Source organism: Carassius gibelio, chromosome A13 (assembly GCF_023724105.1).
Source record: "Carassius gibelio isolate Cgi1373 ecotype wild population from Czech Republic chromosome A13, carGib1.2-hapl.c, whole genome shotgun sequence".
Classification (NCBI taxonomy): Eukaryota; Metazoa; Chordata; class Actinopteri; order Cypriniformes; family Cyprinidae; genus Carassius; species Carassius gibelio.
The window spans coordinates 4,773,242-4,845,330 of NC_068383.1; the positions used below are offsets into that span (position 1 = coordinate 4,773,242).

At 36.3% G+C, this 72,089-nt stretch overlaps 3 protein-coding genes across 12 annotated transcripts in view; 2 read left to right on the top strand and 1 right to left on the bottom strand.

The window, feature by feature from the left end:
* Nucleotides 1–17,196: 17,196 nt before the first annotated feature.
* LOC128025930 (zinc finger FYVE domain-containing protein 21) lies at nt 17,197–26,233 on the bottom strand. 3 transcript variants are annotated; one of them, XM_052612550.1, is made up of 9 exons: nt 26,053–26,223; nt 24,706–24,756; nt 22,196–22,364; nt 21,147–21,222; nt 20,974–21,065; nt 19,524–19,574; nt 19,267–19,317; nt 18,784–18,914; nt 17,197–17,873 (listed from the first exon to the last, which is right to left on the bottom strand). In XM_052612550.1, exons 1-9 carry the CDS (start codon nt 26,176–26,178, stop codon nt 17,838–17,840), a joined length of 783 nt encoding a protein of 260 aa, XP_052468510.1. In that variant the 5' UTR covers nt 26,179–26,223; the 3' UTR covers nt 17,197–17,837. The 3 variants fall into 3 exon arrangements, with proteins under 3 accessions (XP_052468510.1, XP_052468511.1, XP_052468512.1); XM_052612551.1 differs by lacking the exon at nt 24,706–24,756 and having other exon boundaries at nt 26,053–26,233; XM_052612552.1 differs by lacking the exons at nt 19,267–19,317; nt 19,524–19,574 and having other exon boundaries at nt 26,053–26,220.
* A 544-nt stretch (nt 26,234–26,777) lies between these two features.
* Nucleotides 26,778–38,163, top strand: LOC128025928 (FHF complex subunit HOOK interacting protein 2A-like). Of its 2 annotated transcripts, none has more exons than XM_052612542.1 (17): nt 26,778–27,108; nt 28,219–28,297; nt 28,396–28,565; nt 30,585–30,689; nt 30,809–30,931; nt 31,031–31,276; nt 31,350–31,546; nt 31,852–31,966; nt 32,158–32,234; nt 32,382–32,574; nt 32,811–32,974; nt 33,920–34,063; nt 34,177–34,267; nt 34,443–34,586; nt 34,947–35,087; nt 35,353–35,456; nt 35,605–38,163. In XM_052612542.1, the coding sequence occupies exons 1-17, from the start codon at nt 27,064–27,066 to the stop codon at nt 35,735–35,737; spliced, it is 2,271 nt and encodes a 756-aa protein (XP_052468502.1). In that variant the 5' UTR covers nt 26,778–27,063; the 3' UTR covers nt 35,738–38,163. The 2 variants fall into 2 exon arrangements, with proteins under 2 accessions (XP_052468502.1, XP_052468501.1); XM_052612541.1 differs by having other exon boundaries at nt 26,782–27,108; nt 30,585–30,731.
* An 8,374-nt stretch (nt 38,164–46,537) lies between these two features.
* Nucleotides 46,538–72,089, top strand: part of LOC128025929 (actin-binding LIM protein 1) — a 35,362-nt gene continuing 9,810 nt past the window's right edge. The window contains exons 1-12 of one of the 7 annotated variants that reach the window (XM_052612546.1): nt 46,538–46,907; nt 58,376–58,510; nt 64,661–64,844; nt 64,959–65,071; nt 66,449–66,575; nt 66,670–66,763; nt 68,213–68,300; nt 69,363–69,421; nt 70,527–70,604; nt 71,007–71,162; nt 71,419–71,463; nt 72,016–72,042. In XM_052612546.1, coding sequence (XP_052468506.1) covers nt 46,811–46,907; nt 58,376–58,510; nt 64,661–64,844; nt 64,959–65,071; nt 66,449–66,575; nt 66,670–66,763; nt 68,213–68,300; nt 69,363–69,421; nt 70,527–70,604; nt 71,007–71,162; nt 71,419–71,463; nt 72,016–72,042 — 1,203 coding nt within the window. In that variant the 5' untranslated portion in view covers nt 46,538–46,810. Of the gene's footprint in view, nt 46,908–51,182; nt 51,647–55,352; nt 55,519–58,375; nt 58,511–64,660; nt 64,845–64,958; nt 65,072–66,448; nt 66,576–66,669; nt 66,764–68,212; nt 68,301–69,362; nt 69,422–70,526; nt 70,605–71,006; nt 71,163–71,418; nt 71,464–72,015; nt 72,043–72,089 lie in introns of those variants that run through there. The other 6 variants (XR_008186297.1, XM_052612547.1, XM_052612543.1 and 3 more) reach the window with 6 other exon arrangements.

Consider the following 72,089-nt stretch of genomic DNA (forward strand, 5'->3'; position numbering starts at 1 on the left):
TAGTGTGCAAAAATGTCCAGTTAAAGGCAACCCACTGCATTTGAACAGGTTTGGTGAGTACACTTTATACAAACGTTCACTTGATCTACCCTGCCAACCTGATGGCTTTGTGTAATAGTCTGTACCCACTTGACATCTCTCGTTTGGCATTAGTACTTGTGGGCTTTCAAGGCTGTCAAGACTAGCTTTTGGAAAGCCCACATCCCTGTGCTGTCATGGTAACAGTCTTCAGCGCCAGGTAAGTAATGAATATTTACATTTTGATGGATGGTTATCCATCATCATATCCCTCTGAGATACACTCATTCTCTCAGGGCTTTGAAAAACTTGCAGAAGAGATAACCTAAGATACCTTAAATTGTAGGTCAACTAAGAGCCAAGAGCATAAGTAGAAATAACTGCATAAAATAATATTCCTATCGATTTGGGGTCTGTAAAAAAAAATTGCTGTTTCTGAAAGAAGTCTCTTAGTCTCACCAAGACTGCGTTTACTTGATTATTAGGGGTGTAACGGTTCACAAAATTCACGGTTCGGTTCGATACGATACACTGATGTCACGGTTCGGTTCGGTTCGGTTCGATACGTTTTAGATACAGCAAAATGTAAAAACATCTCAACTTTTCAGAATGCCGCAAGCGCACCGCGGGTCATGTGACAAGAACCAACCAATCAGCTTCATCCTTTCCCGTAACAACGTTGAGAGCTCAGCCAAGATGAAGGAACAGCTGATCGTAGTTGTATATGGATTGCAATTTTGAAATAAATTTAGTAGCAGAGCTACTGCAAGCGATTTTTAGAGCTGCAAATCCATTTATCCTTCGCTGAAATTTCCGCGTCTCATGGAGAGAGCACGTCATTGTTGCTTAGCAAAGACAGACGCCTCATGAGCGCTTCTGCCCAAGCGCTTTGGAAAGGAGGAGAAAGACGCGCTTAGCGTTTTCCATGCGTTTTTAGGCACGATATGTGAACGGCCCCTAAGGAGCTCGCTCACTCAGCACGCGCTGAAGGCTCGTTGCAAAATGTCGAATGCCTTTAACAGACCAGAAATATAAGATCCTAAAATAACCAACAGGTCTGGTGTTTGGGTTGGATTCCCTGTAAGCTATAGTTTCTAAATGCTGCAGGGATAGTTTGCTGCATGCATGTTTCTCCTTTTTTTCGTCTTTTCCCAGATAGTACTGACGCATATATCCCAGATATTCCCGCTGGTGTTTTTTTTTTTGTTTTTTTTATTCCCGCTGGTGTACCCTGTCATGTTACAGATGCGACATACCGTTGTTTTTTTATCCACCACTCTCTTGCCATCACCATTATAGCTTAAAGGGAATCCAAAGTGCACCCAAACACCAGACCTGTTGGTTATTGGGGGATCTTCTCATTTCTAGTCTGTTAAACGCATTGGCTATTTTGCAACGAGCCTTCAGCGCGTACTGAGTGAGCGAGCGCCTGCTGAGTAGCCTAACATAAACATATAAGATGGTGTTTTTTTCTTCTTCGGGAGTGTCAGGGGCGTTGCCTGTTACGTTGTTTGGGTTATTGGGCTACCTTGTTGAACGCATATCATTATATTTCTCTCTCTCTCTTTTTTTTTTTTTTTCAAATATAATTAATTACTCCAACGAACCGTTCGGTATACATAATGCGTACCGCGTACCGAACCGAAAGCGTTGTACCGAACGGTTCAATACGAATACGCGTATCGTTACACCCCTAATATATATATATATATATATATATATATATATATATATATATATATATATATATATATATATATATATATATTTACATACATACATACATACATATATATATATATATATATATATATATATATATATATATATATATATATATATATATATATATATATATATATACATATAATGACTTTAGTGTAACTTTTGATAGTAATGTAATGTAATGTAAGTAATGTATCTTGCTGAATGAAAGTATTCATTTCTAATATATTATATTCCATATACTTCCATATAATTGTATTTATCAAATTATATATAGATATATATAGAGATAGAGTGAGAGAGAGAGAGAGAGAGAGAGAGAGAGAGAGAGAGAGAGAGAGAGAGAGAGAGAGAGAGAGAGTTTGAGTTCAGATGCAAAAAGACAGTTCAGATGCAAAAGCCTCTAAGTGCCATCTAAAATTCTCTTTTTTATTAATCTTCTGTGTTAAGGTTCAGTAATGCAATTAAAGTGAAATAATTGCACAAAAATGTAGGAGCCTGATATAAATGAGTGAACTATGCCTTTAATTGTAGACGTGTACTCAAATGATCAAACATCAATTTGTTAAATGCTAAAACCATTTCCAGGGTTCTAGTTTGGTGGTGACTAGTTGATTCTTCGACGTTCTGATTTCATCAAATGTGACTTAAAATGTTTCTAGTTTACCACTGCAAATAACCCAGAAGCACATCGTGCCATTTCAAACACAACCTTCTTTCATTAAACACATCAGACAACTAGTGGAGATGTCTTTGAAAGGATCTCTGTGTTCTCCCTGAGAGCAGTAAGAGTCTCTCCGGGTGAAAGTCACTGCAGATTGGATCAAGATCAGACAGTGTTGAGAAATGCTATGGGACCGAGCGGCAAAGAGCCTTATTATTTCTTTCTCACCTCTAATTTACTCCCGTACATTTAGAATCTTGTCTCTTTAAGTGCTTGTGTAATGGAGAAGAGTTATGCTGATGCATGTTGAGGAAAGACACTGACTCACTCAGGAAAGGCGTGAAATTAGTACAATTTCTCAGAGGGGCAGAGGACCAAGCAGCGTAAATTGCTCTGTTTCCAATGGACAGAAACCAATTTCCAACGCTCTGTGCGATGCGAGGCCTATAGAGACCCTACTGGGGCATTTTTCAGAAGCAGGCACTGGCAGATTACGTCTGGAGGGCTCTCAGTCGGCATGGAGAAAAAGCAAGAGGTGAAGATTGGGTATCACTATGACCATTTTATATTTCAAATCAATGGCAGATTGCAGTCATTACAGTAACACTTTAAATCTGAGACGATCTGCTTAGGAATGCCAGCATACATCGTCTTATTTGAGAAAGTGACTAAGTTCACTGCACTATGAAAACATACAGTAAGATTCGTTTGATTGTTCCTTAAATAAAATTTGGGGGAGGGGGGGGGGGGGGGGGTTGAATATATGACTGCTTACATTTACACATCAATGAAGCCTGTTCACTCTGGTCTCATGAGAAGCCATCAGTATGTATGAGACAACAAAATTATGACCCAAACATAAACTTAACCATTAAGCTCAATCTCAAAAGTATTAAATTGCATACATTTTTACAGTCCACATAAATCAAACAATTTCACCATCTCACAAATTATGAGTTGCTGTGAAATTGTGTTGTATGTAACAATAGAGTTGTTAAAAAGCACAGATGCTTTGGTACAAATCAATATTTAATTTAAAAAAATGTAATGATACCAGCCTTTCAACGGTAGCGAGTACCCGGTCGATTTAGTAGCTGCTAATAAACAAAGGTTTCAATTTACAAAAGGTTTCTATTTTTGCTATAACCAACAAACTATAAAGAATATATAAATAAGAGAATCATCGTGCAGTATAGACAGATTTTTCTTGTGCTTCAGCTGAATTGAAGTGATATCAGCTTCCTTGATTATAAAGGCATAACTCTTTGCTCAGTTATTTGTATATAACCCAACTGTTATTTGAAGTGAAGTAATATGACATTTGGCCAAGTGTGGGTAACCCATACTCAGAAGTTGTACTCTACATCTAACCCATCCAAGTGCACATTGAGTAGTGAACACACACACAGCATGTAGAAAAAAGCGCTGTACATTCACACCCCCCACCTACAACTCCTGCCAAAACTGAGACTTAGACCCCATAACTTTAAGTTACACTGCAAACTCTCTAACCATAAGGCCACAACTGCCCCTAATTTGAATAAAAGCTTTCATTTTCATGCGGCAAAATAAACACTGGAAAGTTTTGAGCGTAACAACTGTATTTAAATGTGGGCCTGAATCTAAAATTATGATGTTTGACAGTGATAATTGAAAAAAATAATAATAATAATAATAATGTGTCAAATTAGATCTGTGCATTGAGTCTTATAGTGTAAATTAATAGACCTGACACTTTTTGTTACCTGTAATCTGTTTCTACACTATGTTTTATTAATTTAATTAGACCTTTTTGATTCAATGTTTATATAATTTAACAATATTGGAAGCCTACATGCTAATGTGTCTGATGTAATGATCATCAAGAAGGTGAAACCTCTGTGTGTGTGATATGATGAATACAGTGATTGATTGAACTATTTGAATTTAATATGGTTCGCATGGTCCAGTGTGGGAAAAATGCATCTTTCTCCTGACAATTAATATGTCCTTTGCAAAAAATATATTTCTTCAGAATGCACGACTATTTTAAAATGTACATCAGTGCAGAAACAGGCACCTTGTCTGTAATGAGTTAACAATAATGAGCATTTCAAAGTGTCACCACAGTCTGAGATTTCTCTCTCAACTGTTAACCAGATGAATATGTTTTAATTTATGTTAAAACACCTTTTCATTCGAATGTTTCCACCCACAGCGCTTATTTTTAAGGAGTTAAAGAACAGAGATATTAGATGTTTTGACAACGTGCTGTGTTTATTTGAAGTATGTCAGAGTCAGTTCTCTCCGGACAGGGGTGAAGATGCATCTGATTCGATTAGGGAAAAAGACCCCAAACTGACTCAAATGATTCGTGATCCCGCTCCGAACTCCCGAACTGACACAAATGATTCACGAACACGCTTTGAACTCCAAAACTGACTCAAATGATTCGCGAACCCGCTACGAACTCCCGAACTGATTCAAATGATTCGCGATCCCGCTCCGAACTCTCGAACTGACACAAATGATTCGCGATCCCCAATCTGACTCAAATGATTCGCGAACCCGCTTTGAACTCCCGAACTGACTCAAATGATTCGCGAACCCCGAACTGACTCAAATGATTCACGAACCCGCTTTGAACTCCAAAACTGACTCAAATGATTCGCGAACCCGCTACGAACTCCCGAACTGATTCAAATGATTCGCGATCCCGCTCCGAACTCTCGAACTGACACAAATGATTCGCGATCCCCAATCTGACTCAAATGATTCGCGAACCCGCTTTGAACTCCCGAACTGACTCAAATGATTCGCGAACCCCGAACTGACTCAAATGATTCACGAACCCGCTCCGAACTCCCGAAATGATTCAAATGATTCGCGATTCCCAAACTGACTAAAATGATTCGCGATCCCGCTACGAACTCCCGAACTGACTCAAATGATTCACGAACCCGCTCCGAACTCCCGAAATGATTCAAATGATTCGCGATTCCCAAACTGACTAAAATGATTCGCGAAACCCGCTCTGAACTCTCAAACTGATTCAAATGATCCGCGAAGCCGCTCCTAGCTCCCGATCTGACCCAAATGATTCGCGATCCCGCTCCAAACTCTCGAACTGATTCAAATGATCTGCAAAGCCGCTCCAAGCTCCCGAACGGACTCAAATGATTCGCGAACCCGCTCCGAACTCCCGAACTGACTCAAATGATTCGCGATTCGCGATCCCGCTCCGAACTGACGAACTGACTCAAATGATTCGCGATTCCCAAACTGACTCAAATGATTTGCAATCCCGCTCCAAGCTCCCGAAACTGATTAAAATGATTCACGCTCCAAACTCCCGAACTGACTCAAATGATTCGCGAACCCGCTTTGAACTCCCATACTGACTCCATCCAAATCAAATGACACCGCCAGCGCTGCTATTGGCTTAGTTCTCTAATTTCATAACATTTACTGAAATTAAGGTATGAAAAGTATGTTGTTAACAAATAAAATATCAATATTTCCATTCCGAACTGCTTTCCACGTCGAAACTTCCACAAACATAACCAGTTGAGCAGATCACTCTCTCATTATTTGATTGATCTAGTCTTTATCCCCTCACCATCATCATCTGCCAATCAGAACACACGAAAACTCTTTGACAACAGCTGCTGTGCTTCAAAAGCTCTTGCAGCAGCTCAACACTGGTTTTCTCTGAGGTGGTCGGATCACAACAGATTGTGGTTAATCTTGCAGATCGTGACTTATGTCTACTCTTCCTCTCCCTGCAGTTTGGTAATATAAAGTTTCTTCCTTTGAACTCCCACCTCTTCTGTGAGTTTTATTGTTCTGGGTCTGAATTTGGGCTCCTGAGGTCTCAAAAAAGAAACATTTTCAATCTCCAAGGTAAACGTTATTACAACACCAGTGTTGAGCTAGTTACTAAGAAATAGTAACTAGTTACAGTTACAGTTACTAGTTACTTAATTCAAAAAGTAACTTGTTGATTACTTACACCAAAAAGTAATGCATTACTGTTAAAAGTAACTTTTTTGTTACTTTTTTAAAGAACTTTCTTTAATGTTCCCATTAATGCGCTTTTATGCGTTATGGTCTATACAAACACAAAGTAAAACAGAAAGTAATTTTTAAACACTATTTTGATTAAGTCAGACCAGCACAAACTGAATATTGTATATCACAAGAATTTCTGCAATAAATAACAAAACACATGAAATGTTGTTTAAAAATGAAATCTATGTTATCATGATAAGGAGCTGACTGAAAGCCGGCGACTCCACAGTAGAGACAGGCTGCATGTTTTCAACAATGTTTCACCTGTATGAGAAAAACATACAGAGAATCACTTAAGACACTTTGCTGTAGACCCATTCCACATAATAATATTCATTAAAACTGTATGTTAACACGTAGGAGCTTGCTGCATGAATCCGTGAGTAGGCTACAGTTTACAAATCCATGGGAACGGATTGCGAAAGTGTGCGTGCAGATTATGAATTCGTGGGTACAGATTCAAAAACCGAGGGTACGAATTTCAAATCCTACAATGTGTCGCTGCTGCAAACAGGTTAGCTGCACTTCAGTCAAAATTAATTAATTTTTTTAAAAGTAACAGACAATGCACCATATGGTAACAGTAACGGAGTTAATTTATTTTAAAAGTAATGTGTTACGGTATTAGTTAATGTCAAAAGTAACTGCGGTACAGTAACGCATTACTAATAACCCGTTACTGCCCAACACTGGATAGAACTGATGTAATTGGGGGTCAAAATGAAGAAAAGTTGCAGTGATATTGCCTGTAATTCAGTGCAAGCACAACATCTATTAGGATATATTGAGCCCTCGGGACACAGAAATAGCAAGGGATGGAAGGGTCAGAAAGTACCATGTTCCTCCTCACAGAGGATTGTGTGCTATAGAAGGTTCTGGAATCACTCAGGGAGATTAAAAGGAGAGTTCGAAGAGGGAAAAGAGAGCGAGAGAGAGGCTTTGTGAATCTACTGAACCTCCGTTGACTTTATAAATGTGATTGGATCTACAGCGCAATTGGATTACAGAGCTCTTATTTCATTACACATTCTCTTCTTTATTGTATTATTTCAGAAAGAGTTGGAAACAAGTCTAATAGCTTTTTAAACAGGTTCCTGTCAGTGGCGTTTTAAGCGGCTGTTATTTACCATGAGCGTCTCATAGGCAATCGATCAGACGCCTTCATTTCAGCATTCTGCTGTCACTCTGAGATGAAGCTGTGAAATAGATTTGAGGACAGGAGGGTGGAAAACTGAACGAAAGCCACATTTCTTCACACTATTGTTCTGACACAGAATAACGTAAGTGAAATGGAAGAGAGCTGCAAAGAACTTTACTGCACTAACTTTACTGCAAAGAACATTTATAATCCAGTATTGATCATCGTTCCTTCTGAACATTTAAGAGACTAAATATTTACAAACAGCATCATACTTTTTGTTAAGTATATATATACATATATATTTCCTTTTATTTTGGGTTGAACTGTTACATATATGAGATTCATACATAAACCCTATTTACAAGAAGTTATGAATGTATATCTCGCAACTGCAAACAGCAGAAAATAATCGCTCTGATTTAGCATTACTCTAAGAGAGGATAAACGCTCTAGGACCATATCACTTTACCACTGTATGAATCAGTCCTGCAACCTGTGTAAATGCAGACCAAGGCATAAAGAAGAGGTGATTTGCTGTTTGGTGAAGCTGCAGTAAATTCATAATGAACGAACAGTCAGGAGAAGATGAAAAACAACAGGGGAGACCCATTAAGAGAGGGAACAATCACTCCTATCAGGATCATTATAATCAGCAAACGCACATAATAAATGATAAACATCTTTGAAAAGCATCTTCACCACAGAGATAATGTCTGTTTGTTTAAAAGACAGGTGTTGGACACCACATCCAGAAGATAATGAAATCACAGGACTCCGTATTCTGCAGTTACAGCCTACTGTAACTATGCAACTATGTTAGACAAATCAGTTTTTTATTATTTATGTATTTATTTAACTTTGGGCAGAACTCACACTTCAACTTTATTTCGCTGTAACTATGCTGGTGTACTCTATCTTTCTTTAAACTTCTTTCAGAATAACTGAACATGAAATATATATGTTAGGGGAGAGAGAGAGAAAGTAAAGGAGAAAGAACAAACTCAGAGAGAATTTGGGAAAAGTAGCAGAGGTCTTTAACTTTTAAAATATCTCCAACATATCAGTCCAACCTCCAAAACCCCTGAATTCAGGGGCAAGCAGCACCTATAGGTGACACAATCTCTTAGTCCTGTCCCACACTCAGAAAACTTTACAAAAGTAATTCTGCAGATTGTCTAACCTGATACTTTTCAGTTCCAGCAGACTTATTGAACAACCAAAACAAATGGAGTCATACCGGAACACCTTGCACAAAATTAAACCACTTGCTCCTGCATCTCAAGCCATGCATTTATCTCCAGCATTGTGCTATTCTGCTAAATCTGGATGAAAATAAACCTCAGTAAAACTATTAAGACAAGAAACATGGGATCCTTGTGAAGCATACATTTGTAATACAAATCAAAGGTGGCGAGCTGCATAAAAAAAAAAAAAAAACACCATAAAAAAAGGGCCATAAAGGCAGTCCATATGATTATACACTCTCAGAAAAAAAGGTACAAAAGCTGTCACTCGTTGTAGAGCCGATGTTGGTTCCTTAAAGGTTCATATTAGTACCTAAAGTGTGCATCTTAGCTAAAAGGTACAAAAGTGTACCTTTTTAAAAGGTATCGCCCCAGTGACAGCTTTTGTACCTTTTTTTCCCTGAGAGTGTACTGCAAGTAATATGATAGTTTTGTGAGAGGAATACAAGGAAACTTGATTGCTGACGTGTTGTGACACTTTTGACATAACATTTAGCACACTACATTGTAGCCATTCAAATATGCAGAACGGAGAATGAGATTAGAAAGATTTTAATATAAAAGAAGAAAACTGAAGATTTACAGTGATTTTGGGTTCCTCACAAATCAGTTGTATGCCTCTTTTATATATTGTTTTTAAGTTGTTCAGCCTCAGTCACTATGATTTCTTATTGCATGATTTAAAAATGTTTGGAACAAAATGAGGACCAAAGAACTATATTCTTCACATACTAGTCAAGTCAAGTCACCTTTACTTATATAGTGCTTTAAATAATAATAATAATAATAATAATAATATATATATATATATATATATATATATATATATATATATATATATATATATATATATATATATATATATATATATATATATATATCAGCTGGCAAAGTGCATTTAACTTTACAGTTTTCCACTGATTTAAGATCAAATTTTTACTGCAGCAGGCTGTAAACACAAATCACAGTCCTTATCTGAGACAGAGGAAGGTTGTGTTAGCAGAAAAGGCTGCATCCTGTGATCTTTCTGTTTTCGTGATTGGTGAACCACATGCCAATGTGATGCAATTAAGTTCCTCTCAGAGCAATCCCCTAACCCTCCTCCAGCTCCAATTTATTCCACAGCGTTACAACCCTCTGGTGTTTTAATGACTGGTATTTTGAAAACTGCTACAAACTGTAATAAGATCTTGTCACTGGTTTGTCCAAATTGACAAAGTTACTGCCAAATAATCGTTTTAAGAATTTTGGCAAGCAGTTGCAAGCAGGCACGTGCACACATAGACATCAAAGGGGGCTTGAGCACCTGCCCTTTTTATTCCTGGAGAGAAAGTGCCCTTTTTTCTGGGGTGTTTTTTTTTTTTTTTTTTTTTTTATAATATATATTCCACAGCTTCCATGTCAAACAAATACATTTATTGAAGAATAGTATATCTAAATATCAGGTCAGGAGTTCTGAAGCGCTCATTGAGAACCGTTTCTGTCAGACGCGTCTGATTCGTCGAAAACCGAGGAGCTGATGATACTGCGCATGTGTGATTCAGTGTGAAGCAGACTGACTCACAGCTCGTCTGAATCGAACTGATTCTTTTGGTGACTGATTCTGTGCTTATGTTATAAGCGCGGGTAAACTGAAGGCTTGAATTAAGGGCAGTCATCGCTAATGACATTACATCGAGCGCAAAAGATCCGGTGAACCGTTTTATTTTCAACTGGTTTATTTAATCGAATTGTCCGAAAGAACCGGTTCACTTGAGCACCTGCTCCTTTGCCCCAAAAGTGCCCTTTTGTCAAAGCAAAATTTCCTCGAATTTTTTTTTTTTGTAATAACATACCCTGTTGTGAATGCCTGCCAACGCCCAATCATATTAATAATAATTTAGTCGTAAATAAAATGACCAATATGATGACCTTTCACCTGACCGGGAAAATTCCTCAGGCCGCTCGCACATTTTTAATTGTATTTTCAGAACCGTGGCAGCTGGTAAGTGGTGTTTCATTCTCAGCGAAGTGATTTTGATGTTTATTTACTTATTATTATTTCACAAGAACGATGTGATGTGACAACATGCAGATAAGTTGCTGTGTGTAGCCTGTTGTAGTTAACACTAGCGTGCTGTTTGAGGGAGAAAGGTTTCACAGGCATCGAGGGGTCTGGTCTTTTTTATGTTATTTGACTAAACTTTTATTATATTACAGTACTTATTTATTTTTTAACACGTTGAGTGCCTTAAAAATAATTATCACAACACTGGTAAGGCTTATTCAGATTTTCTCATTCTCTGAATTATCATTATAAAAATTCAGGAATTAATTATATAATTATATTTTAAATGTGACGCAAATATTTTTTTTCTACAATAGCAACAGTGTTTACAACAGCAAGACCACTTTAGCCTGTAAACTCAATAATATCTCTCTGGAAATGAATGTAAAAATATCAATGTCAATAAAAAATGCATAATATACCTGACATCAAAGTGCAGTGTGAAGGAGATGAATAACAAATGTAGCCTGTCATTTGTTTACATTGCAAAGGTGTTAAATTTTAGACAATAACAACTACAACAGTAATAATAATATTAATCACTATATTCCAGTGGATCAGTTTTTTTATGTTTTGTATCAATATTTAAGGTGGACTTATTGATTAGGTGCAAGAGTAGTAGTGATGGTTAAAATAATAGTTTAATGCTGAAACAGAGAAGAAAAAGCCATCAGGTTGGGACAATTTAAGACATTTCAGTTTCTAATCCCAGAGCTATTATTATTTTAAACTTAAAATTGTCTTCTCTATTGTTTCTTTGCTTCAAAGCATTTGCTGCTGTATCAATACATAACCATCCATATCGATACGTGAATCCGCAAGGAATGCATCACAATATATTGCTGTATTGATATTTTGAACAGCGCCATTTAAAACGTTGTTCCATGTGCCCCTTTTATACTTTGAGCACCTGCCCCTCCAAAGGTCTCTGCACGGCCCTGGTTGCAAGTAAAGTTTGATGCTTATTCATTTATTATTTATAATTAAGTCAACTGCTAGAAAACTATGCTTGTCCAATTCATATCTGCATTAGTGATGGTGGATTTTCATCAACCCTTAAGTCATGGTTAAACTAATAGGTGGCAACAAGTATTTTTTTGACATTTTGACATTATTCATTTATCACATTTTATACTAATTATTTTTAGTAAAATGGAATGTGTGCAAATATTTTTTGGTGTTTCGAGGATACATAGACTACACCTGTAGGATGCAGCCAAAGGCAAACTTCCAAGGTTAGCTAAAAAAAGTGTAACGCTGCAGGGACGGAGACCAAAGGCTGTTTATTACTGGATGCCAATGAAGGAGAAGCTCACTACACTGAACAAACTGCTTCTGTGTGAAAACAGCTTATGATTTAATGAAACTACAAACTATCTGCAAATCTTCAACATGTTTCCCCTTAAAAGTGTTGTCTGAATTGATCTATTTTTTCTTTTTTTTTCTTTTTTGGAGTTTACACCAAAAATAGCAGTTTTATAAGAGAAGCAATAGACAATTTTTTGACTATTCAGATACTTCTCATTCATTTCTATGATATCAGCGAACAGTGACTGACTGTCACACAACTCCGACAGGAATTTAATGACGTCAGTGCTGTAATCAAGGCACACAAATTAAATATTAAACTTTCTCCAATGGTAGTGCTGGTATCTCATAATAATACGGCCATCTCTGATTGAGAAATACCTTATGATTTAGTTCACAGTAAACAGTCCCTAACATTAATCTCTAATGAATAATTCCTTGCATCTCATTTTGCTTCTATTATTACCAAAACTCAAGAAATTCTCGTGTGACTGAGTGGGCGGGCCTTTGCTTGTAAACACTGGGGTCTAATTAAGTCTTCATGGGTTCTACTTTATTGCACACAGATTGAATACTGCTTGTGGTAATTACAACTAGACTCCTATTATGAATGTGTTTCATGCCTTAATTTAATTACATTTATTAATCAGTGCTAGAGAGCAAAAGAGCTGCAGAGAGGGAGGTGAAGAAGAAAATATAGAGCCGGGAAGAGAATATGGGTTGATGGGGGTGTTTATTTGTTCTAGCTTAGGAAGAGAGATATTGCATTGTGCTTTGCTGCCCATAATTGGATCTGATAATGATAAATTATGGAACATTTCCAGGAGATAAAACATCGCCCAGGCGCTTATTTGAAGCTGGGGCAATATACATCAAAATGAGAGGTGTGGAACAGCCATCACCATCAATTTCATTTATTTCTCTCAAGGAATTATATCTATAAACAATGCTGCAGTAGCTGCACAAAGCCAGATTAGGGATGAAAAGTGGACTGGTTGTGTTTAAAGTAATAAGGGTGAAAGCTGTTTAGTGGATAGATTGAGTACACAGCCAAGCCCAAAAATATTTGGAGCCACATAAGTCACATTTTAAAATGTGCAAAACTTTAATTAGATAACACAATATCAAGTAAAGCAGCACAATTACATTTAAAGCAATTAAAATAAATAGAAAATAAAAAATCAAAATAATCAGCAATACAGAAAACATTACAGAAACTATGTGATCTTTGAGATGGTATGGTGTAATATATAAATTGTTTTTCTAAACTCAGAAAACTAGGGGGAAATTATAGTTCTGCTCTTTGTAAAAAGGACTTTGCTAATAGGTAGATAAAACAAATCAGTGAACTTTTTGTCTTTGCTGTAATGGAAAGCTGTATTGTGATTATATTAATAGAGTGCTAGTTTAAACTAGATTGTGTGTGTGTGTGTGTGGTTGACATGAAGCTGATGAAAGTAGAGGCCGTTTCCACAGCAGTGCCAAGGATATGAGAGATCACAGGCACAGACACTACCTATAACAAAGTGTTTTCTGATAAGATCCCTTGAGGAACAAACAGCCATAGAGAGAGGAAGAATCCAGGCACCTAGGCCAGAGACTGATAGAGAGAGGTAAAGGGTAATGAGTAGGAGAAGGACAAAAATGACAAGTAGAAGTTCTGCAAAAGAAAGGTCTGCTTTTGATATGAAGAAAACAATAAATAATCTGGTCAAGGTGCCAGATGAAAAATATAAATATTATAATCAGTTTTGTTTAAAATCCACAAAATAAATTTTGAAACATAATAGATCTGGACCTAAAACAGAAATGAAGCGATACATGTGAATGACCAGAATATTTTAATAAATAAATAAACGAATAAATATTAGCCTATTATTAAATGGTGAGTGTGTGTCTTTGTAGGATAGGATAGTGGGGGAATATACAGAAAGAGAAAGATACAGGAAAAAAGCAGTGGCGATAATTAATTGCATCTTCAAAATGCAGCTTTAAAGATTTACGATCATACAAACTGCGTTTGTGATTTTATATGAAGATATGTTCCTCAAGAGGGCAGCAGAGAGACAGAGTGCACGCTGCACAATGCTGGATTTCATGGAACCTGACTCTCCTCTACTGTTCATTCAAAAAACTATTTTCCATTACAGCTGGAATTGGCATTTTTTTTTTTTTTTTTACTAAAGCGAATGTCATTTCAATATGATCCAGAGATAAGAGGCAGGTCTTAAAAATTCCTATTTCACTGAACACAGATGGCAGTGCTAATATTATTGCCTATGTTTGCAAATAGAATACTAGCTCACTACACAGTTTTCTGCAGTAATTCAGTGACACATTACCTTAATGTTATGTGAATGTAATCAGTTATCAGTTACCATTTAAATAAATGTTTTGGGATTTAATATATATATATATATATATATATATATATATATATATATATATATATATATATATATATATATATATATATATATATATATATATATGAACAGTCTGATACATAAGTCCAAAAGAGATGTTTAAAAAATTCTGAAATTAGTATTATTTTATTATATACTGGATACTGGAAATATAATACAGTATACTGGAAATGGTAGGTCAAATGGAGTGCATGGCATTGTGAGATACAGTATTCCACTGAGTGTGCTTTTTTGTATACTGCATACAGTTATGTACATATTTAAATATTTGCAAACTTTTACATACAAAATTATATTTTTGTAGAAAAAGATAGAAAATGTTTGAAAAAAAAAATTAATAATAAAAAACACTTTAAAAAATAAAAATAATTTATTTGAAATTTATAAAATAGTTATTTAATTAAATGTGAATATTTAAATATTTAAAAAAAATTTGCAAAACAGAAATATTGTTATGCTGACTATCATTTGTAGTGGGAGGGGAAAAAAAACTATGAACTAAGAGATGCTCTTTGAAAAATATTTTTCAAATCTGGAGAGACCATGTTAATCAGGCTTTGCACAAATTCAAAATTCAGTTCCATTGCATAATTTATTATACTGATTGATGGAGAGGAAAACTTTATTTAAAAAAAGAATGCTGCACAATAGAATTGGCCTCATGTTTTTTCAAATCCTGCTGCAACATTGCTAATAAAGTTAACACCATCGTTGCCCCTTAAATCCATTCCACACACTTACTGAAATCTTATCTGCACTCCTCCTCTCTCACACCATGTCTGGAAGTTAGTGAAAAATGATTGGATTTTGCTCAAGTCCCCTTATACTTTAGAGAGAAACCTCTCGTCCTCATTCTGAATGTTTTCCACACCTACAGCTTTACTAAACATGCTATTATACACCTCCAACATCATACGCTTGCTGTGATAACCTGCTGACGGCTGACCCACAATCAGTTATTTACTGCTGTGAGCATGTAGACAAACTCAATAAGATCAGACGTGAGGGATGATGAGAAAGTGATTAACAAACCAGCATCAACACACACCTCAAACATTAAAACTTCAGCCTCGCTGGTGCAATAACAAGCGAACAAAAAGTTTAGTTTAGTAGGACAATTAGTTTACCATTGTTTTTTTTTTATTTGTTTTTTTATTAGGCTGAAACCAAATGGATTTAATTTGGTTAAAAAGGTTTAGAGTTCCACAGAACATAACTGTCCATAATATGGTGTACCATTTGTTATTTTATGACAACCAAATTAATTTATTTAGCAAGTCCTCTTCCACGTTTTCAATATCTGCATTAGTGTTAGAAGTGCTGTACACAGGTGTCAAACTCTTTTAAGGTTGAGGGCCGTATTTTTATTTATTTATTTTTTTGGAAGCAATAATTACCATTTATGCAGAGTGTTTTTGAGATAGCACCTAGGTTTAAGCCTGTCAAGGATAAATATGATACTAAAGCTATTGATTGGGATCCATTGACTTGGCTGATTCGTTTAGAAATGAAGCAAGTGATTTGGGCCACTGAATCATTGACTCAAATGATTTGTTCACAAAGACAGATTCATTCAGTAACAAATGAGCCCAGCTCATTCACTGTCAGAACTCAAATTTACAGTACTCACCACCAAGATGTTCATGTCTTTCTTTCTTCAGTCATAAAGAAATTATTTTTGAGGAACAACAGATTTCTATGCAAATATATTTTCTAATGTAATTTATTCCTGTGATTAAAGCTGTATTTTTAGCATCATTACTTCAGTCTTCAGTTACATGTTCCTTCAGAAATCATTGTATATATGCTGATTTGCAGATTGTTTTTTGTTTATTTAAAAAAAAAACAGTTTCACAGTCAAGGTTATGATATGTGTTTAAGTTAGGTTTAAAATATATTTAAGTTGTTGATAGGTGGCTAAAAAAATACTCTTCACCTAATATATGAACATGATAATGCATGAACGTTGAAGGTGTTGGTTTGGTTGTATGTAGAGTGTTCGTTTTCATAAAGCTTCAGTTTCTGGTCTGTTGTGTACAGGACACAAGAGGGCAGCAGCAGTCCTTCATGAGAGCGTGGAGGTAATTCCTCTGCAGCCCTCTGAGAAGGATGAGTGAACCTTTTCAAAAAAAAAATAAACAAAATAAAAATAAAGGTGTTTCTGCATCAACAGATATTAATGGAACCGCGAGTCATTCTTCACTCTTAATAAAAGGAATTATATATATACAGTATATGTATGTGTGTTTAAAAATACTTAAGTTGTATAAGTGTCTACATCAGGGGGGCCATCATGTCATCAATGTATACCAAAAAGCCTGATTTAATTTAATTTAAATTTACATACATTTGAATTCCAAAGGTCTGAGATCAAGTGAAAATGTTTCTATTTTAATATAATTTAAATAAATGTATGTATGCATGCAAAATATGCATATTTATTTCAAGAATGCATAAATACTGTAATATACAAGATCATTTTTCTAATGTATTCAATGAACTCTTAGCCCAGTACTTTTTTAAAAAAAAAAGTCACGACCTGAAAAATGTTCTCAAGTAAATTAATACAGATAGAAATTGGTCAGTCGTGGACTGAAGATGTTTATTTGGTGTACATTAAAAACTGAAAATTAACAAACAAAACCTGATGACCTAGAACAAAGTTTAATATGACTCCAGTCCAGGCAATCTGGCCGCGCTAATTTCCGTTTTCTAAAAAAAGGAGAATCTTGCTCTGCAGACGCAAACACGTTACTAACAAATGAAGACCTGAAACATCATTCTGTAGTGTAGGAAAAACAATCGCAAAAGTGTTTCAAATATGTTTAGAAAGAAAACCAACTACACATTGTAAATACTCGGGCAGTAAAAAGTACATACTCAGGCTTTTGTGTTAAAATAAGAATATCTGACAAAATATATTTAGTTTACAAAACTTTGATACGTGAGACTACACTTAAAGCATCTGTTAAATGGTGTTTATATATTATCATACATGTCCATATTGCACGAGAATCGTCGGAAAACTTGGTCCTCCCTCCTAGCACAGACAGAGAGGTCGAAAGTTAATCTGTCTCAACAGAGAGTAGAAGCAAAAGATTGAATAGAAATCATACAAGCATCTTAGAGTACATGTAAGACTGAATAACACATAATACTTGGTTTTAATCTCTCTCTCCCCTCCGTCTTGTTCTGTCTCCAGAACTGTGTCATTTCACTGGTCCTTTGACTCATACAACAGTTTGGCAGCCTAGAGACAAATGGCATGGAAAACATTATATTATATAAAACAGTAAAAATAAAACTCACTGGGTGATTATCAAGGGGAAAAAAAGTGCAGATTAACATTACGACTTCTTACAATACCATCATTATCAGGTTTCACAATGCTGATTTGAAATATATTAAATATACATTTGACAAATACCGTATTTTCCAGACTATAAGTCACACTTTTTTTTATAGTTTGGCTGGTCCTGCAACTTATAGTCAGGTGCAACTTATTTATCAAAATTGATTTGACATGAACCTAGAGACCTGAACCAAGAGAAAACATTACTGTCTCCAGCCGCGAGAGGGCGCTCTATAATGCTCATTGCTCCTGTAGTCTACCACTGAGCAGCATAGAGCGCCCTCTCGTGGCTGTAGACGGTAATGTTTTCTCTTGTTTCTAAATAAATGCGACTTATAGTCCAGTGCAACTTATATATGTTTTTTTCCTCCTCATGACGTATTTTTGGACTGATGCGACTTATACTCAGGTGCGACTTATAGTCTGAAAAATACGGTAGTTTTGGAGATTTCTTCCTATTTAAATAGAATATACCTGAAGCTGACTTGCCTTAAAGGGACTTATTTAAGGCAATTTATTTAATTAGAGACCTATTTATGTAATTACATGTAACATTTAGAATATATTCAAACACTGATTTTGCTAGAAATGTAAAATTAAACTTGATTATATAATAAATGTGATAACTGCAATTATATCAAAAGCATCTCCGATTTAGATTTCAGTTAAAAACTAAGAATGGGTAAGTTTGAAATGATCATTTCTCAGTGAAAAAAACCCATCACTCATTTCAGAATTGGTACATGAATATATTATTTGACCTCTTTTATACCTCATTTTTACAGTGCAATCTTTCACGCACACCTACTTTGTGCATGGCTGTGAGCCAGGCAGACGCGACGCGCTTGTCATCAGCAGTTTCCATGTGGAGCTCCTGAAGGTTCAGAGATCCGGGTGGCTTGTACTGAAGCACCATGCCACTGGCTCGAAGAGATCCTCCTGAAAACAGGTCAAAGATCAGAGTAGGGTTTGCACACAAAAGATTTGTGTTTAACAGATGTCATTCACATAATACGACAGCAACATGGTGCTGAAGTGCAACTGTAATATCTCCAGCAAACATAAATGACGGGGAAACCATGAATAACTTGATGTCTTGAACACCATAAACATGCACAAGCAGCCATTCATTAGACTGCCTTGCTTTGACACTATTACTTCCAGCCATGTCACAGGAAATGAGTGCATGCGAGGTTACTCTCATCATGTGAAGGGAACAACAAGGAAAACAATGGCACAAATTTTAGATGAGGAAGGAGAAGATATAAAAGAGAGATAGAGGGACGCTGACCTTCAGATATTTGACTGTCCAGCAAGCTCGTGTACGAGCATACATCTTTCTCTTAATGCAGAAGAGAACAAGGAAATTGAAGACAATAACATTAAAAAGGAAAGAGACATAGACAGAAAAAGTCTGTTCAAGTGTATGTATGCATCATAAGAAGATGTACATAAATTGAAGGGAACAACAAGGAAATCAAACTAAATGGCACATATTTTACACGATGAAGAAGAAGAAATAAGAGAGAGAGATAGAGGGACGCTGACCTTCAGATATTTGACTGTCCAGCAAGCTCATGTACGAGCATATATCTTTCTCTTCATGCAGAAGAGAACAAGGAAATTAAAGAAAAGAAGAGAACGTTAAAAGGAAAGAAATATAAACAAACAGAAAAAGTATGTTCAAGTGTATGTATGCATAATAAGATGTAAATAAATTGGCCTCAAAAAGTTTTTGAAGTCAGTCAAGTCACACTTAATGCTTTTGCATGAATATAAATAAGTGGCCTTTATGTGTGAACTTAAGATGAACTGACTTCATAAACACATTAAAAATCCCCAGTGAGTTTTAAAGTCATTGCAAAAAAATGGTATATCTGATATATGTAATGCAGTGACATTCAGACATTTTACGTGTCCAGAAACCTACAGGGGACACTTTATAGTGTGTATGTTTCAGATGTATAGAGTTAAGTTCACTCAATGTTAATAGACATCAGCGTTCAGTTAACGCAGAAACTGACAAAGCATTCATGTGATTATTTGAAGATACATTGTGAAGCTTTCCAAGAAATCTCTCTACATCCTATCATCAGTATCAGATCAGGCCATATTGTCTCATTTTATTAACAGAATTATTCTCAGTTCATAGTCATACTTGCGTGAATTCATATTTAAAAACAAACCCCATGTAGGATTCATGCTGAACCCTCACTTCTTCTGAAATAAGAGTGGCAGTAAAAGTCTTTATTGATTAGTATTACAGGAAGTTATGAGCTTCTGGGATCCATCCAGAAAAGATGCCCATTAGAAGTAATTTATCACAATCGAATAAGAAGGCTGTTGGTACTCTATAAACGTGGGGCATGTGATTACCAGACAAACATGGCACTCACTAATTCAAGTTTGGTCATGACAGTCAACTAGCGGTCCAATAGCAACTAACTAAATTATTGAAGACAACTAGTAGTAAGTCTACCTGAACTTATTGTTTAGCAGCAGTGCTTTATAATTGAATAATTTTAATTTAATGGTTTCCACAAAAATATTAAGCAGCACAACTGTTTTCAACATTTCTAATAATCACAAATGTTGTTTTTTTAAGGCATCCAATCAGCATATTAGAATTTTAACATTTTAAAACACATTCAAACAGAAAACAGTTATTTTAGACTGTAATAATATAACACAATATTACTGTTTTGCATGCATTTAATTACACAAATGTTGCCCTGGTGAGAATGGCGATTCGTTCAAAATATTCTAACAAATGTAACGACCTCAAACTTTTGAGTTTAAAAGTTAAAAAAGGACTTTAGTGTTTCAAGTCACTTAGGATAAAAGCGTCAATCAGAGTGTATGCAATGCTAGCAAATGTGCTAAAATCACTAACAAGTTTTTGGTCCTGTTTTCTATTATATTTGGTTAGTGTCCAGAGAATAGTCTTAAAAATCAATGTGTGTATTGCTGTGAAACGTTTGTCCACATAAAGCTTCACCTCCCGGGGTTGAGCTCTCAGTCAACACCTGCATAGTGGAAATGCGAGACAGCTCCACCTCAAAATGACTCTCGCCATCAAGAAAGAGATATCTGAGAGCAAAAAAAAAAAAGAGAGAGAGAAATTCAAGACAGAATAGATCACATTTAAAGAAGTGAATTTGTGGGTTCTACCTTTGATTATTAGACAAACGGCAGACCATGGTCTCGGATTTCTCTGAGGAATCCACTTTGACCAGGAAAGTTCCTCCTACAATGCAAGGTTGTAAAAGGCTATAAAGTTTGTGAGTGGAAAGACTTATTAATGTATTTGACAACGTTTTCCACATAAATAAAAGAGCTCATGAATGTTTAAAGCACCAAATTCTAAGTAGTCAATCAATTTGGTTACACTGCATTAATACACATCTTCAAACATCAATGTTTTCAGAGTCACAAAAGACTGTTCAGACTTCCATTATGAGGCAGAAGAATCCAACCTCAAAAATCTATTACATCCAGATGAAGACGCACACATCTGGATGATATATACTGTACTACTATTCAAAGGCTTGTGGTCAATAAGAATATAAAACGTTTTTGAAAGAAGTGTCTTCTGCTCACCAAGGCTGCAAATATTTTTTAACAAAAATACAGTAAAAACAGAAATACTGTGAAATGTTAATACAATTTAAAAGAGCAGTATTATCTTAGAATATATTTTCAAAATATTATTTATTCTTGTGATTGAAAAGCTGGGTTTTCAGCAGCAATTACTGAAGTCTTCAGTGTTTTGATGAATATATTGTGCATCTGCTGAAAAAGGTAAGAATTCCTTTAAATAAATAAATAAGTTATTACCGACTAGTGAAACATTCCTTATGAGCCAAGCCTCTTAAATCTTAAAAAAAAGTGATCATACATTGTTTTGAAATATTGTGCATTCCTAGTTGTGATCATAGATCAGTCTTTGTATTTTATCAGATTTCACCAGAACAACATTTTCCATACACACTCAAGCAAACACAGTGACTATATTCTGTTTCAAGCAGCAGTTAAGATGAGTCTCAGGTAAAGGATTACTTATTAAGTCAGTGTACACTGAAGTTAGCTACTGGATGAGTTGCATAACATGCATATGCTTTCCCTGGCCTGTACTTAGTGACATCATAAACTTCAGTGAGCCTGCAAAAGAAAAGTGGTTTCAAGTTAAAAGCATCCCAGTGTGCATTCGTTCAACCCACCGGCAGTGAGCACTTTAAGCTGTTTGTCGTAAAACTCCACCTCTTTCTGTGAGATGAGGCTGCACTCCGAACACTGCCTCACCGGATCCACAAAACACATCCTGGGAAGAGCCACCTTCTGACTGCAGCATTTATCACAGAAACAGCGACCGCAGCGCCGACAGTGATGCTGCCGTACACAGAAGAAACACAAAGCATTAAATCCATCAGAATTCCATCAAACAGCAACAAAAGAGTAAAACATAGCTTGGCCAAATTAAAGGGATAGTCCTTCCAAAAATGGACATTTACTCTCCCTCATGTTGTTCCAAATGTGTTTCAGTTGCTTTCTTCGGTTGAGCACAAAAGAAGATATGTTGAAGAATAGTGGCAACCTAACAGCTGCTAGTATCCATTGACTTATATAGTATGAAAAAAAAAAAAAAACTTTGTAAGTCAATGGCTACCGTCAACTGTTTGGTTACCAACATTTTTCAAAATATCTTCTTTTTTTTTCTCTTAACAGAAGAAAGGAACTCATAAACGATTGGAAAAACATGAGGGTGAGTAAATGATGACAGAACTTTCATTTTTGGGTGAACCACCCCTTATTCAAGATACTATTTTTATATTATGGTAACAGCACTGTATATTACAATATAGTTATTAGTTTTCATTTTTGAGCAAGTCACACTTCATTTCAATAATCCACTTTAGACCTTCCACTAACTACAAGTAACTTTGCAGCTACATGTCAACTAGCTCTCTTTAGAGTATTTGTAGAGCTCAGGGCTGGTAGAATAAGTTAACACATACTTGCAAAGTTATTTATAGTCAGTATAATTTCTGTTGGGGAACCGTCAAAATAAAGTGTTAGCAGATATTAAGCAGACAGTTTTTTTTATATTACTTACAGTTGCAACTCTAAAAAATAGAATATCATGGAAAAGTTTTTTATTTTTTGTTATTTAATTCAGTAATTCAGTAATTTAACTCATATTCTAGATTCACTGCACACAAACTTAAATATTTCAAGTGTGTTTTAGTTTGTTTGTTTTTATTCTGATGATTATGACTTACAGCTTAGGAAAATTTAAAATTCAGTATATCAAAATATTTGAATATTTTCTCAAAGATCAATCAATCAATTAAAAAAAAAAAAAAAAAAAATATGTATATATATATATATATATATATGTATATATATATATATATATATATATATATATATATATATATATATATATATATATATATATGTATATATATATATGTATATATATATATATATATATATATATATATAAAAGATTTACAAAACATAAATGTTCAAGATCTCCAAAGAAGGTCTAATTATGCACTCAATTCTTGGTTGGGGCAGCTTGGATTCTGTGACTCTCCAGTTTTCCTCCAGACTCCAGACCTCGATTTCCAAATGAAATGCTAAATTTACTTTCATCTGAAATGAGGACTTTGGTTGTTGCTTGTGCACCTTTTCCTACTACACTTTTTCCTTCCAGTCAACTTTCTGTGAATATATTTGGATACAGCACTCTGTGAACAGCCAGCCCTTTCAGCATTGACCTTCTGAAGCTTACCCTCCTTGTGGGTGTTGATGATTTCCTCTGAACAACTGTCAAGTCAGTAGTCTTTCCCATAATTATGGTTGCATGCTCTAAACTAGTCCAAGGGGTACCCAGTACAATATTTCAGTTTGTGTGCAATGAATGTAGAATATAAGGAAGTTTGCTTTTTATTATTATTATTATTATTATTAAATTACACAAAAAAACCTTTTCCATGATATTATTTTTTTTAGATGCATCTGTAATTTGTCTAAAGTGTTATCTTTGAGGAAAGATGAGTTTACAATTTGATGCATGTGAATATATTACTATTATTTTATTTATTTAGACAGAATTGTATAGAATTGTAAGCTCTAACACAGAACACTTTCATGTAACCAAAAAGATTCAAAGATTCAGACATACAACAAAGGCAGGAAGAAGGAGGAAGCAAAAAAGGAGAAAAAAGGATACAGGAAGGAAAACTTGCAACAGCATATTATTGCAAAACTAGAAACATAGACACTTAAAAAGAAAGAAATGAAACTGTTCAAGTTTAAGGAAGACAATCATAAAGGGTCATTCATACATACACCCAGATTAAAGCAAAAAAGCAGGTAGTCAACTGATTATTTTTTTATTGTAGGTATGTGACAAATCTGAATGAAGATTGATGAAATGTGGCAATTACCAAAAATGAGGTACACCCACATACAGGGAAATATATAAGTATATATTATCTATCTATCCAGATGGATAGTAGATAGATTTTTTCAGTTCAAATTGTCAAATGCTATTTTTCAATCAGTATATCCCATTTGTAATCAGATTTTCAAAAGATACAGACAAAAAACATCAATAAATCTAGGACATCCAGATGTAGGAAAGGCACTTATGAGCAACAGAAGCCATTTGCGACTTGTCACTTGAAATTACTCCTGACACATGACGGGTCCATGTGCTTACCTTCCTGGTGATGAAGTCAAACTTAGTGTCACACTGCATACATCTGGGGCACTAAAGAAAGATTATAGTGAAAAATAACCTAAATTCTTTAAATGCTCTTTATAACACAAATAGAAGAAATATCAAACATATTCAGAACTTTGTATGTTGCACAAGTCAATTACATTTGATAAGATAGTTGTGGAAAATCCTCCCAGAGACTTTAACTGAATTTAGGCCACATATCTGGGCTTAACAGCAGTACAAGCAGAAGTAGAATAAAACGCTTCAGGTCTGACCGCATTTTAAAGTCTACGTATGCAATACATATTTTTGCAAACATATCATGAGCTTAATAACTGATTAACATGCTTACATAACATAGTACAGCTTTTTGCTCCTCCAACAAAGAACAAAGTCAAAGTTTTTACTCATTTTATAGTTTACAGTAGTGCACTTACAATAGAAATCTGTGAGGCAAGATACCACACCAGAATAAACATTATAATACACAATGCAATGCAACAAGACTTAAACATTAAATGACATTTGTGTAGTAAATTGCTTACTTAACCCATTCAACTTCAATCACAACCAAGTAAAGCATGGTAAAACTTGGTGTGTTTCAGAAATGAGTGCAACAGTGCACGTGCACATTTACAGCGGCTGGTTGTGCAATTATTTTCCCATAGGGATTTTTTTTTTCTTTAATTAATCTTTGTTTAATCACACCACTACAAATTTTTATTTGAAGAAAAATAAAGTATGTGAAAATTGTACCGTGTCTGGTAGCCATTGACTTCCATAGTATCCATGGCTATCAACAACTGTCACCAACATTCTTCAAAATCTCTTCTTTTGTGTTCAACAGGAGAAAGAAACTCATACATGTTTGGAACGACATGAGGGCTAGTAAATGACAAAATATTATTTTTTCGATTAACTATGTAGGATTTATGCATTCTCCCAATATTATTAATAAGTAGGCGTGACCTTATGTTTGACAGTCGCTTTGCCGCCATGCAGAAGCATTGGATAAACATTTATTTTTATGACGAATGCACCAAATATCAATCTTTTAACGTTACCCATATGAAGAGTTCACAGTTACCCAAAGTCGTAGACGAGACGTTCGCTATTATACACACACTATAAAAAAACATGAATTTAACTTACATGCATCTGAGATCAAATCCGTTCAAAAGCCCCAAGTCTTGCTATCTTTTTTTATTTGTGACACCATCTGAGAAACTTACAAAATATTTCCAACTGGCTCTTGTTGCCTTGAACAAACAACGCCCAAAGATAGAGACAAACCAACCAGAGCATCATCTGAATCATAACCACAATCTGATCGAAATTCATTACCTCTTTGTCCGGAACCCACTGCGGCTCATCCAGGGAAAACGGACTGGTGAAAGCACCGTTCTCCGGTACCATGCGGAGTCCGCTCGGGCTCCGGACCAGCTTTTTACCGTCAGGCACCGCGGACATGTTTGTGTTTATGAGTGCGCAGCTGCTGAGAAGAACAGTACAGACATCAGCAGGACTACAAGTCAAACAGACACACCTTCAGCATAAGAGTCCTTCATCACACTATAATAATAATACTATCTTCAATTTTAGCATCTAAACAGCTTTTTTTTCATAATCCGAATAGAGTTTTGTATTGTCCAACTACAATGGCCCGAAACGTAGACCTATTTAAATGGCAAAATACATTAGTTTCAAGCCAAGTGTGAAACATTATAATAAAACAATACCAGTCCCTGATTTTACAATAAAAGTCCTCTTGGATTTATTGTAGTGGTATAAATAATAATAATAATAATAATAATAATAATAATAATAATAATAATAATAATAATAATAATAATAAGGACAACAATAATGTAGACAGTTTTAAAAGAGGTGTGACATTTTTCAAGAGAATTGTCCCGTCTTTCATTATAGGTCCTGTAAAAAAAAAATAATATAAAAAAAAAAAGTAAAATCTTTTTCTTTTTTTTTCAAAAGTTTTTATAACATGTAATTAAATATCGGCTGATTTTCCTTTCACTTTTTTTTTTTTTTTTTTTGCCATATTTCAGTTCGGCAGAAGTGATCACTCGGTGATCTCAGTGTTTGGTCGAGCGCAATGAAAGTGCCACCGTGGCCTTAAAAACAAACCCGCATTATTATTCCTGTGTAGCAGTACGTGTTTTTCTTAACCTGCATTACAGTGTGTTCAAATGTAAATACACACTAGCACGCTATCGGTACAAATGTAACGTATTCAAGTGTGTTTTGGTGTAAACGTTCAATCTGGATCACCATAGAAGGAGCAGAGGGAAGAGAGAGGAGATCTCCAGAGCAAAACTCCTCCTGTCCAAAAACAACATGTTCTCCAAATTCACCTCCATCCTGCAGCACGCCGTCGAGGCGGTGAGAGCTTTCAAAGCTTAATCTGACCATATTTAAATGACTGTTTGACTAGGGAAATGATGAAGTGAGAGTCGATTAGTGTTGATGTGTTGAAGGCCTGTTAGCCAAACACATGAGCTAACAGCTTATGTAATAAATAACACATGACAGACAAAACCTCTGAAACTGTTTTAACTGTCTCCTCACATGTCCTCAAGGGTGTGTGTCCAGCTCGATCTTCGTTTATTGTGTTTTTATGATTCGTCGGGGCAAAGTAAGCCTTTGTTGGCTGTTTGTTTATTTTAGCAGCTTTAACGATAACTTACTATATCTTCCGCAATTTCGGCTGGTTTGAACTAAAGGTCTTCATGTACACAAAACTTTTGCGGTTCTAATCAATTTAAAGTGATATTTATAACATTTTATAAAATCCATCGGCTATAAAATGTGAAATGTACATTACATTAATCGGCGTTAGCCAGTTAGCATACTAGCAGCTCATTTGCAGGATGTAAACAAAACGGCTGTTACTATGACTCGCGTACAAATGTTTGACTATCTTTACACGGTAACCTCTAAATGCACATTCGTGTATGTTTATATTCATATTCCTTTGCAAAGTACAAATACTGTATTATTTTATGAACATAAGTGTAACCATACAGCGTTTTGACACTTAGTTGTATAAATGTCATTACATTAGAGGATAAATAATCTATCTATGCAGTTGTAATTTATGTTAAAGATAGATTTCCCGAGTACTATTTTTGAGCAAAATGTTACTCAAAAATAAGTTTGTTAATTTCTAAACAAATGATATGCAGTTCATAGGACACCTGTGTGAAATATGAACAAATACTTATGCTTAAATCACCAAAACAGTTCAAATTAACTGACAGAAAGTTATTTTAAACGTATTCCGAGAAAAGCAGCATTTGTTTGCACTTACACTTGATTTTTATATATATGCAATGACTTTCAGACATTTCTAAGGAGCCATTTATTAGGGATTTTTAGGAGTCATTGTAGTATGCTGTAATGGAGTGGTAGTGTTACACACATGCATGCATTGTTGCTGTAAAATACATATCATATAGTAGACATTTTGTTTTTTATGATTTTGTTATTCAGCTTGCTCCGTCACTGCCATTGCAAGAGGACTTTGTCTATCACTGGAAGGCCATTACACATTATTACATAGAAACCTCAGGTAAGAGATGCAGTGATAGTCTTGCTTATTGTGCTTTTATTTTTATTTTATTTTTTAACCAAAGAACCATATGTAATCATCTTTTTACGTTCTTGTAGACGACAAAGCCCCAGTGACAGACACCAACATTCCCTCCCACCTGGAGCAGATGCTGGATATTCTGACCCAGGAGGAGAGGGAGAGGGAGTCAGGAGAGACGGGACCCTGTATGGAGTATCTTCTCCATCACAAGATCCTGGAGACGCTCTACACCCTGGGCAAAGCAGATGTGAGTGCTTTACTTAGAATCAGTGCTGGGTTTTTTTTTTTAATCAGTTGTTGATGTGTAAATATGAGGAATGTCATCTGATTGCTTTTTAGTTTAGTAGGCTCTGATCCAAAACCACCTTATGCAGCATCTTAACTGAAACAGAACCTCATAAATAATAAATCTGGAGCTCTCACACACTCAACAGTTTGTTTCAGTAGAGTTTTCCAGTAGCATAATCATGCCTACATTTTGGAACATGCTTTGTGTCAATTAGATTGCTGTTATACTTAAAATTGCTGTCTATATGCGAGCAGCTCATAAGGCTTTGGAAGAGAGCAGAGCGACTCTTCTTAAATGTGTGCCCAGTAGAGACTTGCTCATTTACTGTGAGTCATGTTTAGTAAGAGAGACTGTCAGTTGCTTTGACTCATAAGGAAAATAACTGCTGGCTGTGAACAGAATACACAGCTGCCAATCCCATTTAACGAACCTTCACACTGGATTATATTGCTTTAAAGAGTATTTGTATTAGAGCTCATCATTTATCTTAGTAATCTAAACTGGAATCAATGCAGTCCTGTGGCATGGGTTGAGTTGACTGTTAAGTTGACTGATTAACTGTAATATATAGTTCAACAAGTATTTTGGTTCTAATTGTTATAAACTGTATAATTATATATCTCTAAATGCTGATTATGTGAGCTGTGTTCAAACATTTGTTAAATGTTGACCATACTTTCTTTATTAATGCTAGAAGATATTTTGTTTGGTTGCCATTAACCATTAAGTGACCCTAAAAGGCTTTCTATACATTTCTTTCCATATAGTATAGGGCTGCACAATTAATCAAATTTCTAATCGTGATTACTATTATGGATGTAATTATGTAAATGTTCAAAGCGGCAATTATTCAAAGTCCACTTACATTATTCTGCTTGCTTAAGATGCATTTTTTTTATCTCTAGATGTTAGGCTAAGGGGTTTTCCCTATTATTTTAATTTTAGTCTTAGTATAACATTATAATACAATTCATATATAATTTAATGAAGATACCAATCTGATGTATAGTTGACATTTGAGGGGATTGATATTATAGAAAAGCATTAAAGGTTTTTAAAAAAAATTCAGATTGTTTATTTTCATATAAATATACAGCATGCAATTGCATCAAACAATGGTATAAACATCATTCAATGTAAATTGTGATATTTGTAATTAATAATCGCAGTTACAATTTCAAGGGGATAATCGACAATTATGATTTTTCATAATTGTGCAGCCCTAGTATAGATACTTTATTGTTAAAATAATTAATCATTATTTTAATTTGTATTATAGCAGTATAAAGTTTTTAGCACATTTGCAATAAAAAATAAATGAAAAGACAAATTTTAATCAACTTGCCTGAGAGATCATTTTAATTTCTACCTTTTGCAAAACTTGCAAATGCCACCTAATGGCAGTATTAATGTGCAATATATGAATTTATTAATGTGCAATACATTAATTTATCTCATGCTTTGAAACATCTACCTTTCAAAAGGGTAGTGTCGGGTCAGTAACGTTTTTTAAAGAAATTAATACTTTTATCGACAAGGATACATTCAATTGATCAGAAGTAACAGTAAAGACATTTTATAAGATTTCTGCTGTTCTTTTGAACTTTATATTCATCAACATAAAAAAAAGTGAAACCATGGTTTACACACAAAATATAAAGCTGTACAACTGCTTTCATCATTGATAATAATCAGAAATGCTTCTTAAACCAATATTAACCTATTAGAATGATTTCTGAAGGATCATGTAACACTGAAGACTGGATAATAATATTTCACACAATATTACTTTTTTTTTTTTTTGATTGATTGATTGCAGCTTTGGTGATCAAAAGAGACTTATTTCAAGAACATAAAAAATCTTGCCAGTTTTCTTAATACCTTAAGCTTAATAGCTACAGTTGAAAGTACCAGTAAACAAAGAATTAAACTTTTGTTTGTCTTTTTTTTTTTTTCCTCCTGTGTGCTCCTCCTTAGTGCCCTCCTGGAATGAAACAGCAGGTTCTGAGTTTCTACACCAAGCTGTTAGGTCGAATTCGCCAACCGCTCCTGCCTCACATCAACGTGCACAGACCTGTACAGGTGATCAGAATTACAGTTTTAAACTCGCTTCGCACTTTAAAGGTAAAAAAAAAACAAAAAAAAAAACAGCTCAAATGCTTAAGCAACCATGCATGATTTATCTGATGGTGTTTCTTCAGAAACTGATCCGCCTGTGTGGCGAGGTTCTGGCTGCTCCTACAGAGAATGAAGAGATCCAGTTTCTGTGTACTGTCTGTGCCAAACTTAAGCAGGACCCTTACCTCATCAGCTTCTTCCTGGAAGTGAGTGATCGAGAGATATGGGATCTGCTTGTCTAGGCAGGATTTATTATGGCACAGTGGCTGTATCTTCCATTTTCATGTCTCCACGTGTTTCTGCAGAACAAGACTAAAAAGTTGGAGGCTGCTAAAGATGGCGGAGCTGGTTTGGTGAAGGAGGATCCATGTTCTCCAGATACAGGACAGATCCAAAACCAGAATCCCAGTCTGGTCACATCAACACTAGAAGCAGCATCCTGTCAGGCCACCAGCCCAGGGGAAGCTAGCCCATCCTCCGTCCACAGTACACAGCCAAACAACGATAACTACAACCTAGTCAGCTCCCTTCTTAACCTCACTAAGAGTCCAGTAAGTGCCAGAACGACTAGCCATCCTTTGATTTTGATTCTATGTGTGTTAACTGATCTGGTCTCTTTCTCAGGATGGCCGTATCGTGGTGAAGGCATGTGAGGGTCTGATGCTGATAGTCAGTTTGCCTGAGCCAGCTGCAGCCAAAAGCCTCACCGAGAACACCAAACTCAGTCAACTTCTCACAGACCGGCTGGCACAGTTCTACCGGGCCCTTCCTCAGTCCATGGACCCTCTTGACATCGAAACTGTGGAATCCGTAAACTGGGGGTACATGACATCTAATTTAGTAACTATATTATATGTGACTCTAGACCACAAAATAGGGTCAATATTTTAAATTGAGGTTTATACATAACCTGAAAGCTGAATAAATAAGCTTTCCAATAATGTATGTTTTGTTATGATATGACAATATTTGGCCCAGCTGTCCCATTGCTTAATACATTTAGATCATTGCAATATTTATGATGATGATTTTTATTGGCAGCAAACTTATAACAAATACATAATGATTTTCCCTGTATAACCAAGAGATACATGGGTCTGTTTTGAATAAGAATGTGTATTTGTAGGTTGGATGTGTATAATCTAAAGGAAGATGCTGCTGCTTTTGCTGGCAAACGTGCACTTATTTCTTTCCTATCGTGGCTGGACTATTGTGATCAGCTCATCAAAGAGGCACAGAAGGTAAAAAAAAAAAATAATATTGTGTCATACTCAATATAAATCCTCAATCTGTCTACAAATGGTAGGAACATATAAAAATAGTCAGTCATATTTCTAAATCAGATGGGTTTTATAAAAGGAGGATGAACATTCACATATTGAAGTGTTTGCTTTTTTTAACGTGTTTGTGTTTTGCTCTTCTGGTGTGTTAGACGGCTGCTGCAGTTCTGGCCCGGGCTGTGAGAGAACGGTTCTTTGTTGCAGTAATGGAGCCTCAGCTAATGCAAACGTAAGTTATGTAAGCTATCTCAGGTTTGTTAGCCAGTCTCACGTACTTTGCAATTGCACTGGAACCCTAATGCTTTGAAGTGAACAGTAAAAAAGCTTTTCCTTCTCACCCATATTCACATTCTTTCTCAATTTTGTCTTATTCAAGGTCAGAGGTTGGCATTCTGACTTCAACAGCCCTGTTAAACAGGATCATCAGACAGGTGACATCAGAGGCCCTGCTTCAGGAGACTGTTTACTTCCTGTTGGGAGAGGAAACGGGGCCAGAGACGCTTGCCGGCATTACCCAGCATCCCCTGAGACACAGACTCATAGAACATTGTGACCACTTATCAGATGAGGTAACCCTGGCTGCCATGACTGCATTAATCGATGCATTTCATCCTCCTTAGACCTCCTTTAAAACAGTGATCTCTAGACCTGCAATCATGGAAAGTAGTTGGAAGTTCTAAATTATAAAGTGAATATAAATATTTGTCAGTGTAAATTTATAGATAAAACGGATGGTTAACTCATTCTAGATCTCCTGCAGCAATTTTTAATGTCTTAAAGTTCATGAATTTCTGGTCTGTTCTAGATAAGCATCATGACTCTACGGCTCTTTGAGCATCTGCTGCAGAAACCATGTCAGCACATTCTGCAGAACCTGGTGCTGCGCTGCTTGGAAGAACGGAACTACATGGAGAACAAACAGCCAGAGGAGCGTGAACACCTGGAGAACGGCCAGCCGCATGACGCCGTGTAAGAGCTGCTGTCTCCACTGCTGCTAACCTTCCAGATCCTTCAGAACATGCAAGATCATTATGCACTGCAATTTCTAAATGAATAAAACTTAATTGCAAGTCAACCAAAGTGATACTTTTTTAATTGTGTTTTGGTTGGATGTTGTATAATGATACTGTTTGTGATGGGATTTAGAGTTATTGAGTAATTAAAGGTGAAGTGTGTATTTATAAATTTTTTTCATATGTAAAGAATTTTTATCTTAATAGTTATAATTTAAGCCATTTGTATGGTGACTTCCTCTGACACTGTAAGCAATGCTCTGTTTGAACATGCATTGTAACATACCAACCTTATCATGACCAATGAACTGAATTTAAGACTGAATTATCTGTTTGGCGATCAATGGCAAACGGGGAGAGTGTTTGGGAAAACATGTTTGACAACAATCAAATTACACACTTCACATTTAAATGAATGCCTAATACAACATCCCATGCCTTTGAGAAATGAACGAAAAAATATAACATACATACTCATTCAGCTGTTGTGCTGAATCACAAACTGGAGAAGATTGCATGGGCTAGAGCTGATTATAAAACACTGGTGACAGCATTTAAAAGACAAGGTTCAAGAAGTGGTTGCATTTAATAGTTCACAATCCCAAAATGGGTTTGATTTATCAGAAATGTGCTCGACATTAATCCATAGCCCCTCAATAAGTGAAAGTGACATGACTATATTACTCCATAAATGGGACTATATTATCAAAACTGTATTATGGTGTTATTGCAATACATTTTATTCCTTTAATAATTTTGCTGTAGTTGTGCTTTATACTATCATTTAGTTGATTTTTGTTCTTATGTCATCTCTTGTGTATCCTCAGAGATCATAGCAGCTGTATCATTTTAGATGTAATAAGCAGGTAATCATCTAATTATTTTTATATTGCTCCTCCAGAGATCTGGAAGAAGACCCGTTGTTCTCCGATCTTTCCCCTGATAACAGAATCTCCAGCCCTGATTGGTTAAGCTGCTCTCCATCACCAAGCACAGAACACGCCAAGCCTGATGGGAAGACGGAGGTTCACAAAATAGTTAACAGGTACCACCGGACACCTTTTCGTGTCACATCTGACCAGCTCTATGCAACAGATTTATCATTTTGTTACAAGATAATAGTTCCCCAGATAATAATTCAGTGTGTTTTTCCTGTAGTTTCCTGTGTTTGGTTCCTGATGAGGCAAAGTCATCCTATCAGGTTGAGGGCACAGGCTATGACACCTACTTGAGAGATGCACACAGACAGGTCAGAAATAAATAATATAACAAGAACAAAATCTTAAATTCATAACCTCATCTCCTCATCAATTTTATAAATACACTTAAAGTGACATTGGTGTTGCTAATAATGCATTGTAAGTGTTTTTTGATATTGTCCTGTTTAAATGTGATTATCATTCAAATTTGGTTGCATGTGACAGTTTCGAGACTATTGTGGAGTTTGTCAGAGGTGGAACTGGCGTAGCAGTCCAAAATCCTTTGAAAAGTGTAATCTGGACAGTCCTTTTTTTGAGGGACACTTCCTCAAAGTGTTGTTTGACAGAATGGGACGAATCCTCGATCAGGTGTGTGAACCTAAGATGTTTACTACTATATGTGACAGCTAAGTGACGTGAAGTGAAGTGACATTTAGCCAAGTATGGTGACCCATACTCAGAATTTGTGCTCTGCATTTAACCCATCCAATGTGCACACACACACACACACACACAAATGACTCCTAAAACGATTGCTTCAGAAGATGTGCAATATAGTGTACAAGTTGCATTTACTATTTCTATATTTGTATGGTTTTTGTAATTTTAGAATGTTTGTTTTCTTTTTCTTTTTACATAGATTATGCATTTTATTTTTGTTTAAGCAACCTTTAAGTCAGTGTCGGAAGCCCTGCTAATGTCTCTCTTGGTTTCTTTATCTCCACCCAGCCGTATGATGTTAACCTGCAGGTGACGTCTGTGTTGTCTAAGCTGTCTCTGCTGCCTCATGCTCATCTTCACGAGTACTTGCTGGATCCGTACATTAACCTGGCACCAGGCTGCAGGTCTCTCTTCTCAGTCATCGTCAGGGTACGTCTACTGTCCTCCACACTGAATCACTACTGTAAACACAGTTTGTGCAAATCAAAAGGATCCTAGCAGTATTCAGGGTTCATTCATATATGTTAATCAATACAGCATTATATAATTGCTGACTGTCCTTTGATGGTGACCATATTAACTTATTTTTGGATGATTTAAATGTAGGTAACTCTTGACAGGATTAATTTATAGTTTTTATTTTAGACGCCTCATGGACTGTTTAACTCATTGTGTATATGGATGTTTTGCTCAGGTGGTTGGTGACTTGATGTTGAGGACTCACCGCATCCCTGAATTCACCCCTAAACTCCTGCTGGTCAGGAAAAGACTTCTGGGACTAGAGCCAGAGGGGATGAGGTAAGACTTGTATGTATGTAGCTGTATTTGCACAAAAATTGAGACTAAAGAAGCAGTGTTCGAACATGTATCAATGTTTCTTAATATTAAATCAGTGTGAATATTTTTCAATTCAATGTAAATTTGAAATTCATGTTTTTTCTTCCAGCGTTGATCACGTGACGTTGCTCGAGGGGGTCATTGTTTTGGAGGAATTTTGTAAAGAGCTCGCTGCTATTGCATTTGTGAAGTTCCATGCATCAGTCTCCACTTCTCCCGATCCTCTTGCCCACTGTGCATAGGAAACAAATAGATGAATAAGTGTGGGAGGGGGTGACAGGAGCGACAAACCAAACTGCACTCATCCCTCAGGGCAGACTGTTGCCTGCGGCACGACTCGCATTCCAGGATGTTTCATTCACGTTATCTCTGGGATGTTTCCATAACTCTGACTGAGCGTACAGTTCTAAAGGCATCCAGAGAGGAGAATTTCATAATGAGACGAGGGAATTGTGACCCTAGTGGAACAGCCCATCTGGAAAGGATTTTGTAGCATTGACATGGAAAGAAAAAAAACTGTAAATCTTAATGCCAAAAAAAATTGGTTCAAAAAGAACAAATAGAAATCGACTTAAAATTTGATTCAAGTAATGAAACAATATATTGTCAAAAAAAAAAAAAAGCTGAATGTGCTAAATTAAATATTTAATTATTGGTTGTTTGTCATTTGCAGTATCAAAGATACTGTCATCTGTTGCTCTCTGTTCTTCCTAGAAAAATAGTTATAATACAAATGTCAAATGCATTTGTAATGACAAATTACAATAACTCAGGATTCAATGTCTATCTGTTTTTAAATAATTGGAGAACCAGAAAACATGCAAAGGTTTTAAGCGAATCCTCTCTCATTTTTCTTTCTGGTAGTGAGTGGTGTATTATTTTTTTATATTTAAGTGAACTGAAAGCAATGCAGACTGGATAGATTTGTGTTTGGGCATATTTGCACTCAAACCGGTTTCCACTGGTGCATCTCTAGAGAGCTGATCATCCTTTATGTTCCTGACAGTGTTCTTAAATCATTTCAGTTGTTAAACCTGACGTGTTATGTGTGTGCCTTGGTCTCAGCTAGACAATAGCTGTGTCCTTCATCCTTTATTTATTATAAATTTCAAAAAACAATTTTAACAGAATAGTTCACCTAAAATAACAATGATTATATATTCGTCCTTATGTTGTTGAAACTCGAGAGCTTCTATGAAACAACATGCAATAAGGATAATAAGTGATACACATAAAAAGTACCTTAAAAAATGGTTCATGCCACTTCTGTGCTTTATGTCTTCTGAAGCCACTGCGGTAGTTTTCTGAACTAAAAGGGAAAATGTAAGTCATAAATCAGTAATTTCAGTGAGTGTCTTTTTGTCACACTGAGCTATTGTATGATTTAGGAAGACATGGAATATATTGCACAGGTCATATGGATCTCCTTTATAATACTTTACTGTGTTGTTTTTTTTTTTTTTCAAAGCTTGGTAGAAAAAAAATCACTATGAGGGAATAGGAAAAGTAAGAAAGAAAATGTTTTTTAACAATATTAGGGTGAGTAAATTATGAAAAAATCTTCATTTTTAGGTGAACTATTCCTTTTAAATCTCCAAAACGATCAGCTGGATTAGAGTTTAGCTGCTGCCTTACAAGGGATCTTAAACATTGTATGTTTGCATTATATGGCAGTGTGGTATTATACCAGCAATAGTGTTACTCATCAGGCTGCTCACTTCATCTGCTTCTGCTCTTTGTAAAGGACATTCTGTGCTAAATGGCATCATGGCAAACATTACTTTGCATTTTTCCATCCGTACTACAAGTGTATATTTAAAGCTACATCACGTGAAGATTTGTGTCCATTTACAAGCATTGCACACTAGTGTCTATTTATCCATTTTACATGTCTGTCTTTTTAATTTTGTTTTCTTTAAAAACCAAAGGGTGTATCATCATAGGAGCAGCGCATGACTGCTTCAGAGAAAAAGAAAATTAATGCATCTTTTTATTTTTTCAAATTCTTGATCATGCACATTTTATACCTAGTTCAGACTGTGTATATACAACTGTACAGTTATAACAGTAGTGATGTCTGGTGTGAAATGCATGCAAGGTCATATCTGTTAATATGCAGCAGAGGAAAGCATATTCTCTCTCTATCTGCCCTTCCACTGTTGTTTTTGTTGCTGCTTTTATCTTCTTTTGCCTATTTATGGGGATATTTGTGATGCCTTATTTTAAGTGCAGTAATTGATTATAGTCTATAACCTCTCCAGTCCTGTTTTTGAGTTATGCACCTGAGAAAAAAATTGTCTTTGCTTTAATGCTGCCCATTTTATAAATTTTTTTAAAAAAATGTCGTAAAGCGTTAGTTTTCTCTGAATATGTAATTTAGCTTGACTTATTTATTCTCGTCACTTGTACAGCTGTAGCTCACTTGGTTTTTTTTCCAGACGTGTGAGGAGGTATCTTCTGTTGAATTTGAGTGTCACTGCCATGTTGTCATGATGGGACACTTTTTAGAAGAACTGGGTTAACAGAAATTTTAGGGATGAAATCTCATATGATCTCAGTTGCTTGATTCTGCTGGGCCTGTAAATCTCTGTAATGAGGTTTGCGGTGTCCTGTGACTTCCTTAAATGCATTTTACTCCGTCCCAATTAAAACATTTGCTTTCTTCAAATGTGTTATGGATTGGTTTTGCTGTGCAGTTTATTCTGACTAAATTGAATGGTTTGACATTATTGCGTATGTCTAATGTACTTCAGCTCAGGAGTTGTATATGGGATGGGGGGTCTCTCCAAGTGGAACGTAGAATGAAACTATAGGTGCGTTCCATTCGACAGGGTCCCTACGCAGTGTTCACTGCTCCCTACTCCCTGCGCACAGTATATCAGTTGAAGTGGACTTCACTGACAATAACCGCTCATGATGGGGCCACGCAGATTATTGTATAACATAAATATATAGGACTACATTCATATTTTAATTTGTATTTACAATCACATTTAAAATATGTACACTATAATAAAAAAGAAGAAAAACATTGAGTACTATATAATGAAAAAGGTATGTTTATTATACACTTTATTTGACTATTGCTGCTATTACTTGACTATTAACAGAACTGAAGCCCTGCTGTTACTGCCATGCAAATATGAAAATAAACTTTTATTTGGTTAACTGTAGTGATGGCAAAATGAGGCTTCCTGATTACTCGAAGCTTCATTCATTATTGCTCACTAGTGACACCTAGCGACTGTGCAAAGAAATAGCAGACCAATAAAAAACTGAATCAATGACCTGAGCAGACATTTGTCCATTGCCTGGGTATCAAATAAAATGCGTTTCTTTCTCTGTCTGAATTTACTTGTGCAGAGACAACTGTCACACACAGTTCATTCATTATTCATAAATTGTTTGGATAGTGACTGTAGTAACAACAAAAGTGAGACTGTGTTGAGTGTAGTTCTTATGGTGGAGGGAGTGTAATAACGCAAATTACAACAGAAAAGTGTGGGGTGGGAAAGGTTAAGAATTGTTTCTAGTGTGTTTTGTGCATTAAACTGTTACTAGTTTTAGTACAGTGTTGTGCTTATGGGACTAAAGGAACAAACTGCAACACTGGGTGGGTGAAGGAAGAATCACACATTCTTTTTATTGAGGAACAGAATTTTTTCTTTTTTCTGTGTTGGGGCTTAGACGATTCCTCCTTTTGGACAGAACCTCTCCAGCCTTGGAAAAGATCCTTTCGCATGGAACAGAGGATACGGGGGAACATAAAAATGTCAGTGTCAGCTAGTATAAATAAGGATACAGATGTTTATGTTGAGCCCAATATACTAGTGGATCCTCAGATTGTGTGAGATTCACTTTCGATAAATATTGATTTGATTGATAAAGATTGTTAGTAGTCTGTGCATGCTTGTGCAGAGCTCGATAATGCCTGAGCATGGAGGAGGTGTTATTGTTGTATGTCAGCTCCTTTAGGAGATGTTGTCAGAGAGCAGCTCCGCTCCGATTCTGCTGTGGTGTAATCCATCAGCGCGAAACAGCCTAGGACGCTCCCAGAAAAGATTCCAGTTATTAACAATCAGCAGTTTCTGTTCTTTACACCATGACAACAACCATTCATTTAAAGCAAAAAGTCTACTGAACCTTTCGTGTCCTCGTCGATACGTGGGCAGTGGTCCTGACACGACGATCGTCGCCGTGGGCATCGTGCTGCGAACCGTCTCGATCAGGCTGCTGAAGTCCCTCTTCAGCGTCTCCGTCTGCCGCAGTGTGGTGTCGTTAACCCCGGCGTGAAGCACGGCCGCTCTGGGGATCTCGTTGGCCTTCAGGATCGCGGGTATCTGCACAGAAACATCGAGAACACGAGCACCAGGCAAACAATGAGTGTGCACTTTACCTTCGGCTAGCGTAGCACTTACGTGTCGGACGATGGAGTCTCGGATGATCACAGCGTCGCGTCCTGTCTCGCGGAGGGGAGCGAAGCGGTTCCGGATGGAGATCTCGAAGGCAGGAGGGGGAGAAGTAGTCGCCCGGGACCCGGCTCGCGTCCTCCGCTGTGGATGCACCCATGGTCCTTGGTGTCCCGGTGTCGCAGTGAAGGACATCTGGGAAGATCGCATCCTGGGTGCACCAGGCCTGTGCAGAGAAACACACGGAGTAGACGTGGTGGGACTGTTAACAGCACGCTGTATACTTATGTAAGCGCAGTTAGCAGCAACCACGCTTGCTGATGCTAACGGGCTAAAAGCTAATAGCGGACCCGGGAGATCAAAATAAAACTAGTGATAGCAAGGCGCTCTGATTGTTTTTGTTGTAGAATACAATAGAGGATATACTCACACGTTATATAAACGGAAACGATTATGTATAAAATTGATTTTTAAGTTAAAAATAGTCAATGAAAAGAATATAGTGCTTTTTAATAGTTTAAATAGTTTTTAAATGGTGATCTTATGGTGCATTGCTCGTTAAAAGTTAGGCTGTTAATATAATATAGAGAAAGATCATTCTAAATAATTTTACTATATTAAAATGCATTTACTTTTTAGGTCGAAGTTTTCAGATCGGGACTTCGGAGCATGTTCGCGACTCGGTTGATTCAGATCGACACTTCGGAGCCTGTTCGCGACTCGGTTGATTCAGATCGGCACTTCGGAGCCTGTTCGCGGCTCGGTTGATTCAGATCGGCACTTCGGAGCATGTTCGCGACTCGGTTGATTCAGATCGGCACTTCGGAGCATGTTCGCGACTCGGTTAATTCAGATCGGCACTTCGGAGCATGTTCCCGACTTGGTTGACTCAGATCGGGACTTCGGAGCCTGTTCGCGACTCGGTTGATTCAGATCGGCACTTCGGAGCATGTTCGCGACTCGGTTGATTCAGATCGGCACTTCGGAGCCTGTTCGCGGCTCGGTTGATTCAGATCGGCACTTCGGAGCATGTTCGCGACTCGGTTGATTCAGATCGGCACTTCGGAGCCTGTTCGCGGCTCGGTTGATTCAGATCGGCACTTCGGAGCATGTTCGCGACTCGGTTGATTCAGATCGGCACTTCGGAGCATGTTCGCGACTCGGTTAATTCAGATCGGCACTTCGGAGCATGTTCCCGACTTGGTTGACTCAGATCGGGACTTCGGAGCCTGTTCGCGACTCGGTTGATTCAGATCGGCACTTCGGAGCCTGTTCGCGACTCGGTTGATTCAGATCGGGACTTCGGAGCCTGTTAGCGACTCGGTTGATTCAGATCGGGACCTCGGAGCATGTTCGCGACTACGTTGATCCAGATCGAAACTCCGGAGACTGTTTGTGATTTTTTTTTAATTCAGATCTGGACATCAAAGCAGGAAGTGTTTGTCAAACAGTAGTGATAACTGAATATTTGGACCTGAGGCTTTTTTTTCTAACCTGTCGATTTGATTTTTAAATTATTTCAATGACAGGAAGTTGCATGTGTTGTATTTTATGAATTGTGGATGCATTTATCAACTGAGAAATAAAGTTGAACAAAAATGATCATGAACTCTTAAAGATGATGATGAACAGAAAAGGTAATATCGCATATAAAATTATATCCTCCTATATAAATTATATTCCTCCTCAGATGAGTATTTAACATGTTTATTAATGTGGGGCATTAGTGTGTGAGTGCTACACACACACACACACACACACACACACCGGTTAGAGTTTGAGATCAGAATGATTTATTATGTTTTTTTTTACCACATTAATAAATGACATTTTAAAGGAAAATTGAAATAGAAACCATTATTTTATTTTGATAAGTTTGAATTATTACTGATTTTTGACTGTAGCATCACTACCAATAGCCGCGTGTCGACAGCAGGTGGCGCTGTTGATCTATAATCCCCTGCAGAGACACTGAAATACAACCTTTTTTGTTTCAAACAGATCATTGAACAATAATAAACAGTGGCGGCTCTAGACAAATTTTACTAGGGGGGCCAAGGAGGGGCCACTGTTTAACCAGAGGGGCACATTAAAAACATACAACATATTTTATTTAAATGTAATGCAAATAAATACAAAAATTAATTCTTGAAAAAATCTACACAGTAATTTTACACAATTTAAACATGTTAATAAAAACAAATTACTATTAGTACTCTTATAAAATTAAATCAGGCAATCATACATTTCACAATTTAATATTTATATATGAATGTCAAAAATTCAGAAGTGTATATATTTATAATGCTTATACTACACTACACATAAATAATATACAATTAAATTATGCTTATTTCAAATGTATTGTATAGGCTAAAAATATAATAAGCTTTTAATAATATTTCAGTTCGCAAACCTTGATAATATGAAACGCTTCAAAACTGAGCTCACAAAGTGATTTGTAAGTCGCTTTGGATAAAAGCGTCTGCTAAATGAATAAAAGTAAATGAAAATGTAAAACGTGTGTGATCTAACAGGCACAAGCGAGTCTTTTAAAAACAGCAACAAACATAAATACAAATACACAAAATAAAGGTCATTTTTATTTCCACAGCCTTTTTATTTACAGATCAAGCATTATAATATGAGTATATAATATTGGAGAGAGTTTTACCATGCATCCTGCTGTAAATGGACGAGGTGCGCGCTATTTGAATACTGAATGGAGAATGATTGACAGCCGCAGAGGAGGGAAAACAAGGTTTCCATAAACTTTAATTTAATGATTGTAAATAGTCTTCTGTCCTTAACATTAAGCTATGGAATTGCTTCAGATGACCAAGTCACCCAAACTGATGTGGAAAAAACGAGAGGCGCCGAAAAGCGCGATGTTTGCATCCCTGAATAATGTGAATATGATTAGTGTTCCTAAGTGTTTGGGTGCGCTGCACTAATTTACCCGTGTAGAACGTTGCGTCACATTAGTTCCGCTTTTGGCGCTCGCGTGTAAAATCATATTACTTTTTTTCAGCACGGGGGTGGCCAGGGACAGGTCTACAGAGGCACAAGCCTCCCTAGGCCTCCGTGTAGAACCGCCACTGATAATAAATGAAGTACCTGAAGCTGACAATGAAGTAAATGTATAATAATTAGCACAGATGATTAATTTAGCGCTGTAAAGGCGCGTGTGAGGGGCGCGTGAGGACCAAACACAGCAGAACGGTAGGAAACTTCACTCCTCTTATTATTTCTATTTTACTATAGCGATTTATTTTTAGATACGTGATCTGATTCTTTCATAGAGTTGTTTTATAAACGCAGTTACCTGAAAGTTCCTGTCAGTGTTTAAAAACTATGATTTAATAACGTGTTTAATGAATTTGGTAAGTACGGTATTCAATGTTTCCTTACATAGAGGTTATTAATATAGGCTGAAATATAGTGTTTTTTTAAATAGTTTAAAGGTGATCTTATGGTGCATTGCTCGATAAAAGTTAGGCTGTTAATATAATATAGAGAAAGACCGTTCTTAATTATTTTTACTATATTAAAATGCATTTATTTTTTACATTCTTTGGTCGAAGTTTCCAGATCGTCACTTCGGAGCCTGTTCGCGACTCGGTTGATTCAGATCGGCACTTCGGAGCATGTTCGCGACTAGGTTGATTCAGATCGGGACTTCCGAGCCTGTTCGCGACTCGGTTGATTCAGATCTGCACTTCGGAGCCTGTTCGCGACTCCGTTCATTCAGATCTGCACTTCGGAGCCTGTTCGCGACTCCGTTGATTCAGATCGGCACTTCGGAGCCTGTTCGCGACTCCGTTGATTCAGATCGGCACTTCGGAGCCTGTTCGGGACTCGGTTGATTCAGATCGGCACTTCGGAGCATGTTCACGAATCTGTTGATTCAGATCGGCACTTCAGAGCCTGTTCGGGACTCGGTTGATTCAGATCGGCACTTCGGAGCATGTTCACGAATCTGTTGATTCAGATCGGCACATCAGAGCCTGTTCGCGACTTGGTTGATTCAGATCGGCGAAACGCGATTCGGAGTCCAGATCTGAATCAAATGTTTTGCGACTGGCTCCGAAGCCCCGATCTCAAATGATTCGCGAAACGCGATTCAGAGTCCCGATCTGAATCAAATGTTTTGTGCCTTCCACGTTTGCATGGAAAAGTTTCGGAGACGTTAAATCACGTGTCAAAACGGGATGTTTGTGGTGCAAAGAAGTAAATGTCCTGATGGTGCAGTGGAGCACGAACAGCCATCCAGTCCCAGGTGAGTGTAATGTGTTAACTAAAACAATAACTTATATTAAAAGCCTATCGGCAACTATAGACTTCAGTCAAATAGAGTATAATATATATATATAATATATGTTTTATTTGTATTGTTAGATGTAACGTTATACATTTAATGTAGCACATGGTAGCAGTTATGCTAACAGTCGAGCAGGTTAGTGAAGCAGTGTTTTTATATTTTTGCCATCACCCTTTTATACTGCTCTCTTTCTGGCTTAAGTCACACAGAATTAAAAAAGTTATCAATAAAATCCACAACAATGTAGGAAATACGAGCAGTTGAACAAACATCTTCTGTACAAGCAGAATTCAAATTATTTTATAATGGTTTGTAGGTTATTTAACTTTGAATTGATGTTCTAAGTAACTGGCATGTTATTGCATAAATGTGATAGTAACTTTCCAAATTAATGAGTTGTTTTTATTAAAGTGTTATGTTTAACACAAAATAATACATGTATTGTTGTTTGCTTTATGTTAATTAAGTGCTCTTGCCGAGGCATGGGAAAAATAAAGGAGCTGGAAAAAACACCTGATAGTGACATCAGCATCATCTACACACACCTGCTAGTGACATCATGCTCCTCCTCACCTTCTATTGGCATCAGCATCATCTACTCACCTGCTAGTGACATCATGCTCCTCATCACCTTCTATTGGCATCAGCATCATCTACTAGCCTGCTAGTGACATCATGCTCCTCCTCACCTTCTATTGGCATCAGCATCATCTACTCACCTGCTAGTGACATCAGCATTATCTACACACCAGCTAGTGACATCAGCATCATCTACACACATGCTGGTGACATCAGCATCATCTACATACATGCTAGTGACATCAGCATCATCTATTCACTTGCTAGTGATATCATGATCCTCCTCATCTGCTAGTAACACCATGCTTCTCTTCACCTGCTAGTAACTTGTCTCCTTTGTGATAAGCAAATTTTGCTGTCTTCCAGTAAGTTTAAGCTTTTGTTACCTTCTCAGTCAGGGTTTTAACCAACATTATACATATAATCTTTCATATACTTCTCAGTGTGCTTTTTTTTTTTTGCGGAATTTAATGCTTAGATTTTAGGGGGAAAATTTAAGTCAGGAATTTTTTTATAAAAATCGAACTCTTTACTTTTACTTATGATCTGCAATATCCTTTCAGATTCTGAACACATCAGAAATCTCCAACCCCTCCTGGCATATCTTTCCAGTTTGGGGTAGGTATGTTGCAACAATATAACATAAATAACAATAAAATATAATTAATTGAAGCATGACTTATTGGGTTAACTGTTTTTTTTTTCTTGTAATAGAACACTATAGAACAACATTCACTATAGAACATGAACATCATTTGTTGGTAAATTTTTCATGCCTATTTTGTTCCTAGCAAAAAAATAATGTATATGCCAAAGTAGAATTCAACAACTTTAGCTGTGATCAGCTCATCATCTCTCCATACCCTCTCCACATAGAAGTCACCTCTTGTACTTGTCACAAGATCACACTAGGTTAACTAAGCCAGTAACCATCAGCTGACCGTGGAATGCCAATTGTGTGTTTCTTTCTCAGTTTTGCATGGTCCCCAATAAACTCAACGTGGGATGCCTCTCCGATTTCTTTCACATCAGGGCACTTAACCTCTACCAGGCCACAGAGAGGTTCTTAGATAGAATAGTGAATACAGTTTGAATATTATCAAGTTAAATGTTCTTCTTGTAGGAGCCAAATTGCATGTTGTTATTTGTTTAGAATTTTTTTTTTTAACATGGTCACATCATCACATGGGTGTGGTTTCATATTATTTACCTGCTCACTTGTGTGGTGGGAGAGAAAAAGAATCAGGCCCTGATTGTTTTCTGTTGACTGTTATAATATAGTTTCAGTTGTGATGAACTTTTGTTTATTTTTTTTTGTGCCATGCTTTCATATCAGAGAACAGATGACAGACATCTTTTTCTTATACATAGTAGCCTATTATTCTTTTTGGCAGAATGTATCATTATAAACAACTTAATTATTTCCTGGATTTTGTATCACCATAGTCCCTAACTGTATGTAAATGGAAGAAATGGGATTCAAATCGAAAACGTTTTTCCCCATTTTGTGCCCCCCCCCCAGTTCTCAAACCAAAGTTACACCCTTCACTGTGATAAAAAAAACCCCAAAAAAAACAGCTTCCATATCACACACATTGAACAACTAGGAAGGAGTATTTCTTTAAAAATAGACTGGATTGGAGTGTGTGTGTCTGTGTGAGTGTTCTTGCATCTTTGTGTCCGACAGTAGTGCTGCTCATCCCGTAAATGCCCCGCCCTTCCTCTGCACCAGGGCAGCAGAGCTCTACCTGTTAGACTGCCGCATCACTGGACTATCCTTGGCAACCGGTACCGCGGTAACCCGAGTCTCCTCTTCCACTTCCTCCCAGTCCGGACACCAGAATGCATGCAGAGAGGACACACCGCCTCAGCACTTTTGTGTGTGCAAGTGTGCGCGTGCGAATGTGAATTATTGATGAGGACGCAGTCTCAGAAGGTCCTGCCGGGCCGTCCTGTGAGTGTGTGAGGCTGGAAGGGTGTGAGTGTGTTTATGTCTGCCAGTAGAGATGGGGGAGAAGAGTGCAGTACACCAGCCAAAACAGCCTCCTTACGATGGACTATGCAACTACGCCCAAAAAATTACTTCCTGCTTCGGATTGGATGGTAAGCTTAGTTTTGGATCTCTCAGTTGTTGTTTGGCACATGATTTATGTGCTTATCTCTATAGGAGCCTTGTTTTCTTTGTATGTGTGCTCGGTTTGTGTTCATGTGGCATTGTTTTCCTTTGTAAGGGAGTTGTCTCTGATATGTGTGCTGCTGGAGCTGGATCAGTTTTTGTAAGGAGAAAGGGGGTGGTTTGCTTTGCAGCAGAAAGATTTATTCTCAGTCTACCTCTGCCTTTAATGTGCTGTATTCATTTGTAGCTAATATGTTGTATGCTCCACCTCACAGAAGAAACTCATCCATCCGGATGGAATGTAGGATGGAAGCGAGTCAGTTAAAAAAAATACATACAGTATAAAAGAAAACAGATTGACATAGATGTTGAGAGCTTGGTGCACCACTTAAAAAAAAGATGAGTAGGACATGTTGTCCTGCCCATTCAGTGACTTTGGTGCACTGTGGTGGCAGTGCTGTTTTGCTTAGATGCTCAACTGTCTGTTCGCTGTTGTTTTATGCCAAGTTCATGTGTCAAGTTTGAGGCATGTTTATGATGTTATTGCTTAGGTATCATTTGAGTAGAGTCTAGATGATTTAGCATTTTTGGCATTTGCTGATTTTATAAACAAAAACAGCCGAAAGTCACTTTTTTTGGGATTACTACAAATATTGTGCAGTTTTAAAGTTGTAATACTGCTCTGATCTATCTATTTACAGGTGCCTCTCAGAAAATTATATTATAATGGAAAAGGTCATTATTTTTTGTAATTTAATTAAAAAAGCAAACTTTCTTTTATTCTACATTCGGTGCACACAAACTGAAATATCCCAAGGTTTTTTGTTGTTGTTGTTGTTGTTGTAATTCTGATGGTTATGATTTACAGCTTAGGAGAGTAAAAAAAAAATCTATAAGTCAAAAAATCTTAATATTCCATTTTGAGATTGATTAGTTCGATTAATTTTGAATATAAATACTGGGTACCTCTTGGACTAGTTTAGAACATGCAACCACAATTATGGGAAAGACTACTGACTTTAAAGTTGTCCAGAAGACAATCATCAACTCTCACAAGGAGGGTAAGCTTCAGAAGGTCACTGCTGAAAGGGCTGGCTGTTCACAGAGTGCTGTATCAAAATATATATTAATAGAAAGTTGACTGGAAGGGAAAAGTGTAATAGGAAAAGGTGCAGTCTTGGGAATTTTGTCAGGAAAAGCCGAGAGCTTCACAAAGAGTGGACTGAAGCCGGAGTCAGCGCATCAAGAGTCACCACAATCAGACGTCTTCATGAAAAGGGCTACAGCTGTCACATTCCTACCAAGCCACTCCTGAACCAGAAAAATCGTCAGAAGCATTTCACCTGGGGTAAGGAGAAAAAGAACTGGGCTGTTGCTCAGTGGTCCACAGTCCTCTCTTGATTAAATTTCTTTTAGCATTTCATTTGGAAATCAAGGTCTGAGTCTGGAGGAAGACTGGAGAGGAACAGAATCCAAGCTGCTTGAAGTCCAGTGTGAGGTTTCTGAAGTCAGAGATGATTTGGGAGCTGTGACGTCTGCTGGTGTTGGTCCATTGTGTTTTTATCAAGTCCAAAGTCAATGCAGCCATCTACCCGAAAAGTTTGGAGCACTTTATGCTTCCATCTGCTGTCAAGCTTTATGGAGATGCTGATTTCATTTTGCAGCAGGACATTAGTACCTGCCTACAGTGCCAAAACTACTTCCAAGTGGTTTGAAGACCATGATATTACTCTGCTTGATTGGCCAGCCAACTCACCTGACCTGAACCTCACAGAGAATCTTTAGGGTATTGTGAAGAAGAAGATAAGTAACATCTGACAAACAGTACAGAGGAGCTGAAGACCGCTATCAAAGCAACCTGGGCTTTAATAACACAGCAGTGCCACAGGCTGATAACCTCCATGCCATGCCGCACTGAAGCAGTAGTTCATGCAAAAGGAGACCCAACAAAATACTGAATGCATAATTAAACCTGCTTTGGAGATCTTGAACATTTCTGTTTTTTAAAACTTTTTTTAATTGATCTTTGAGAAAATATTCATATTTTTGAGATACTGAATTTTTAATTCTTAAAACAAAAAACTCTTGAAATATTTCTGTTTATGTTCAGTGAATGTAGCATATAAGAAAGTTTGCTTTTTTGGTATTAAATTACAAAAAATAAAGAACTTTTTTTAAATGCACCTGTATGATTGACTAACAGAAGCATTCCCATTTGTTCCCACTGATCTTTTTCTTCTTTTCTTTTCTTTTCTTTTCTTTTCTTTTCTTTTCTTTTTTGGTGAATATTAACAAAGAACAATATTTATTTTTGTTATCTTACTTTTATTAAAGTGATTTAGCCATTTTTCTAACCTCTTTCCAAAGGCGTCAAATCTGATGTCAGCAGTCCAAAATGCAAAAAAATGATAGACAAATGAGTCATGTCAAAGGATTTGAGAGAGATCGGAAGAGAGCTTCATATAACAGAACAGCAGAGCTCTATTATCCATGAAGCCCTATATTACTCCGAAGTAGAGGAACATCACAAGAAACACAAGTTCATCCCTCTTTCTCTCTCTCCAACCTTCTTCCATCTCCATCACTCTAAATCCATCTCTTTCTCCCCCTCCCTTTAGAATCTAATTTTCAAGTTGATGTAAATAATGTTCAGCATTTGACAGTTTAAAGATTACATGCAAAATACTAATCCTCCTCAATCATTTATAAAATCTGCAGCATCTGCAAAACCCTTTGAGGTTTGTTTTTGAAAACCTTGTGAGCTACATTATTATAAGATATTTTTCAATGTTAGAAAATATTAAATGCGGCACAAATAGTGAAAATGATTTTTCTTTATTTCTTTCTGTTCCTTTTTTTAAAAATGAATTGTAAATATCACACAAAAATATCATAAACATATGTGTCCTTCATCCAGATTTTTCAGTAAACTTTTGCATTGTGGAATTAAGTTCTGCGTCAAGGATAAATATGATGCAGCAGTTTGGCCAAGAGAAAGCAAGATTACCTTTTTGAACAACCTTTCTTGAAATGCTGCTTATGTAGGCATCTCTGTAGGTTTTGGAACACAGCCTGTTTCTGTTTAATAAGCATAAACTGCTTATGCATCTGCAGAAAGACTCTCTGCGGGGTCTGTCAGAGCAGCATGCATCTGATGTCAAAATTGATTCTTCGTGTAATTTCATAAAGGGTGAAGGTTTCTCCAGGATTTATTAGCATTTAAATGATCAATGACAGTGACTAAAGTCCTCTTGGACAGGATTAGTTTCCTAAACAATGTTTGAATTACCAGATTAATCGATGCCAATGTCATTTACCGAACTAGTTTTTGATTTTGATGCATTGCACCAAACAATTGCTTTTATATTAATAATAGTACAAAATGTAATGTTCAAAAATACAGAATCTGCGTGCATATATGGGGAAAAAAAATAGCATTTTGTTTATTGGTGCAATGTAGTCTCTTTTTTGTTCTTACATCAGATTGTTTAATTCTGATGGCTGTACTTTGGAAATTCGATTTTATAAATGAAAAAACCCTGTGATTAAAAATTTTAAGGAGTTTATGGGATTATCACTGATCTGTATCTCTCCGAATCTGCACAAATGTGTTTCCAGCTAATCTTGTGCATTACATTTCAGTTGTACACTCTTAAAAATAAAGAAGGGGTTTTGCAGCAATGCCATAGAAGAACCTTTTTGGGCTCCCTTTCAGTGAACTGTTCTTAAAATAATATATATATATATATATGTATATATATATATTTTTTTTTTTCATGGGAAGAACATTTTAATATTCTAATTCATATTTTTCCACTATAAAGAACCTTTTGTGCAATGGAAAGTTTCTGCTAATGATAAAGGTCTTCATGGAACTGTAAATGCCAATAAAGAGCTTTTATTTTTTAGAGTGTTTTAACAGAAAACAGATAATGCTAGGGAATTGTCTTGATTTGGATCAAAAAGAGAGTATTTTTAGTTGTGTCAGTAAACTCTCCCCAAATAGCTTGAACCATTGCATCTGTTATGGTAGCATTGCTTGGCCCCATCCAAAAGATAATCACAGAGTAGACGTCAGGGTTAATCTTCTTACGAGAAGGCAAGGAGCTATTTGAAGCACTTCTTACTTTCCACTCTGGCATGGGGTTCACCTCTGGTCTTCACCTGAAGCAGAGGTAAGGAGTATCATTGTCAGGTAAGGAGCATTACATCTGGCAATCACTTAATCGGGACGAGCAAGCATTTGGTTGAAGAGTTAAGATTTGTTAATCTGAAGATCAAAGGTTGAGATCTTTTGGTTGGAGTTCGGCCCTTTCTGCAGACTCATCTGCTGTTATGTGACCTCTGACCGCTGAGTCAAAAGGCTTTTTGGAATATCATCAGCCATGATTTAGCCTGGAAATTGAGGCTATTGTGGAAAAACTAATTCCTAAAACATTTTATGGCTTGTTTTGTGTATTTTGGAGGACTAATTGAGAATTCTGAGGTACCGCCGGCATGCCTTCCCTTCCCACTTTGAGCAGCCTGGGGAAGCTCTGCGGCTCAGGACGCAGTCAGCATGTGGATCGCACCCGGATCAAACGCACAAACTCTGTCAAACGCATATCTGTCATAGAGGATGGACGTGTGACAGAAGTGTTGTACCTCATCCCGAAAGAACCTGTGATGCAACAGCTGCCGTTCATCAACCCTGGAGACTATTACTTGACTGAGAGCCTGACACCTGGTATGAACCGCTATGGAAACTTGTGAAGGGTTGCACTTGATGTTGATATTGTTCTTCATTTTCTACATGTCTTGTTTAATGCACAAGTAATCTGAATTTAATTTAGATCAGTTTTGCTCCGAAACCTGTCAAATTTAGACTAACTAAGCAACAGTAAATGTACCTTTTAATTGTACATTCAATTTTTTTTTTTTTTCAAAAAGAGTGTTTGTGAGCATTATACAATGTATTTATCAGTATACAGATGTCAAAAATTATGTAACTAAACTCCTTTAGGCATGCTTGAGGCACCCAAAAAGGCTTTAGTTTTACAAGAGAACCATCAGACAAATCCAGCATGTCAGATTTCCTCAGGTTTTGGATTTCTTGGGATTTGCTCCTGTTTGGTTAAAGATTTACACATATTGACCAGTGGCCAGTGGAAAAGGAAATTAGTTTTGCTTTTTTTTTTTTTTTTTTAAAGTAAATAATTGTAATATTTAAGCTGCTCTTCAAAACTTTGGAGTCAGTAAAAAAAAAAAAAAAAACACCTTTCAACAAGGATGCATTACAGTGACATTAGAGTGTTAAAGACATTAAAAAATGTTGCAGAAAATTATTCTTTCATATAAATGCTGTTAATTCAGAACTTTTTATTTATTCATCTCATCATCAAAGAATCTTGCAAAAAGTAAAAGTAAAAAATGTCTGATGGTCTTGCACTGATAATAATAAGAAATCTTTCACAAACAGAAAATCAGGAGGATAATAGAATGATATCTGAAGGATCACGTGACACTGAAGTGAAACACTGAAAGAATGATTCTTGAAGTTCAGCTTTTACATTTGAGTCAGTTTGGGAGTTTGGAGTGGGATCGCGAATCATTTGAGTCAGTTCGGGAGTTCGGAGCGGGTTCGCGAATCATTGAGTCAGTTTGGGGATCGCAAATCATTTGAATCAATTCGGGAGTTCGGAGCGGCTTCGCGGATCATTTGAAATAATTCGAGAGTTCGTAGCGGGTTTGTGAATCATTTTAGTCAGTTCGGGAGTTCAAAGTTGATTCGCGAATCATTTGAGTCAGTTCCGGAGTTCAAAGAGGGTTCGCGAATCATTTGAGTCAGTTCGGGAGTTCGGAGTAGGATCACGAATCATTTGGGTCAGTTCGGGAGTTCCAAGCGGATTCGGGAATCATTTGAGTCAGTTTGGGGAACGCGGATCATTTGAATCAGTTCGGGAGTTCGTAGAGGGTTCGCGAATCATTTGAGTCAGTTTGGGAGTTCAAAGCGGGTTCGCGAATCATTTGAGTCAGTTTGGGGATCGCAAATTATTTGAATCAGTTCGGGAGTTCGGAGCGTGATTCATTTGAGTCAGTTCGGGAGTTCGGAGCTGCTTCGCGAATCATTTGAGTCAGTTTGGAAGTTTGAATGCAGTAATGCAGTAGCTCTTTCTAAGGGTATTTTTTCAAAATCCTTTTGCACATTTTATTTATGTTCAGTAGTTCTTTCTAGCTCAAGCAAATCCACACAAACTAATAAAATGATCTATTATTAAGGTTGCCTGTTGACTGCTGTATATAAAAGCCCTTCAATATAGTTGTTGTTACCTCAGGGAATGAGGGGAATCATCAAAAAAAACAAAAACAAAAATAAACAACAACAACAGAAAATATATATATATATATATTTTTTTTTTGGCTATAATAGAGTACTGGCACCTCTTTTGGGCCACTTAAAGCACTGTATATTGTGTCAAGTTAAAAGGAGTTGAAAAGCATCTCTTACTACCTTTCTTGCATTGCATGCATTGTGCTCCGTCTAGCTGGAACTCTTCCTATATAAACAGCTAATAACTGCAAATTTGTCCATTTATTTTTAAATTGCATTTTCCTCAGCCTTGCATTCCAGATTATACCATATAGATCTGCTTGGCCCGGGGAGAGGAGTTTACTTCCTGACATGTGGAGATCTAAGAGCTTTTACAGGGTCATCTGAGAAGAGCAGAGAGACAGTCTTGCAGTGGTGTTATTGGAAAAGTTAATGGAATAACAAATCAATGAAAATGCTCTTATGTAAATAACAATGAGTCGTAATATTTAAAAAAATTCAGCGCTTTTGCATAGTCATTCAAACAAATTAATTCAAACAAATTGCACTGAGTTTGTCACATGTGAAACAATTTTAAGATCTAAATTGGACACAGAACTGAATGAATGGGACTGTCACTTATTTGACAGTGTCAAATAATTGCTTTTCCAGATTAGTGATGTCAAATCTTGGAATTTTGTTTTTTTGGCACCTAGTAGCACCAGATATTCAGAATCATAAAAGTGCATACTTTTTGGTTTATGCTTCTGAAATTAACGAAAATTCTGCTTCCAGATTCTACAGACATCTCTGTATAGCTTCTTCTGAATCAGTACTGCTGTGCAGTTGTTGAAGTTGTTTCTGTGCTGTGCTGCCATTGGGGTGTCAGTGATTTCACATAAACCTGTTCAAAGCGTCATGAACAAAATGAACGGCAGCAGACAGAAAAAGCTGATTTCATGCATTTAAGAGTCCTCTAAAAAACAGTCACTTGTGAAACTTCTGCTAAAATAAAACATTTGCAGTTAATATGTTGCTTGCAGAATGTTTTATTTCATCATGAGTCCATTCTGCTTATGTAGTTGTCACTCAGACAGCTGTTGTACTGTGATGTGGCTAATGAGATCGTCACAGCTTAATCACAGGGATATTCATGGTGGATTAAAGCATGTCTGCTGTCATGATCCAGACAAGTCTATGTGATCTGCGAGGAGACTTCAGGTGAAGACAAGACAGCACAGCTGTGTCTGTCCCTGCACAGTTGCTGACTTGGCCGTTTAGTTATTTTTGACCTGCACCATGTGTTGAGCACATGATTTTTGTAATGAAGAATATTTTTAGTTTAATATTTTTTTTATTTATTCAAAATGTGTAATTATTTATTTATTTATTTGTTTGTAGTATTTTAGGAGAAAACACATTTAACACTTTAAAATAAACAGCTATTTTCTGGAATAAATTTTGTTTAACCAGTGACTGGCAGTTTATGTTTGGGAAACCTCTATGAAAAAAAAGAAAACATTTTGTTTCTTAATTATGATTATTTTATTGTATTCAATTTGCAGATAGTCTATGAAATTATAATAATAATAATAATTTAAAATTCTTATTATTATTATTATTATAAATTTACCTTGAATATTACATTTAATATTAGTATATAATTGGATATTTTTGACCAAAAAAGGTGATTTCAAGCATCAAAATATTAAAAGATTAATACTGCGGAGTTTATTTTTATTTCTATGGACATTGTAATGTCCTGTTTGTTTTGTGTGTGTTTTTTTTTTTTTTTTTTTGTCCTTATTTGTTGTTGTTGTTTAGCAAAAAAAATAACCACTGTCATACATTTTTACTATGATTTGCAAAAGACAACCAATAAAATTTAATTCAGTGCAACCATATTTTATATACCAAAAAATGTTGCCATAAAATGTTTTTACATTTTTAAGCCTAGTCAAGCCAAATTGGCAGCTATATTCATAAATTCTGGCAGTAACTACCAGACTGCAGAGGAAGATGGGCAAGTCCTTGGATTAATGAGACAGAAAGGGGGATGGGACGGAGGGAGGGATGGAGGGAGGGTGGGGGTGGTAGGAGGAGGAGACAGAGGGGTACAGGGGAGCAGGCGCACGCCCGCCTGCCTCTGTTGTTATGGGACACATTTAGCATTTTGTAATTTGTGTGTTCCTCTTTTATTCGTCCATATTAATTGACTGGATTTTTTAAATCTCACTGGACACGACTCCACTAGGGTTGATTATTGATTCATCTTCACTTACCACTGATGGTCATGGTCAAGAAGAAAGGTAATTAGGAGCGTATGTGTGTTTTGGTGAGAGTAACTGACCATCTGTATAGTAGTGTGGTCACATTTCACACTATAATGAGTAAATAGTCACTTTCTGAGGTTTACCAGAAATCCATCATGAGAATCACATGCTGTTCTTTATCTGCAGAGATGCTGGATTATCTCACCTCTTATTTTAGGTGATTCTGATGCTGTGTTTTAGTTTATGTCCAGATTGCACCATGTTTGGCTTTAGCTGCTGTGTGTGAGTTATTTGAATCGGAGGAACTGTTATATAAGAGAAAGAGTCGCTTTGTGCTGCAGTCGTACCTCTCAAGTCTACAGGTTATTTGAGCATTTGATTGTTTAATAGTGGCATGTCTCCTGCCGCTGCTGTTGTATCAGCAGTGTTGCAGTTTTAAATGGGACACAAAAGCATGAGGTAGACACGCGCAGCCCGCACCCGTCACCCCAGCAACGCTCCCAGGAAGGTAAAGTCCATTGTTGTGTCTCGTCTGCAGTGGCCTCTTTCAGTTTCGTGGTGTCTCTTTAAAGATGTCTGCCGCAGTTCATCTGCAGAGACGCAGACTTTAGGTTCATCTCCAGCATTGTGTCTTTAACTAATGAACACAGTCTTTTTTCAGTACTATAAAGGGAAGACTGCAAGTGTAACGTTTTGTAGATTTGTAGGCACAAACACGTAGGTAAACTTGAACTAATGTTTTACACACAGTAACCAAGTTAACAATCATAAGATTTGTCCTTATAGGTTTTTATTCCTGTGGACTTTTGGTATTGATTTATTTGAAAACATATTTAGTCGATAATTTGATATATGTATCAAATAATTAATAATATGATACTGCAGTATTGTTTTGCTGCATAAAAATGTTTGAGCTAAAAAAAAATCAAATTGCACTGAAATTGTCATATAAAATCACCATGTGAAAGTAAAAAAACCCTCAACATTTGTTTACCATGTGCACTTTATTATTTTTGCTCAACTTGGTGCCCATGGTGGCATTTCATTCAGTTTGTTTCCACCAAGTGAATTATTTAAAAGTGACAGTAGACTTTTGCAATGTTACAAAATATTTCTATTTCAACAAAATTCTGTTCCGTCTGTTCAAATAATACAGAAAAGCTTTTGAATGGTAGTGTACCTTGGATTTTTTCAAGAATACCATGCTATTACCATCATGCTAATTAATTCCATGCTATGTTAAGGTGGAAAGCAAAATACAGCATATGCTGGAATGTTTTGAAGCATAGCAGATGGTTGGAGTGGGTTTAAGCTGGTCTTAGTTGGTCATGAACTGGTTCAAGCTGGTCCTGAGCTGGTTCTGAGCAGGAGCTAGTTGCCTAGGACCAACTTAGGACCAGCACATGACCAGCTTAAACCAGCACACACAAGCTGCCTTGCTTCAAAACATATCAGCATATGCTGTTGTTTTCAGCACGCATGCCTTTCATGAGAAGCCAATCTTATAATGCACTGTATTGAGCTCAGGGAAACAAATTAATCCAGACAAATGTTATAAGTATTGATAAAATATTCTGTGCATTTCTGTAGTTATTGGAATATTGTGCTCTTAGCCTAGCAACACACCAGTGCAAAACCATTTTTAAATGAATTGCATTCCATTTCATGCACTAAACTCGTTTTATCCCAGTTAAGAGCGCTGTCTGTAGTCAGGAGAGCGAGTCAGTCGGGCTGCAGTGTCTGTGAAGCTGATGTGATATCACTCTGACCAGTCACTTCAGAGCTTAATCAGCCTGCTTGTGTGGAGGACGTGTTCTATAAGGCTTCACCAAGAGTTTGGATGAAGTACTTGAAGTACAGCAGCTGTCATCTACTCTCCTGCATACCACTCATTTGATTTTTCTGTACATGTAAGACCCGTCAGTGTGTGTTTTATATATATATATATATATATATATTTTTTTTTTTACATTAGCGAGTCATTTATACAGCTTGTAGACTTGTAGAACTGTTATGCGAGAGAAATAAGCAATTGTGAGATATAAAGTCACAATTACCTTTATTCATTTTTTCTTTCGACTTCCATAAGGACCTTGGTCATAGGGATTAGAATGTGAAGTATAAGCATATGCCATGTTCTTTTTCACTTCACATATGTACATTTTACAGTATTTTATTGTAAAATAACCGTAAAATAACATGAAATGTCCCATTAGATCAACTGCAGTTCATTTAAATTTGATCTAACTGTAATGTAATTTCATTTATGTTTTTATGAATACTGAATTTTTTGAAGGTAATTATGCTTAAGCTCTGGATGTGAGAGATACGGCTCTGATCCCACTTTCCAGTGCTTTGTTTGGCCTGGGACGGGAGGGTGGAGAGGGTATGGTAAGGGGGCAGGGGAAGAGATTCTCCTCATAAATATGTAGGAAAAAATATATTTTCTGTGAAATGAATGTCCCACGAGACTTGTACATGCTAACACACATACATGCACGCACATCCAGCATTGCTCTGGCCCTGTGACAGGGACTGTCTGTGTTTGATGCTCAACACTGTGGGACAGAATCAGTCGCTCCTCCTGGATTAGTGTAGACCCAGCTGAGAGGGGGAATGGGCTAGAATGGAGTACACTTAAAAATAAAGCCTCCAAAAGGGGTTTTTCATAGAACTATTTTGGGTTGCCCAAAGAACCTTTCAGTAAACAGTTCTACCACTTTTTTCTTAGCTTAATCTTATATTTTTTAATATAAACCAAAACGGACTGTTACTGAACAGAATATTGTATTTTATATGCAGTAGCTCTGCACAAGCAGCTCATATTCCATACATACTTGCACTTTTGCAGAACTGTTCCAGACCATGAGAACTTTGTTTTCTTCTTTTCCAGTGGCCCATACACAGGAAGCTCACCACCAGACGGGGAAGCCTTTGATACGCTGTGCTAAATGTGGAGAGATGTGCAAGGGAGAGGTGTTACGAGTGCAGGCCAAACACTTCCACATCAAGTGCTTCACATGCAAAGGTGAGTGAATTAATGTCACTTATGCACGTATACAAATCATCAGTCCCTGTTACATACAAGACGTCCAGTGCCACGAAGACAAATGCTGAATGAGGAAGAGATGTAAATTAGAACTATGCTATGAATGGAATAAAAGGAGGGGTGTATGTTGGACGTTTACTGTCTACTTAAATTGAGAGCACAATCATTTAATAACATGTCTGGTTTATATTTTACAATGCACAAAATCAACAGAAAATCATAGGAAATTAATGTTAGCTAGACAGTTTTTGACAGGTTGTGTGCATTCGGTTGTATATTCAAAGTGAAATCGTCCCTGTCTGAGATGTTGTGGTTCTGGTTTGCTGAGTTTTTCTTATGAATGTTTCTGAAGTCTGTCTAACACTGTTTGTGTGTGTCTCCAAAGACTCATCTCTCCTGCCAGAGTTCAGGATCACTGTGTGATTGTTAAGACCGTTATATGAGTTCCAGCTTGACCTATTTAGCATGTGTTTCTCAGAATCTGCGATAAGTTTTAAAAATAGACCCAACTCACTTGTGTTTGTATTCAGTATAACATTAACTCTATATGGACAGGTGAGGATACCAACAACAGTTCACTGTGTAAATGGCAGCAGTGTACATGAAACTCTATCATTTTTCTATGATTCATTTAAGCATTTTATTTTTTATTATAGGGTAAAAAAAATTTTTTTTTAATGAATCAAATAATTATTATTATACAGTACAGTTATTATAGAGTGTGTTAGAGAGAGAGAGAGAAAGTTAGGTCATTAGGTTATGTCCAGACTGCCTTTCTTGCTTTAGTGCTTTCTGTTGAACTGTTGAACTGGTATAGTATTGTGATTTACCATGTCACTTCAGGGTCTTTATTTAGTAAGCCCACCAAATCCATCTGCTTTTAACAAAACTCAAGATTATCCTGATTCTTTTGTCAGCAACACTTGAGTCACGTAGAGCTAGATATAATGCAGCCCTATTACGAAGTAAATCCTGTCATGTCTGAGCTGTGATCCAATTAACCCAGAGACTTTCCCTCTGTCCTACCGTCCCACTTCAATTAGAGAGAGCCGCATTATGATGCAAGATCTGCACAAATCTGACTGAAACAGTCACATCTTGTATGTTGCACATGAGGGGATTCATTAATGGAAGCCATGTTCTTATAAACACTACCTGTCAAAGGATGGACATTTATTATTACTATTTTTCACATTTTAATTAATAGTCATCAAAATTATGAAATAACACAAAATATGGAAATTATAAAGTGATCAAAACGTGATAGAAGTTCAAATGTATGGCGGACAAATTATCCTGCACTGCTCCAACTCAAAACATAAAAATAAAAAATAAAATAGTAGCCTAGTTTTCTATAAAACTAATTAGCAAAAATAATGATAATAAAAAAAAATATATTTTTTTTTTAAGATGAGAACCATAATTCAATCAAGTGTGTCCAAACGTTTATTTTGTAAGTATACAGTATATTAGCCTGTAGTAGTAGTTATTTTTTTAACAGTCACCTAGCGAAATGATACATGTTGAAATATGAAAACATGACATTCTATGTTATTTTAATTTGTTGAACGCTTGCTTTCTGTCATGAAGCACATGAAAATGTTTGTTTTCTTGGGGAAAAAATTACTTTTAAAAGTAGTATGACACATTAATAAATAATTGCTTTACTTAAAATGTAACATATTGCTTGTATGTTACTTTTGCAGTGGACGGATAGTTGTTGTTTGTTTGTTTGTTTCTTCACTTTTAGCTTCAGTTGGGCAGAAATAGTTAATCTTGTCTATTTAATTTCTCGCCCAGCCCTTTATTTCTCACACTAAGTTCATATCATTCTCTGACCTCTGACCTTACTGTGGCCTCTAAATACATCACAGACACACAGAGACAATGACATTGACTGAGAGAGACAGAAAAAGAGTGACTCAGCAGGCCTATATTTGGACTAGGGATTTAACAGTTCTTGAATTATAAATATGCAAGGTGATAATTAATATAAGATATTACACTCTTTTGTGTCAACTCTTGAACAAACTAGACAGAAAATAGATTTGAATTTGACCATGACCTGTAGTAATCTGAGCAGATAATGAGTGTAAGAGCTAATCACCTACTTTGTGTTCAACACCCTCAGGGATTATGCCATCCAAAATCTGTTTAATAATAATCAGATTATCTAATCATCGAATCGCTTCAGAGTAGCATAAACACAACTAAATAATTGTTTTCTTCATTTGCAGGCAACCTGATCACAACCCGTTTTACTTCCATATTGTGATGTTTTATTGAATCCAATAATACATTAAAGACCAATATTTGTTAAAGGAATAGTTCACTCTAGAATGATATTTTAAAATGTACTCACCAACAGACCAACAGTCCATCCAAGAACTGGTTTAGTTGAAATGTAGCATTACATCACCTGCTCACCAATGGATCCTCTGCAGCGAATGGGTGCCATCGGAATGAGAGTCCAAACAGCTGATAAAAACATAATCAGCAATCCAAAAGTAATCCAAATGACTTCATAAATTATCTATTGAAGCAGAAAGCTGTATGTTTATAAGAAACACATTCATCACTAAGACACTTAAACTTTAAACCCTCACTTTTGTCCAAAATACGAGTTTGTAATCCATAACAATGCTTCTGTTAGTGAAAAAGTCTGCTCCCTGTTGTCGGCTCACATCAAAATCCACCAACACCAACTGTTTTAGATTATTTTCATTTGTAAATGGTGCTTGATCTGTGCATATTTCTCTCCTGATTCAGACAAGATGACTTTTGGACTGGAGAAAGCAGTATAATGCATTGAGGACTTGTATATTAGCTGGAAGAGATGGTTTGAAGTTAAAAATGTCTTGATGGATTTGTTTCTTACAAACCCACAGCTTTTCACTTCACAAGATGTTAACTAATTTACTGGAATCTTGTCAATTATTGTGATGTTTTTAGCAGCTGTTTGGACTCTTATTCTGATGGCACCCATTCACTGCAGAGGATCCACTGGTGAGCAAGCATAATGGTAAATTTTGACCAAATCTGTTCTATGAAGAAAGAAACTCATCTACATCATATTCGGCTAATTTTAATTTTTGGGTGAACTATTCTTTTAAGAAAGTGGTTTCTGAGGAATAAGAGGTACATTTTAAATATATTTTTTAAACTTACATATGTAATAATTTTATGTAAAGTAATATAGTCAATAAATCATAGAAAGTTAAATGAATGCATTCCAATTTGTGGAGTTTCCCAACTGCATATATATTTGAAAGAGATTATATTTAGATCATTTTTAAATAATCATTTTTAAATTTTTGAAACGCATTTAAATGCATACAATTTTTAAATTAAAACTAAAACAATCAGCTCCTTGTAGTTAATGAAGGTTTAATATCTGAATATTAGATTTTATGAATTCTGTTGTGTCTGCGTCGTCCAGAGATTAAAGGCCGCTTGTTACTAAGTTCATTACTTTTTATGTTTTGTTCATGGGAAATGTATTAATTTCATCATCTGCTCACCAGTGGATCCTCTGCAATGAATGGGTGCCTTTAGAATGAGAGTCCAAGTAGCTGATAAAAACATCATCAATAATCCACAAGTAATCCACACAACTTCATAAGAATTTCAGATGAAAGTTTGCTTGTAGGATATGTGCCAAGGATGCTGTTACCAAGTCCACTACTTTTTCATTTATTCATCAGATCAAATGTTTCAGTGATGATTTCATGGAGACGCTGTCATGTTGTTTATTCCCTTTAGGTTGATATTGTTGTGGCACGTTTTTTGAGATGATGCTTAATTTACGGATGTTGGGATTAATATTTTTGTGTCTCTTACTTTAAGTTAATACCTTTTTCTACAGTTTCTGTATATATATATATATATATATATATATATATATATATATATATATATATATATATATATATATATATATATATATATGTACAGGTGCTTGTCAATAAATTAGAATGTTGAGGAAAAGTTTATTTATTTCAGTAATTCAACTCAAATTGTGAAACTTGTGTTGTGTATTAAATCAATTCAGTGCACTAAGACTGAAGTAATTGTAATTTTATTTGTGATGATTTTGGCTTACATTTAACAAAAACCCACCAATTCACTATCTCAACAAATTAGAATACTTCATAAAACCAAGGTAGGGTCTCCTTTTGCTTAATTACTGCCTCAATTCGACGTGGCATGGAGGTGATCAGTTTTTGGCACTGCTGAGGTGGTCTGGAAGCTCAGGTTTCTTTGACAGTGGCCTTCAGCTCATCTGCTTTGTTTGGTCTCTTGTTTATCATCTTCCTCTTGACAATAACCCATAGATTCTCTCTGGGGTTCAGGTCTGGTGAGTCTGTCGGCCAGTCAAGCACACCAACACCATGGTCATTTAACCAACTTTTGGTGCTTTTGGCATTTTGGTGCTTTTGGCAGGTGCCAAATCCTGGTGGAAAATGAAATCAGCATCTTCAAAAAGCTGGTCAGTAGAAGGAAGCATGAAGTACTCCAATATTTATTGGTAAACGGGTGCAGTAACTTTGGTTTTCAAAAAAACACAATGGACCAACACTGGCAGATGACATTGCACCCCAAATCTTCACTGTGGAAACTTAACACTGGACTTCGAAAAACTTGGGTTATGAGCTTCTTCACCCTTCCTCCAGACTCTAGGACCTAGTTTTCCAATTGAAATAAAAAACTTGCTATCATCTAAAAAAAAAAAAGGACTTTGGACCAATGGCAATAGTCGTAAGACGCCCCCACGTAAGACGCCTCTGACGTTGTCTGTGGTTCAGCAAATTCCTTGACACTTCTGTGTGGTGGCTCTTGATGCCTTGACCCCAGCCTCAGTCCATTCCTTGTGAAATTCTCTAAAATTCTTGAATCCAGTTTGCTTGACATTCCTCATAAAGCTGTGGTTCTTTTGGTTGGTTGTGCATGTTTTTCTTCTACACTTTTTCATTCAACTTTCTGTCAACATGCTTGGATACAGCACTTGGTGAACAGCCAGCTTATTCGTAATTAATTTTTGTGGCTTACACTCCTTGTGAAGGGAAACCTTTGCAGGTGTTTTGAGTTGATAAGCTGATTGGCATTGAGATTTGCATTGAATTTATTTAATACATGAGTTTCACAATTTGAGTTGAATTACTGATATAAATGAACATTTCCTCGACATTCTAGTTTATTGAGAAGCACCTGTATGTATACTATTTCTCTCGCTTTATCTGTGAGACTTAAGGGGTGGCGTTATCCTCATATGGCCTCTGCAGAACTTTCTCAGTGAATAAACTCTTTTTTACCAGAGTAGAAGGCTATGAGAATCACTAGAGTCGGTTACATAACAGCACTGCAGAGCTCTCCAGCATACTACATATACATTGTACACATCTATTATACTTCCAGTCCCTCATTTTCCAAATAGAAAGTGGGTGAAGGAGCTCTTAAGAGCTGAAAATGAAACACAATGAGCTCTAAATGTGATTAAGATAGGCTATTGGTTCAGATTAGACATTTCAAGGCTTCTGACTGTGTTTTCTCAAGATCAGGTTTGTCCATTGTCCTCCACTGAGGTTTATTTTTACAGTTGCTATTTCTAGTGCGCCAATTATGTTGCATTATCTGGTTACAAGAACAGAAATGTATGACAAAGAAGCCATTATAACAAAAATCAAGGTTCACCCTAAAATGTTTTGTCATTATTTACTTATCAACTGATCTTTAACTCCTCTGCAGAACATAAAATATGATTGTTTGAAAAATGTATTTTTCTAGTATAAAGGAAGTGAACGAGGAGAACCGTTTTTGTATTTTATTGTATTTTAACATGTAAATTATTTCTGTGATCAATCATATTCATTACTCCAGTATTCAGTGTCACATGATCCTTCAGAAATTATTCTAATATGCTGATTTGCTTTTTTTTATGGAGCATTTATTTATTCTTTAATTATTTTAATTATATAATATTTCTATAATTATAGTTATATAATATTATTTCATTATTCTCTAATATTTTTAGGTAGGGTGTGTGTACAGTATATAACACACCATGATTTTGATAATAATTAATTAATTACCAACTTTAGAATGAATGAGTGTTTGTGTGTTTGGCTGCAGTGTGTGGATGTGATCTGGCTCAGGGAGGATTCTTCATGAAGAATGGGGAATATCTGTGCACTCTGGATTACCAACGCATCCATGGCACCCGCTGTAACATCTGTGGAGAGTTTGTGGAGGGGGAGGTGGTGACTGCACTCGGAAAGACCTACCACCCAACATGCTTTGTGTGCACAATCTGCAAGTAAGAGCCTACAGACACACACCCACACTTGCAAACAGACACACAATGGACATTATATAGTCATTGACATTGTGGCGGAATTTTAACTGGGATCATATATTTTATGACCTACAGGAGACCATTTCCTGCTGGAGACAGAGTGACGTTCAATGGCAAGGACTGTCTGTGTCAGTACTGCGCAGAGCCCACTTCTCCAGGACCTACCAAAGACGTCGTCGGACGCAGCAGTGAGTGCAGGAACCACAGATCTAAACCACCATATCAGTGAATCGCACAAAACTGGTCAAGAACATGTCAGGGTCATATTTTCTACCCAAAATCTAGAGAAAATTGCCATTAATAGTCACATGTCTAATCAAATTAATAAATAAACTAATTCCCATTTGTGAAATATGGGGGAAATATATTAAACCAAATAATCAAAACAAATATCATTTTCAGTAGTGAAATGTAAAAACAACAACAACATATAAAGTTTGTTATACTACCTTGAATTTTTGCATTATTTATGAATTCATTAACTTCAACATTTGGATATATTTAAGTAGAAATACTAGGTTACAATAAATCACTGTAGGAAATGATGAAATAAATAATTCATAAGTAAAGCATCTGAACTAATTGTGTTGAGGGAAAATATGATCACAATTCAGTAGGCTTCGTTTTCTTTAGACACCGTGTAATTCCTGATTTAATTTCTTTTCATTTTGATCTTAACATACATTTAACATCTCACATATCTATAACTTGTCAAGTCACCTTTATTTATACAGTGCTTTAAACAAAACAGATTGTGTCAAAGCAACGGAACAACATTAATTAGGAAACCAGTGTGTCAATATTGCAAAACAACTTGTAAGTACTTAAGATAAAATCTCACTCAATTTAAAACCTAAAGAATCTTGAAGGGGTAAAGAGTTTCTCATTATGTAATTTATATGCATAAACTTTAAAAAGCAGATTACTTAATTACAAATTCCTTCATGTTTAGACATTATTAAAGAATAAAAAAAAAAAAATCTTCATACATTAACTATAATAAGAGTGCTTAAGAGTAACTAATTGGGAAAGAAAGCGATTGTATAACATCCTGAAAATGTAAATTATTTAAACACTCTGTCTCTCTTAGATCCTTTTTCTGAGCATTTGGGGGCTTTTTGGCCAGGATCCACCTACTATAATAAATAATCAATCTTGATTTCCACATTAAGCCTTTAAGCTTGACTACTAAAGCCAATGATAATCTTTCATCTACAAGGTAAACTGTGAAGAAAACAAATACCTGACAGAAATCACTAATGCTTTTAAACTAGCGATGTTGTCGATATATGCCATTGTGTGAGTCATCTCATCAGTGTCCTGATGTAATAGATCAAGACCCTTGATAGGTGCCAAAATTGTGTTCACAGTATACTGATTCATGACATCAAGTGATCAAGTTTAAGTCTAAAAAATGGTTTGCATGTTTTGACAAAAAAAATGGCTCAAACTCAGTTCTTCACATGAATCATGTGCCGAATTTAAAGATGTTTTTTTTTGGGGGGGGGGGGGGGGACATCAATCGAGAGTGTCAAATTATTATTATTATTATTTTTATGTTTCAGGTTGTGCGGGCTGTGGCAGAGACATTAAGAATGGTCAGGCTCTGTTGGCTTTAGAGAGTCAGTGGCATTTGGGCTGTTTTAAATGTAAGGCCTGTGCCAAAGTATTAACTGGAGAATACATCAGCAAGTAAGATGCATTTTTTTTTTTACACAAAATTCATCCATTCCGTCCTAAATGATGGATGATGGTATGCATTGGTTTGTTCTCTGTATGTGCACAGAGATGGCGCCCCCTACTGTGAGCACGATTATCAGGTCCTGTTTGGAGTGCATTGTGAAGCGTGTCAGCAGTTCATCACCGGGAAAGTCCTGGAGGTACACAAACACACACACACATAGTTCTGGACCGGTAACAAACTGATCATTTGAAAATCTTTTTGTGGCTTTGTGGCATGTCTGTAGCTTTGAGCAGTGTTGTTACTGTTAAAGGGATAGTACACCCGAAAATTAAAATTACCCATTGATTTACTCACCCTCAAGCCATCCTAGGTGTATATGGCTTTCTTTAAGACTAATACAATCGAGTTGCATAAAAAAAAAAATGTCTTGGCTCTTTTAAGTTTTATTAAGACTGTGAAAGGCTATTGAGATTTTGAAGACCAATAAAAGTGCATCCATCCCTCATGAAAAGTGCTCCACACAGCTCCGGGGTGTTAATAAATGTCTTCTGGAGTGACATTTAGACACCTCAACACAATATTGCTTTCATCAGTCAAGCCATCAAGTGACAACCTAACACAGTACTAGAATTGTATTTATTTATGTTTTTGTATCGTTTTCAGTTGCTTTGTACAGTCATCAGACAGTAATCCTCTGCATTAAACACTTGATGGTCAGAACGAACCATATTTATTCGTGTATTTATTGTAGTCTGGGTCAAATTTCCTTAATTTTCTTTTTTAGATTTTTCAGAACAGACCTGTGGACCATTTTGGAGTCCTTTCCCACCATTTGAGAATGACATGCAACATGAACAGTATATTTATCACTTGACAGCATGAGTGTTCAACAACAAAACACACTGATTGTGACACAGACCTGCAGCACAAAAGCATGTTACACATCTGATGTCTCACAGATAACCGTCTAAAATTTCACAACAGGCTCACAGCCGATTTCACATTATTGCAACAGGAAGTTTCATCCGGCTAACTGAATCTGATTGGCTGTGAGAGAGACAGTTGTCCTTTCTCATCACACTGTTTTCCTGTTTGTTATAATGGAATTTGTTTGTGCATCGCTGCTCAGGAGTGAAATGGGGCCTGTATAAATTACTTTGAGTAGTTTGAGAGCACAAGATACTGCACGGGACCTGTAAGTCTCTCTCAAGACTGTATTTAATAATAAATTACAATTGTAAAAAAAAAAAAAAAATGGTTAAAAACTGTTTTTGCCCATAAATGTAACAAATAATTCAGAGACAGCAAGTGAACTAAACATGAAATAAGCATTGGTTGTGCATTAACGATTAAATTATTAAATTAATTAAGCATTGAATGAAATGTGAAATTTTGAAGTAGAAAGACTGAAATGTAAAATGTACTCCAGTTCTCTTTGTTTTATTTATATCTTTGAATGATTGAATGAACAGATGATTTGATTCTGCAAACACAGAACGATAAGCTTGTTTGTTCTGGTCATTTGAATAAAATATATGTCGTCTTACATGATACACATGCAAAACTTCAGCTTCTCTTTAACAGTCTGTTAGAGTTATCTGTAATAGCCGTTTTTGGGTTTAACTTTGAGTGTGTTTCTCCACAGGCAGGGGACAAGCACTACCACCCCAGCTGTGCTCGCTGTAGCAGGTGTAACCAGATGTTTACTGAAGGAGAGGAGATGTACCTGCAAGGTGAGTCTCAGCCTTTAATATTATCTCTATTTAATTGCTGGAATATGTTTAACCAAATTAATTTCTTATAATTACATTTCAAAATAGATACAAAAGTTTGTAGTCAAACTTTAAGTTGGCTTGAAAAAGCCTAACCAGAAAGTTTGAAGTAGTTTTAAAAGCTTAAAGTTTGAGGGTTTTCAGTTTTAACTACTAATTTGAAGTACTTTTAAAGTTTTGAAGGCAAAAAAAATAGATAAATAGATAAGAGATAGTAAACTAACATGTTGCTAACATGATTAACAAGTAACTAGCATGTCACTAACATGTTTACAGCATGATTATGTTGCTAACATGATTAGCAAGTTACTAGCATGTTTCCAGCATGATTAGAATTCGCTAGCATGTTGTTAACATGATTAACAAGTGACTGGCATGTTGCTAACATGAATAGCAAGTTACTAGCATGTTTCCAGCATGATTAGAATTTCGTTAGCATGATGTTAGCATGATTAGGAAGTGACTAGCATGTTGCTAGCATGATTAGCAAGTAACTGACATGTTGTTAACATGATTACCAAGTAACTAGCATATCGCTAGTTATTCTTGCGAATAAAACACTGACACAATGATGAACAAGTACATAACATTTTGAATTTTCAGCATCATTACTCCAGTCTTCAGTGTTAAATGATCCTTCAGAAATCATTCTAATATGCTGATTTGGTGCTCACAAAACATTTCTTATTATCAGTGTTGAAAACAGTGTTACTTCATTTTCAGGATTCTTTGATGAATAGAAGGTTTAAAGGAAGTGAATTTATTTGAAATATTAATCTTTTGTGGAATTATGCAAATTATATTTCTTTTCTATCACATTTGATCAATTTAATGCATCTTGCTGAATGTATTTTTTTTTTCAATAAAATTGCATATATTGTTATTCTTAATTACATTGCAGAATGACTGAAGATGTGCCACATAAAGTTCACCTCTGAAAATTACAGTTCTGCTTCAGATTTTTTATCAGAAAGTGACCTAACTGACATGACTGAATGACCATCTCTTTCATTGTTTGTGCAGGATCAACAGTTTGGCATCCAAGCTGTAAACATTCACTCAGAGGCGAGGAGAGACAACGGGTAAGGTCCTTTCCATGTCATTCTGTCTTTGTGCTGTCTGCATGTTCTTCTCTGCTAACTCTTTTCTGAAAGTAAATGTTGCTGTGAGGCTGTACTTTCTCCTCCTGGCTGTTTTTTTGTACACATGTCGCTCAAACAATCATTCCGGAAACACTGCTATAGCTTAGGTAGTTCACTATATTTCGTGATGTCCGACCAAACCCCTGTGTCTTCCTCCACAGCTATTGCCTGCGTCTCTAGCTCTCTTCAGCAAAACAGAAAGGCAGGTACTGTGCTCGCTGTTAGCTGCGCCATGGCATCGCATGACCATGTGCTGCCCCTGGAGGCGGCAGGTTGCAGTGCTAGCTATAAACCATCATTAACATCTGGTTTATTCCATTTCATAGACACTAGTGCTACAGAACAGATCGTTTAGCCCAGTTACTCTACTATTGTGCCAGATAGGCCTCAAATCAAGCTAGGCTTCTGTAATCATGCATGGTGCATTTCAGCATTTCAGTATGCCGAGTAATATCAGATGCACTTACATTTTGATCCGCAAGCATTTCCTGCCATCGGAAACATGAAATTGCCATTGACGAGTCTCATTCATTGTGTGGAAGGCAAATGAATGATTTTCTTTACTTTTAGGTTTGTTTAAGGATGCTGTCATCATTTAGTCCTATCCTTCACAATATATGTCAGTTTACAGGTCAAAGTTTTCTTACATTTATATCTGAATATGTTATATTTATCAGAACTTGTATATTCTGATGCTAACGCAGATTTATACTAATGTATTTAAAATATGTTTCTTTTGCATTCTTTGTAGCGTGATTGGCCAGTAGGTCATGAATATTTTAATATATCATAATATATCTCTTTACAGCCATGTGCAAGCAGGCACAAAATGTGTTTTACATAAAAGTTAAACTACTTTAATGTGATGCACAGTAAGGCAAATATAAGTAACACACTCTTCTGGTAAAGGCTAATGCAACATTGAATAATCATGTCAGTGGGGAATATACGTAGTTGTTTACATGAAAATGCAAATGCTGATGTTTTTATTTATTACTTATGTTGAATATAGGTTGTGGGTTCTAAACCTGTGCTTGTTTCACAGCCGACATGCTCGTCGTCTGAGAGTATATGTTCCAGACCTGGTTCAAGCATACCTGGCTCACCGGGTCACACCATATATGTAAGTGCATCAGTTCATCATAGTGTAAATATATTCCCACAAAAGTATTAAGCAGCACAAATGACTGATAAAGATAATAAATGTTTCTTGAGCAACAAATCAGTATATTAGAATGATTTCTGAAGGATCACGTGACACTGAAGACTGGAGTAATGATGCTGAAAATACAGCTTTGCATCCAATTAATAAATTATCATTTAAAATATATATGTTAGGTTATTAAAGCAGCAACTGTGGTAAAATCACTGTAACGTAAGTGGCGTTTTGCCTTTTTGTTCTTTATTCTCACGCTCAGACCCTTATATAAGCCTAGGAGAGGCTTTTTATAGAACTTTATATTTTCACTGCTGTCTTATATAAATCAGACATCTGTGACTCCCTGTGTGTGTTTGTGTCCCCCAGGCAAAAGTAGACAATGAGATCCTTGATTACAAGGATTTAGCAGCTATTCCCAAGGTCAAAGCCATTTATGACATTGAGCGTCCAGATCTTATCAACTATGAACCACTTTACACCACCTCTTTGGATGAGTCAGAAGAGAGAGAGAGTGTTGGAGAGGTAAAAAGAAGTCAAACAGAAGCTCTGCTCTAAGCCCTAGTGACTCACTAGGGTTTGAAACGGAGCTCTTGAGTTTGGTATAGTATTGAACACAGACTACATTTTTCTGCTTGTATAAAATTGATATATATATATATATATATATATATATATATATATATATATATATATATATATATATATATATTCACAGACAATAATAGTTTTAAACTGACATGGACTTTATTATCCCAACACAACAACTTTCTGTTGACAGCTGCGGAGCTCCAGGAGAGAGTGTTCGCCTATGCCAGAAGATAGAGTAAGTTAGTCACATGACCTCTCACCTGTCCCCTGATAGGCTGTTCCTCTCAGTCATTCTCATGTTATTGGTGCTGTCCTAAATCACACACTGGATGTGGACTAGCAGTCATGAGGTAGTCCAGGAGATTGTATTGAGTCCCATTTGTGGTTATATGATTCAGATGGATGCTCATGAGTGCCACTTATCCACACAATTTATCTGCAGTGCATCCAGATGTTTTTGTTTACTATTTATAGGTCCTTTGATTTTCAGTGATGACTCTCAGTAGATTATCACTATTGTAATACAATAATGCTTTTATGCCTTAATTATTGTAATGCAGTTTTTTTCTTCTTCAAATAAATAAATTACCATAAATTCAAGACAAAACATTTTGAGTTTGAATTAGACTCAGACATGACAGGTTTTCTTTTCTGAGATTCACCACCATACATTAATTATTTAATTAATAGTTTGTTAGTTTGTTTGTGTATCCCCAGTTCGCTGGTGTCCCAGTGACAGTGTGAATCTGTTCACAAAGTTTTCTTTGTATATGTATTTATTTTTCAGACCAGGTCACCCACACCGACTGCTGAGGTGAATCATATTTGGAGTTTTATTTTGCATGCAGGCAAAAATCAAAT

What these genes read in the sequence shown, in the direction of transcription:
- LOC128025930 (XM_052612550.1), bottom strand. Translation starts at nt 26,178, where the DNA reads ATGTCCGCGGTGCCTGACGGTAAAAAGCTGGTCCGGAGCCCGAGCGGA. An exon ending in CGTTTGTCTAATAATCAAAG is followed by an intron (nt 21,066 to 21,146) that starts GTAGAACCCACA and finishes TTTTGCTCTCAG; the next exon opens with ATATCTCTTTCTTGATGGCG. An exon ending in GGACAGTCAAATATCTGAAG is followed by an intron (nt 19,318 to 19,523) that starts GTCAGCGTCCCT and finishes TTCTGCATTAAG; the next exon opens with AGAAAGATGTATGCTCGTAC.
- LOC128025928 (XM_052612541.1), top strand. Translation starts at nt 27,064, where the DNA reads ATGTTCTCCAAATTCACCTCCATCCTGCAGCACGCCGTCGAGGCG. An exon ending in TTAACCTCACTAAGAGTCCA is followed by an intron (nt 31,277 to 31,349) that starts GTAAGTGCCAGA and finishes TCTCTTTCTCAG; the next exon opens with GATGGCCGTATCGTGGTGAA. An exon ending in CTAGAGCCAGAGGGGATGAG is followed by an intron (nt 35,457 to 35,604) that starts GTAAGACTTGTA and finishes TTTTTCTTCCAG; the next exon opens with CGTTGATCACGTGACGTTGC.